General features: G+C 32.5%; 2 protein-coding genes across 9 annotated transcripts; both read right to left on the reverse strand.

Annotated features, from left to right (window-relative positions):
* Positions 1 to 2,105: 2,105 nt before the first annotated feature.
* Positions 2,106 to 32,854, reverse strand: LOC127713349 (cysteine-rich protein 2-binding protein-like). 6 transcript variants are annotated; one of them, XM_052219776.1, is made up of 19 exons: positions 32,748 to 32,854; positions 32,014 to 32,148; positions 31,202 to 31,316; positions 28,207 to 28,341; positions 26,819 to 26,961; positions 26,315 to 26,463; positions 24,352 to 24,712; positions 23,183 to 23,380; positions 22,488 to 22,770; positions 21,625 to 21,745; positions 21,161 to 21,253; positions 20,608 to 20,688; positions 19,886 to 19,998; positions 18,370 to 18,456; positions 6,917 to 7,035; positions 6,295 to 6,343; positions 4,767 to 4,899; positions 3,059 to 3,481; positions 2,106 to 2,974 (listed from the first exon to the last, which is right to left on the reverse strand). In XM_052219776.1, the coding sequence occupies exons 2-18, from the start codon at positions 32,111 to 32,113 to the stop codon at positions 3,308 to 3,310; spliced, it is 2,454 nt and encodes an 817-aa protein (XP_052075736.1). In that variant the 5' UTR covers positions 32,114 to 32,148; positions 32,748 to 32,854; the 3' UTR covers positions 2,106 to 2,974; positions 3,059 to 3,307. The 6 variants fall into 6 exon arrangements, with proteins under 6 accessions (XP_052075736.1, XP_052075740.1, XP_052075738.1 ...); XM_052219780.1 differs by having other exon boundaries at positions 2,106 to 2,719; positions 3,144 to 3,481; positions 32,787 to 32,848; XM_052219778.1 differs by having other exon boundaries at positions 2,106 to 2,804; positions 3,144 to 3,481; positions 32,787 to 32,848.
* Positions 32,855 to 47,004: 14,150 nt separating this feature from the next.
* Positions 47,005 to 61,178, reverse strand: LOC127713857 (minor histocompatibility antigen H13-like). 3 transcript variants are annotated; one of them, XM_052219841.1, is made up of 12 exons: positions 60,961 to 61,178; positions 59,078 to 59,176; positions 57,476 to 57,558; positions 55,773 to 55,861; positions 55,289 to 55,374; positions 54,888 to 54,984; positions 54,350 to 54,378; positions 52,729 to 52,786; positions 49,734 to 49,854; positions 49,203 to 49,305; positions 48,106 to 48,191; positions 47,005 to 47,360 (listed from the first exon to the last, which is right to left on the reverse strand). In XM_052219841.1, exons 1-12 carry the CDS (start codon positions 61,147 to 61,149, stop codon positions 47,282 to 47,284), a joined length of 1,119 nt encoding a protein of 372 aa, XP_052075801.1. In that variant the 5' UTR covers positions 61,150 to 61,178; the 3' UTR covers positions 47,005 to 47,281. The 3 variants fall into 3 exon arrangements, with proteins under 3 accessions (XP_052075801.1, XP_052075795.1, XP_052075789.1); XM_052219835.1 differs by lacking the exon at positions 54,350 to 54,378 and adding an exon at positions 54,557 to 54,585; XM_052219829.1 differs by lacking the exon at positions 54,350 to 54,378 and having other exon boundaries at positions 54,859 to 54,984.
* Between the last annotated feature and the right edge of the window lie 10,911 nt (positions 61,179 to 72,089).

Here is a 72,089-nt window from a genome sequence, read left to right on the forward strand (position 1 = left end):
CAGATCTTATCAGGAAACAGAAAATTTTCAAATAAATCTGTCACTCCAATGATTATCATATGCTAAGATATTTTCCAGATCTAATAAATAATGAAAATCATACTTGCAAATTTGAAGGGTTTGAACAGAACTATGGTTTAACATAGTACTCTAACATTACTTATATAATAATTAATAATGTAATTAACTTCAAAATGTCTAATAATATAGCTTATAATCATCACCATTTAGGAAATATAAAATTTTCAAATAAATCTGTCTCTCCAATTTTTATTTTGAGATAAGACATTTACTATGCTTAGTCATAATATGATAAAAAGAGAACAATATTTAAAAATACCACTTTTGGATATTAAAAATGACGATAACTCAAAAAGGAGAAATACTAAAATCTTGAAAATTGAACTTGACCGTCATTTAGTCACAAGAAACAACATATCTAAATTTGAAAAAAATCATCACAGCGTTTTCATGTTATTGAAGAGACACTGTTTGGCAGCCGCCCGTCCGCCCGCAGTACATCCCTAAATCAATAACCTATATTTCCTTCGAAAATCCGGTAAAAAACGCAATGTAACGGTTAATATAATTAATCAGTTCCTAATCCCACCTAGCAATCCGGCAATTAGTGTCCAACGTAACAATAACTTTTTTGTTATTGTTACATTTCAACGTAATTGTAGCCAGTGCCTTACAATATTCGCAGCATCATTTACCACGACATATCATGTAAACACATGCGTAAAGTATCTTCTTAAGGGAGAAATGGAACTGATACATTATCATTGGTATTACATGGACAAAGATGTTAAGACATTTCTTCATACTAGTATTACTTACACAAGAAACATAACAGAAAAGTATAAATCTTACATCATAAGGTATCACTGGCAAATTAAAGGAAGCTTGATAGAATATTTTTTATATGATTTCTGGATCCTTTTAAATGGAAATTCAGATATTTTGTCACGGATTAGAATTCTCAGTAAGTGCGAAACACCGTAGCATACTCGAGTAAGGAAGTGAAGAATATCTTAACATTTCTCTAAAGAGATTTTTCTAGTAGAATCCCCTAACCTACATTTAAAGAGAACAAGATGAGAAACAATTAAAAGGGGCAATAAATGCGTAGACAAGGGTAAAATGTATGAAACCAGACTGGACACATGTACATAAACATGAGGAAAAAACTGCGAGCAACTATGACAAATTGCAGTTCAATCAAGTCTTTCACGTTTCAGTCAATAAAGCCTATAAATTGTCCTGATTGTAAGTTTGAGAGGCAATAATTATGATCAGCACATTGTGTCAAAATAAAAGCATAGACATGAATATAGCTTGATTAGCCAACAGCAGCAACACACTTTATATGAAGGAGTTGAACAAGAAATCCAGATAAATTTATAAATTATTAAGAAGCTACTAAAAGTCCTTTTGGTCATGTAGCTCAACTGTTTATACATATTTGGCTTTTGGATTTAAGCATTCTCCATGAAGATAAATGCAGAAAAGTGCATCTGATGCAACAAATTTAAGTTTTATTTTTTATTGAAGCATTATTTGCTCAAACATAATCCAGGTGATTTAGAACAGAAAAACACATCTTATTTAATGCTCTGGATGTATTTTTTTCTTGTTGAATGATTATTCACAAAATCAATGTTTGAAGCTGATCCTTAGGTTAATGGGAGGGGGAAAACAGAAAATGTTTTCTGTTCTTGTCAACATTTTTTATTAGCTCATTTAAATATTTTTTAACAAGAACAGACAACATCATAGTCAAAAGAAAAAAAGACAAATAATCGTGAACAAAACACATCACAGGATATGTAACTATTGAGCTACACAACCCTTATAAAAACCAGGATTGAACCCTGTTATTCCTGCTCCACCAGTGGAACATGTTTATATACAAAAAGATTAAGTAATTGCAATAGTCAGTTTGCATTGTTAGTCCAGATAACAAAAGAAATATGGAAAGAAGTAAATACTTTCATGTAGTAGTGCAACACATTTGATGCCATGTAAACTGCAGTAATATTTAGTGTTTAGAATGTTAGTTTTTAACAAGTTTAAGAAATTATGGTAAAACACAAACAACAAAATTTCATGTATCTTTTATCATATCTCAATAATAACAATAACGTTAATTGTTAATTTGATATTTTCTTCTGAAATGGAGAAGAAATGTTTGTCAGTATACTTAAAATAAAGATTTCATAAATATACTATTCTATATAATTTTGACAATAATGCCGATGAAACATCATATACCTTTTAAAGCTGGTATTTGTACATTGAAAACTATTAGCAGTTTATCAAATTTGAAAATATTGTCATATCAGGCTAAAGCTCATTATTTTTAACCTTGTCCTTTCTCATAAATATACAACACTTGATCCCTTTGTTTGTCACAGGCTTTCATTTTGTGAACTGAAATCTGTATCATAGGTTATAATACTACTGAACATATACCAATAATAGATTCAGTGTATGACCAAGTTATTTTTAATGCTGCTACCCTCTTTAGAATCCTTAAAATATTGATTATAAAGTGAAAACACTTAAAACAACTGTAATAAATCATCACTGGTGTTATATACTTGCATCTTTAACAAAAGACAGATACTACTGACTCAGTCACAGACGAAATGTATGTCTACACTCTTTTGAGTCTTCAGGATATTATTTGTTATTCACAATAGACATATGCTACCGCCTCAGTCGCAGATGAAATGAATGTCTACAGTTTTTTGTAGACATCAGGATAATATTTGTTATTTACAGTAGACATATGCTACCGCCTCAGTCGCAGATGAAATGAATGTCTACAGTTTTTTGGAGACATCAGGATAATATTTGTTATTTACAGTAGACATATGCTACCACCTCAGTCGCAGATGAAATGAATGTCTACAGTTTTTTGGAGACATCAGGATAATATTTGTTATTTACAGTAGACGTATGCTACCGCCTCAGTCGCGGATGAAATGAATGTCTACAGTTTTTTGAGTCTTCAGGATAATATTTGTTATTTACAGTAGACATATGCTACCACCTCAGTCGCAGATGAAATGAATGTCTACAGTTTTTTGGAGACATCAGGATAATATTTGTTATTTACAGTAGACATATGCTACCACCTCAGTTGCAGATGAAATGAATGTCTACAGTTTTTTTGGAGACATCAGGATAATATTTGTTATTCACAATAGGCATATGCTACCGCCTCAGTTGCAGATGAAATGAATGTATACAGTTTTTTGGAGACATCAGGATAATATTTGTTATTTACAGTAGACATATGCTACCGCCTCAGTCGCAGATGAAATGAATGTCTACACTCTTTTGAGTCTTCAGGATAATATTTGTCATAAAAGTCTAGTATGAACTCTTCTGGTTTAAATCCAAATTTTTGGTAGAGTAACATGGCAGTGTTTGTTGCTGAAACATGAAGTCGAACATCTTTACCCATACACGTCTGTAAAATAAATGTACTAAAATATACAAAATGATAGCAATATCTCAAATGAAGTGTCATGTAAGTAAGGGTATATCAAAACATTATAATATATACACACAAATTGTTGCTGTAGGAATTCAAAACATTACAATATGTTTGGTTGGAAAAAGGTAAATTCCGATTAGAGCCAAAACTTTGTAAACATTCCTAAAGGTATATTACAATAAAGCAGCAGGATTACTATTTTTCTCCCTAGTACATACTGACATAAAGTAAGCAACAATCAATCAATCAATCAATCCTAGTACATACATATATCTAATGAAATATTCCAGATAACCTGACACCAAAAGTCAAAGACAGCTGTGGGTCTAAAAATGAGACATCTATTTGTGCTATGAGTTTCAGAATGTAAGTGCATGACCTACAGGTTTAAACTGTCCCAATATTAAAATAAAAGAAGAATGTGTCTGAGGACACGAATGCCTCCGCCCAAGCTTTGTAATTTTCCAAGTTGTGACTCACTGCACAAATTCAAACGGTCTGTGAGATTTGGTTCTTAGCATTGTGTATAAGTTTCATAAAATTTGAATGAGAAAAACTTTAGAATGAAAACTGGACGGACGAACGGAAGGATGGACGGACAGAAGTAAGGACGGAGGGTCAAGGGTAACACTTTATGCCCCATTGCCTACGGACTATAAAAGGTATTTTACCAAAAAATTTGATAACTTGATGATCACAAATCATTTTATTTCCTGTGTTCCATTTAAAATATTATGATCAACTTTCATATATTATTCACAAAATATTGGTGCAGGAAATTGAAGCTGTGTTTCATTCACTATGTCAATAAGTTGACCGAGTTTAACATCGATTAACTTATGCAAATTATATTGTATCCTATCAGGGTATAGAATTATGGTCATCTTCTATAGAGCAGTAAAACAAACTCTTTCAGGGGTCTGTAGGTGGCTTTTTGCAAAACCAAATTTATGCCCCTATTCAGCATCACCTTATAGTTCCAGTAAAGGTAAGATTTCCTGTCATGCATCCACGTCAAGTCACTTTGACGAATCTTCCTATCCTATTAATCTGTTCTCAGTCTGAACATGCATAAAATATTTGCCACTGGAAATTAATCAAACAATAATCAAAAATAAAAGAGGTTTTCATAAAACAACAAGACTGGTTCTTTTTTATCAGTTGAAATTATCAGTTATACTAAATTTATTAGCAAAAAAAAGTAATAACAACTCACTGGTGTCCCCTTATATCTTGTAACATTAACTATGATACAGACCTGGATTAAATGATACAACATAAACTTGGCAATCCCTGCCCCCCTCCACTCAGGATGTGTGAAGATGAAGGATATATAGGCTTCATTATATGATACATCTGGCACCATAAAAGCAAATCCAATCACAATCTTTCTACAAAATATTTAAATATTAAAATAAATATTGTTAATTTTTCTTTCTTTGATAACTGATAATGTTTCACTGGAAACATCTTACAGAGCATGCATTTCTCAGTTGGTTCAATTTGCACATGTCTGCAGAGCCATCACCAATTTATAATAAACTTTATTTCAATTGTTATTGATGTTTAAAAAATTATTTTTTATGTTCCTTGGTCTTTTCAGGCTAAGATGTACGTGTTTTGTTTTTTCTCTTTACCATTCTGTACATATATGGAGTGTTAAAATCTAGTAATCTGAAAAATTATATCAGTCTAGTTTTAATAAAATGCTTCGCTGAGCGCAGCCTGATACGACCGCTGAGGTCGAAACCTGAACAGTTGGGGCAAGTTTGGACACAATATTCAAGCTTGATACTGTCTGAATTTGGATTGTGATCAAATTTTTGACATAATATAGGTTTCTGACACAAAAAAAATGTGGTCAAAGATCTTAAAAATTTGAAATGGGACATTTAATTTACCATATAGCTAGTATGGTATGATATCCAAAATCTAACAACATGGTTAGATTCAGCATATAAAAAAACACCAAAAATTTTAAAATTTTAGTTGAAATCAAACAAAGTTTAATTTTGGAACCTTCAAACCTTAATATGGACTAGTTTGAAAACAGGGCCCAAAATAAAAAATCTAAATGCACAATAAGATTCATCATATCATAGAGCCGCAATAATTCAGTTTTTGATGAAATAAAACAAAGTTTAATTTTGGATCCTTTGGACCTCAATGTAGACCAATTTAAAAATGGGGCCAAATATCCAAAATAGTTATACAAGGTTAGAACCCCCAAAAATTAAAGACTTTAAATTAATCCCATTGAAATTGGTTCAAAGATATGTATTTATTTTCAATTGAAGATTTCTTGCTATTGTGCAATACTGTGCTGTTGCACAATACTTAGTTAATCTGTTATATATAATAATTTACACACCCTGTTTGGTGTGTATCTTCTGCCATGTCAGTATTTGTTGCTTTTATATATAAATCAGAAATAATTCAATGTAAAAATGGAAAATTTCTGGGAGAAAAAACAAAAAGTTATGAAAAAAAAATCCCCCCAAAAAACTACAAAAATGCTTGTTTTTGACCCCTTTTTGGCCCCTAATTCCTAAACTATTGGTACCATAGCCCCCAAAATCAATCCCAACCTTCCTTTTGTGGCATTGAACCTTCTGGTAAAATTTCATAGAGATCCATTCCCTTAAACTAAAGTTATTGTCCGGACACCAAATGTGTCTTCGGACGACGACGACGACGACATGATAGCATTATACGAACGCAAATTTTTTGCGGTCGTATAAAAAGTTGATTAACAAATAAATATTTTCTTTTTTATAAACATTTACCTGAATAAAGCAATAATGCTAAAATCTGGATACTGAAGACACTCTGACACTGAAAAACAATAAAAAAGATAATCTATTGTTAAATTAACATAAGATAAAGTGATGAAAAGAATATACTCTTAGTTTTAAATGATAAATATCATTCAATACTTAGTATTTTATATTTTATTCAAACAATTCATATGTATAACTATTACAGCTCAAATCTCACCATCTTTCATGTCTACCATGATAGAAATTTGTCATCAAACAATCTCAGAGATATAAAAACAAAATTTCATAACTATACAAAGCAGAGAAAGGTGAAGATTAGGAGAAACTCATGCCTCCCAAATATAACTATGCATAAAATATACAAGGTCCATTTAGCATAGAATGATGAGCTTTACATGTATAAAGCAGTCAAGCCATAATTTTACCTACATTATTTACAGTTTATAACACTTTTATTTACAAATTATGACACTTCGACAGTATAACATACAATTTATATATACAAACCCCAGTTAGTTGCCTTTTACTAATGCAAAAATTTCAAAAAGTTTTGCAGAAGTCATATTTACTCTAACGTTATGGTAAATGTGTAACAAATGGTAACATGATTTATAGTAACTTAACTTACAATCAACTCCTGGCCAGAAAAACTCACGACACAGTGTGTTTACTGATGGAATATGCTGTGGACGTACATAACAATAATCTATTGGTGGCAGCTTTCCAGGTATCCAAGAAGGATCTTTTCTATGAACAAGCAGAAAACAAACAATCTTAATATGATTAGACAATCTGTTTAAACTAACAATTTTGTATATGAACGATATATAAGATGAGCCTATGTATCTTATACATGCTTTTATTTTACATAAAACTACTCAGTCCTTGAATTAATTAATATCAACTAAGTTTATTTCTGACATATAAACATTTCTGTGCACCATTTCCTGCTGTCTAAATTACAAAGGGAAGTGACTTTAAGATGCAATCTCCAATTAAAAAGTCTGACTTGTCACCAAATTGGCTTGATAAACTTCATATATTACTTAAAACATAAAACTTCAGGCTGAAAAATAAAATGTTGGCTAATAAGCACATCAGAAATGATATTTCAAGTTTTTAAGGTCATTGTCATATTCCCCTAGATGCATCTTTACACCATTTTAACTGAATATAAGTCACTGAGAACTAAAATTTAATCAAAGCTAGTGAACCTTCAAATAAGGGATATGTGACCTTCAACTAATTGCTTATACTATAATATATGGTTGTATTTGCCCAACAAATATGGGAACTGACTGTTGAAAGGACATACATGACATACATGTCGAAGCGTAGGATATTCATTTCGAGGAATTTTTATAATATTTTCCAATCAACTTTGTATTTGACATAAAACTAAATATGTCATTAAATTGGTTTTAGGTCAAGCTACATAGTGGTTTGGTGTTGTTTGAAGTTTTAGCTTAAATAGCTTTAGTTTTAGTTTTTGTTGTACTTAGGTTAAATCATGTTTTGCTTTGGAACACTGTGTTGTTTGTTTTTACTTATATCCAGTGATCATATGTTTACATGGGAAACAGTAAACAGAAGCACTGACATACATTCAAATCAGATAATATGAAGGAAATTCAGAAATCGTTTTCTTTTTTAAACTATACTTATCAATGAAAGGTGAGGATAACAAGCTACACTGTGCATGCTTCAGGACACAGAGTCAAATTAAAAAGAGAGGATAACAAGCTACACTGTGCATGCTTCAGGACACAGAGCCATAATAAAAAATGAGGACAACAAGCTAAACTGTACATGCTTCAGGACACAGAGTCATAATAAAAAGGGAGGTTAATAAGCTACACTGTGCATGCTTCAGAACACAAGAGTCATAATAAAAAGGGAGGATAACAAGCTACACTGTGCATGCTTTAGGACACAGAGTCATAATTAAAAGTGAGGATAACAAGCTACACTGTGCATGCTTCAGAACACAAGAGTCATAATAAAAAGGGAGGATAACAAGCTACACTGTGCATGCTTCAGAACACAAGAGTCATAATAAAAACGGAGGATAACAAGCTACACTGTGCATGCTTCAGAACACAAGAGTCATAATAAAAAGGGAGGATAACAAGCTACACTGTGCATGCTTTAGGACACAGAGTCATAATTAAAAGTGAGGATAACAAGCTACACTGTGCATGCTTCAGAACACAGAGCCATAATAAAAAGGGGGGATAACAAACTACACTGTGCATGCTTCAGAACACAAGAGTCATAATAAAAAGGGGGGATAACAAGCTACACTGTGCATGCTTCAGAACACAAGAGTCATAATTAAAAGTGAGGATAACAAGCTACACTGTGCATGCTTCAGAACACAAGAGTCATAATAAAAAGGGGGGATAACAAACTACACTGTGCATGCTTCAGAACACAAGAGTCATAATAAAAAGGGGGGATAACAAGCTACACTGTGCATGCTTTAGGACACAGAGTAATAATAACAAGAGGCTCTCAAGAGCCTGAATCGCTCACCTGTATTTCAGAGGAGAATATTTTTAAATGTTAGCAAACTTGATGAACAAATTGAGTAAAATTGTCTTTAAAGGGCAATAACTCCTTAAGGGGTCAATTGACAATTTTGGTCCTATTAACTTTTTTGTAGATCTTACTTTGCTGAACATTATTGCTGCTTACAGTTTATATATATCAATAATATATTCCAAATAATAACAAAAAACTGCAAAATTTTGTTATAACTACCAATTCGGTGGCAGCAACCCAACAATGGGTTGTTCGATTCGTCTGATAATTTCAGGGCCGATAGATCTTGACCAATTAAACAATTTTACCCCATGTCACATTTGCTCTAAAAGATTTAGTTTTTGAGATATAAGCCAAAAACTGTATTTGACCCTTATGTTCTATTTTTAGCCATGGCGCCATGTTTGTCAATGGATACAAACTTCGGATACAATTTATAAACAAGATACCCTAAGGAACATTTAGTTAAAGTTTAAAGGTAATTGGCCCAGTAGTTTCAGAGGAGAAGATTTTTAAATGTTAGTTAAACTTGATGAACAAATTGTGTAAAATTGTCTTTAAAGGGCAATAACTCCTTAAGGGGTTAATTGACAATTTTGGTCATATTAAATTTTTTGTAGATCTTACTTTGCTGAACATTATTGCTGTTTACAGTTTATTTATATCTATAATAATATTCAAAATAATAACAAAAAACTGCAAAATTTTGTTAAAACTACCAATTCGGTGGCAGCAACCCAACAATGGGTTGTTCGATTCGTCTGATAATTTCAGGGCCGATAGATCTTAACCAATTAAACAATTTTACCCTGTAACATTTGCTCTAAAAGATTTAGTTTTTGAGATATAAGCCAAAAACTGCATTTGACCCTTATGTTCTATTTTTAGCCATGGCGGCCATGTTTGTCGATGGATACAAACTTTGGATACAATTTATAAACAAGATACCCTAAGGAACATTTAGTTAAAGTTTGAAGGTAATTGGCCCAGTAGTTTCAGAGGAGAAGATTTTTAAATGTTAGTTAAACTTGATGAACAAATTGTGTAAAATTGTCTTTAAAGGGCAATAACTCCTTAAGGGGTCAATTGACAATTATGGTCATATTAACTTTTTTGTAAATCTTACTTTGCTGAACATTATTGCTGTTTACAGTTTATATATATCTATAATAATATTCAAAATTATAACAAAAAACTGCAAAATTTTGTTAAAACTACCAATTCTGTGGCAGCAACCCAACAATGGGTTGTTCGATTCGTCTGAAAATTTCAGAGCTGATAGATCATGACCAATAGACTAGTTTCACATAAGCGACTTATCTGCCATGATCAGGCGATCGCCGTAGTGCTTAATTTAAAATCTCGCGTTAATTAAGGACGATTAATGAGACTGGGGGCTAACGACCTTAACGACCGGAGCAATCAATCGATTCCTGATGTATTGTAAATGTACACACGACCTGTGTCACTGTGTATTACACTTTACAGGTAAAGAGACAGTGACAACTAACGAGTGTGTAGGCATCATGAAGGTATTCGGACTACTGTCAGTTCTATTAAATGACATTAAACAGATATTACAGGACGGAGTTTTACAGACTTTTAACAATGTCAGTCTCAGAACTAATTTTTTACTTCCCCATCAAGGATGTCAAATCGGTTCTCACGTACATGGTTCGAAAGTTTGCAGTGTACATGGGACAAAAATCTAAACGATATACCTGATTTTGACCATGCAAAATTAAAGGTTTATTTGTGTGAAAGCACAAGTAAAACGTTTGACAAGGACAGTTTGCGTGCTTACAAATCCCTGAAAGCATACAAGTTTTTTGAAGAGGGCTATGTGCAGAAATTACTAAAAACTCGACTTCAAAGTGATAGATCAGAGACTGAGTATTATATTGTCAAGGCTGATGTATTGGCATCAATGGCACAAAGAATTTACAAGACCTATGTATGCTTCCGTATGATTGATGGTGGAATTTCTGGTGGTGCATGTTCTTGTGTTGCAGGGTATGTATTTAAAAAAAAATATACTTTTTATTAAATTTCTTGAAATTTAGTTAAGTACAAAACACTGGCAGGTCTTTTTCAATTATCATGACTATATCAAGGATTTGTTTTGTCCTTTATTATATGATATTTATTATGACATTTGAAACAAAAATTATACATACATGTACATGTACAAACAAAAATTTCCTTTTTTAATCACAATAATTGTTGCTATTTACAGTTTCACTTCTTATCAACGCTGAAACAATTTTATATTATATTTGAAACCTATTTTATATCAACCATGTCAACATGGTTAGTATTTACCATGTTTACAGCTATATTTATAACTTGGGAACTGTCATGACTGTTAACATGTAAATCTATGTGTTCCTGCGTTTCAATTTTCAATTGATAAACAGAATGAATTATTTCTGTTCTTGCTATTTTACCCATTTCGTCTTGAAAATCTATTTAATATTTGCCCCTGGACATTTATCAAACTACACTCAGTCGTTTACCCATCTGCAGATTATTGATGTTAATACATAGACATAGTTTAATGTGAAAGTACTACTTTTTCAGAAAAGGAGAGGCATGCAGTCATATAGCTGCATTGCTGTTTGCCCTTGAAGATTTTATCTCAAATGGTTTCAAAGACTTGCCAGTGGCCAAGACAGTTACAGATAAGTTGTGTAGTTGGAACAAACCTGGTAAAAGAAAAGTGGAGCCGCAATCAATACACAACATCAGGATTGTAAAGTAAGGCTACATGTAGTTTTAAATTTATACTGGTGCATTGTACTCTTAAAATTGCATATACAATGTAGGTAGTCAATGATTTCAGAGTGACTGTCATGAAAATTAGCTGAAATCCTAAATTACACATCTTTCAGCAATATTTAGCAAAAAAGAAAAAAACTTGCCCAAAAGCAAGCATGAAAGTGTTTAAATTGCACACTGAGTTTATGCAGATACCATTTTATCATCATGTGTAGGCTACATTGTGTATATTTTTTTTCTATTTGTGACATGTATTATATAGCTTCCCATTGTTTTCATGTGTTCTTACTTCTTTTAAATAAATGAGTTGTCCTGGACATGCTTGAAATATTTGCCACTGGATGTTAATCAATCAGCAATCAATTTAATAACATTCATTGACATTGTGTTAAATTTGTTAACCGCAAAAATCACATAAATATTTCATTGGCTGTGTCAAAGAGTATGGGAAAGGGGGTTTGTGATCAAGTAAAAAAATATTTTAAATTTATGCTAGTTTTAAAAAGAAAAAAAAATAGATATCCTCAAATTACATGTGCTTGTGGGACCGCGGGAGTGCATATACCACTCTTACTTTTCCGACTTCTATAGAACTTTGCATATACATGTAAACCTTAAATCATTTTACCAATTGAATATAAATGTACATGTATGTATAATTTGTGTATATAATGAGCGTTAAACACCAATCAATCAGTCAACCATGTATATATTGATGTAAATTTTCTTTGAAGACAGGAATATGGTAAAACACCTGAGCAGAAAGTGACTTTTGAGAAATTGAATTTTGACCCCAGACATGCAACAGACAGAACTCAGAATGAAACATCTGTTAAGAAACTGTTTAAGACATTGATGGAAGTCAATCCAAACTGTGGTTTTGTTAAATACAACAGTCCAATCGAATGCCATAAAGCAGATTGTGATAAGCAATCAATGCTAAAAGCTGTTTACCCTTTAAGTATTCAAGAAATAAAAGAAAGAGGCGAGGCATTTACAAGAACATTAACTTTAACTAAAGAAGAAGCAGAAATCATTGAACAAAAATCAAAGGAGCAATCGAAATCAGCTGATTGGCATGCTGCGAGAGTTTATCGACTAACAGCATCAAATTTTCATAGAATTGCATTCCGCAGAAATTCAACAGAGGCTACAAAGTTGTTGAGTAGTTTATTGTACAACAAGTGTAAACCAACTTATGCAATGCAGTTTGGATTAGAGCAAGAAGACACATCTGCTCAAAGATTTGTTCAAGAGATGAACAATAGGAACACTAGCACTTCTTTCAGTATTCAACTAGAAAAGAAAGGATTTATTATTGATATAGATCATCCATATCTTGGTGCCTCAGTAGATAGAATAGCAACTATAAATGACCAAATATATATTGTTGAACTAAAAAATCCGCCCTCAACATGGAATTTAAGCATTGAGGAAGCTGCTGGTAAACTTTCTTGTTTGAAAATTGATGAAAACAATGTTGTGACTCTAAATAGGAGGAATGCTTACTTCACTCAAGTCCAGGGCCAGATGGCAGTACTGAACATTCATAACTGTTATTTTGTTCTATGTTTAAAAAGTGACATGCATGTTGAGTATGTTAAATTTGATGAACATTTTTGGAAGTCTGTAATGTCCAAACTAAAAACATTCTATAACAACATCTTTTTGTCTGAAATTGTGTATCCATCTGTTAAATATGGTCTACCAGCTTTAGATATTGGTAAATGTAAGACATAAAAATACTTATCTTCAGAACAGATAAAGATCATAAACTTTTATTGTGTTAATTTCACCATAAACTGTATACTGAGAAACAAAAGAAAAAAGTACTTGCTGATTTAGTGCATGAATTAAAAAAGGGGGGGGGTAATTCAAACAACTTAGTGCTTGAAGTCAGATGGAAAAATATGGGGTATATATATCACAGAGCAATTTCTATTTTTCTACACGTTACAGGTTATTCTATTGTTGAAGGCTATACGCTGAACTATAGTTGTTTACATTCTTGTCCTTTGGTCTTTTGTGGATAGTGGTCTGATTGGCAATCATACAACTAAAATGTACATCTATTTTATTCTTACATGTAACATGCATGTATTTTATTTCAACATTGCATATTTTAATGTTCAATTAAGTTGCCTGAGCTATATCACCATTTAAGATTTAAGATTTTAAGTATTATATCTGAAAAGTATTTAACTTTTACTTTTTTTAGGGTAAAAAGGGGGGTGCTAAACAAAAAAAGTATGCATGTATTTGTCCTTAGGGATATATAGGTATAAATTCTTGTGTCTTACTAACCAACTGGCAATAAAAACTTAAGGGATGGCACTTTTCCGCATCAAATCTTTAATAAAAATATTATTTTGCCTTGTGTAATCTGGTATAGGAATGACCCTATAGTTTTGTACACATACATGTATTAATAATTTACCCAAGGTTCTTAATAATTTCAGCATTTTGGAAGCTACATGTAAAACAGAATTAATGCAAATAAAGGACAATTGATATTACATTTTATTAATTTCACACTTGATTATAGGTGTCTGAAAGTTTGTCAAGTAGGAACAGGTTTTAAAAATGTCCTCTGCAACCATTGTTAGAGTGACTGGCATTGTTCCATTCAAAATATGAAAAGTTTTAATTCTTTGAATTGCCCTTTCAACATGTATCCTAACCTCAGCTATCCGACGTGTCTCCTCAACCTGACTGGCACTTAACTGGAATTCTCCACAACGAAAAGGTGGGATATTTAATGTGGCACCACATTTTTTGAGATCGTCAGAAATGTCAAATCCTCTGTCAGCCATAACATAATCTCCTTCTTTCACTAGATTAAGAATACCAGATTTGTTAACTATAAATCTGTCTGAAGCTGCACCTCCATAAATTGTAGAAACAAATGTCACAGTCCCATCTGGAGAAATACCAACAAGTATTTTATATGTGTTTCTATGTTTATAAGAGGACCATGTCTGTCGCTGAGCCTGTAAAGCGGATGGTTTTTGAACATATATCTCTGTACAGTCAAGTATTACCACTGTATTAGGAAACTTGGCAAATGCAGGTGGCATATGTTCATTAACTTGCTCCCTACTTGGAAATGGGAAAAGCAATTCAAGTTCAAGTCTTAAAAATCTTATCCAAGTGTTAAATAGTTTTGAAAAGTGAGTCTTTGAAATTGCAAAACGAGCAGCTATATCCTCCACTAAAAGTCCCAACCTCAATCGCACCAGAACAGCAAAAAATTCATTGTCCATAGAAAGACTTCTAACACGTCCCCCATTACCAATGTGGTCTGTTGTAGACGTTTGTTTCCCTCTCCAGTATGTAAGTCTCTCTGCTTTTGGTCTTAAGTATTCTTATACAGCATTGAATGTTGCAATATTAGGAAGTCCTGTGTAAAATTGAACATTTTCATCATTGGTCGACAACACAACAAAAGTCTCTTCCACCCATGACAAAATATGTGCATTTATGTATTAAGCTATCTTAAATTTGCCGAGTTAAAACATGACCTAGTTGTTTTGATCAATAATAGCATCCAGGTAAAGGTAAACAGTAATGCACGTGACTGATCGTAATCAGGTTATCGGTCAAGCATTGTAGCCCCCAGTAGACGAAATAACGGACAAATATCGTGAAATCTCGTAGTCAACTAATTAGGTGACGCATGCGCAATCAAATGTGAAACTGGTGTATTGAATAATTTAACCCGAAGTCAGATTTGCTCTAAAAGCTTTAGTTTTTGAGATATAAGCCAAAAACTGCTTTTGACCCCTATGTTCTATTTTTAGCCATGGCGGCCATGTTTGTCGATTGATCAAAACTTTGGATACAGTTTATAAACTAAATACCCTAAGGAACATTTAGTTAAAGTTTGAAGGTATTTGGCCCAGTAGTTTCAGAGGAGAAGATTTTTTAAATAGTTTACGACGACAGACAACGATGACAGACGACGATGACGGACGCCAAGTGATGGCATAAGCTCATATGGGGCCCTTTGGGCCCCTGTGAGCTAAAAAGGGAGGATAACAAGCTACACTGTGCATGCTTTAGGACACAGAGTCATAATTAAAAGTGAGGATAACAAGCTACACTGTGCATGCTTCAGAACACAGTCATAATAAAAAGGGTGGATAACAAGCTACACTGTGCATGCTTTAGGACACAGAGTCATAATAAAAAGGGAGGCCAACAAGCTACACTGTGCATGCTTCAGGACACAGAGTCATAATAAAAAGGGAGGATAACAAGCTACACTGTGCATGCTTTATGACACAGAGTCATAATAACAAGAGGCTCTCAAGAGCCTGTATCGCTCACCTGTATTTCAGAGAAGATTTTTAAATATTAGCAAACTTGATGAACAAATTGTGTAAAATTGTCTTTAAAGGGCAATAACTCCTTAAGGGGTTAATTGACAATTTTGGTCATTTAACTTTTTTGTAGATCTTACTTTACTGAACATTATTGCTGCTTACAGTTTATGTATATCTATAATAATATTCAAAATAATAACAAAAAACTGCAAAATTTTGTTAAAACTACCAATTCGGTGGCAGCAACCCAACAATGGGTTGTTCGAATCGTCTGAAAATTTCAGGGATGATAGATCTTGACCAATTGAACAATTTTACCCCCATGTCACATTTGCTCTAAAAGATTTAGTTTTTGAGATATAAGCCAAAAACTGCATTTGACCCTTATGTTCTATTTTTAGCCATGGCGGCCATGTTTGTCGATTGATCAAAACTTTGGATACAGTTTATAAACTAAATACCCTAAGGAACATTTAGTTAAAGTTTGAAGGTATTTGGCCCAGTAGTTTCAGAGGAGAAGATTTTTTAAATAGTTTACGACGACAGACAACGATGACAGACGACGATGACGGACGCCAAGTGATGGCATAAGCTCATATGGGGCCCTTTGGGCCCCTTTGAGCTAAAAAGGGAGGATAACAAGCTACACTGTGCATGCTTTAGGACACAGAGTCATAATTAAAAGTGAGGATAACAAGCTACACTGTGCATGCTTCAGAACACAGTCATAATAAAAAGGGTGGATAACAAGCTACACTGTGCATGCTTTAGGACACAGAGTCATAATAAAAAGGGAGGCCAACAAGCTACACTGTGCATGCTTCAGGACACAGAGTCATAATAAAAAGGGAGGATAACAAGCTACACTGTGCATGCTTTATGACACAGAGTCATAATAACAAGAGGCTCTCAAGAGCCTGAATCGCTCACCTGTATTTCAGAGAAGATTTTTAAATATTAGCAAACTTGATGAACAAATTGTGTAAAATTGTCTTTAAAGGGCAATAACTCCTTAAGGGGTTAATTGACAATTTTGGTCATTTAACTTTTTTGTAGATCTTACTTTACTGAACATTATTGCTGCTTACAGTTTATGTATATCTATAATAATATTCAAAATAATAACAAAAAACTGCAAAATTTTGTTAAAACTACCAATTCGGTGGCAGCAACCCAACAATGGGTTGTTCGAATCGTCTGAAAATTTCAGGGATGATAGATCTTGACCAATTGAACAATTTTACCCCCATGTCACATTTGCTCTAAAAGATTTAGTTTTTGAGATATAAGCCAAAAACTGCATTTGACCCTTATGTTCTATTTTTAGCCATGGCGGCCATGTTTGTCGATGGATACAAACTTTGGATACAATTTATAAACAAGATACCCTAAGGAACATTTAGTTAAAGTTTGAAGGTAATTGGCCCAGTAGTTTCAGAGGAGAAGATTTTTAAATGTTAGCAAACCTGATGAACAAATTGTGTAAAATTGTCTTTAAAGGGCAATAACTCCTTAAGGGGTCAATTGACAATTATGGTCATATTAACTTTTTTGTAGATCTTACTTTGCTGAACATTATTGCTGCTTACAGTTTATATATATCTATAATAATATTCAAAATAATAACAAAAAACTGCAAAATTTTGTTAAAACTACCAATTCTGTGGCAGCAACCCAACAATGGGTTGTTCGATTCATCTGAAAATTTAAGAGTTCATAGATCTTGACCAATTGAACAATTTTACCCCATGTCAGATTTGCTCTAAAAGCTTTAGTTTTTGAGATATAAGCCAAAAACTGCATTTGACCCCTATGTTCTATTTTTAGCCATGGCGGCCATGTTTGTCGATGGATCAAAACTTCTGATATATTTTATAAACTAGATACCCTAAGGAACATTTAGTTAAAGTTTGAAGGTATTTGGCCCAGTAGTTTCAGAGGAGAAGATTTTTGAAATAGTTTACGACGACAGACGACGACGACAGTCGACGACGATGACAGACGACGGACAACAACGGACACCAATTGATGGCATAAGCTCACATGGGGCCCTTTGGGCCCGGTGAGCTAAAAAGGGAGGATAACAAGCTACACTGTGCATGCTTCAGGACACAGAGTCATAATAAAAAGGGAGGATAACAAGCTACACTGTGCATGCTTCAGGACACAGAGTCATAATAAAAAGGGAGGATAACAAGCTACACTGTGCATGCTTCTGGACAAAGAGTCATAATATAAAGGGTGGATAACAAGCTAAACTGTGCATGCTTCAGGACACAGAGTCATAATAAAAAAAGAGGATAACAGACTACACTGTGCATGCTAGCTTCAGGATGCATAGTCATACTGATAAATATAATATGGTAGTTCTAGAAGTGACACATAAGAAATGATTCTGCTCATTTAGTATTATAGATTATGGAATGCTATTTACCTGTGAGGATAGGCTTTGATCTCCTCTAACAATAACATTTTTTTTGCTTTGGTTTCATAATCTCTTCTGATAAAGGGCTTCAGTATTCTATAAAAAGACAAAATATTCTGAAGAGCAAATAACTGATACTAGAAAGAGGATTGATATAAATAAAGTGAAAGCATAAAAATCTGCAAAATGAAAGCAGTAATATGATAATGTATGCAATTAAGTAGAATATATGTCTGTTATTATACATCATTCAGCAAATATGGGAAAAGAAATGTTATGTACATTACAATAAAGGAAATCTATTATCCCTGAGACTAACACCACCTGTAAACAACATCCCAATCCATAGGAATTTTATTTGGAATTATCAAAAAATCTCCTTATATGTTGAAATTGGTGTTGATTCTATGTTTTTTTTTATTCAGCCTAGTTTTGCTGTAAAATTTCAGGTAGTGATAAATGATCTAAAACTTATAACCAGTATCATTTGGAATGTTTACTGATCTTTTAAAAATGCAAATTCCAAATATTAGCAACCATTAAAAGTAATCTAAACACACAAATAAATCCTGAAAACTAAATGCAAATCAGCTCATGGCAAACTATCTTTACAATATATGGCCTACCTACCAGTAAAGTCTGACTATACTCTGTAACTTACCTGGCTGTATATGGCCTACCTACCAGAAAAGTCTGACTATACTATGTAACTTACCTGGCTGTATATGGCCTACCTACCAGTAAAGTCTGACTATACCCTGTAACTTACCTGGCTGTATATGGCCTACCTACCAGTAAAGTCTGACTATACCCTGTAACTTACCTGGCTGTGTATGGACTACCTACCAGTCAAGTCTGACTATACCCTGTAACTTACCTGGCTGTGTATGGCCTACCTACCAGTAAAGTCTGACTATACCCTGTAACTTACCTGGCTGTATATGGTCTACCTACTAGTAAAGTCTGACTATACCCTGTAACTTACCAGGCTGTGTATGGACTACCTACTAGTAAAGTCTGACTATACCCTGTAACTTACCAGGCTGTGTATGGCCTACCTACCAGTAAAGTATGACTATACCCTGTAACTTACCTGGCTGTGTATAGCCTACCTACCAGTAAAATCTGACTATATCTTGTAACTTACCTGGCTGTATATGGCCTACCTACCAGTAAAGTCTGACTATACCCTGTAACTTACCTGGCTGTATATGGACTACCTACCAGTAAAATCTGACTATACCCTGTAACTTACCTGGCTGTGTATGGACTACCTACCAGTAAAGTCCGACTATACTCTGTAACTTACCTGGCTGTGTAAAGAATACCTACCAGTAAAGTCTGACTATACCCTGTAACTTACCTGGCTGTATATGGCCTACTTACCAGTAAAGTCTGACTATACCTTGTAACTTACCTGGCTGTATATTGCCTACCTACCAGTAAAGTCTGACTATACCCTGTAACTTACCTGGCTGTGTATGGACTACCTACCAGTAAAGTCTGACTATACCCTGTAACTTACCTGGCTGTGTATGGACTAATGATACTCTGTAGCTGGTCATCCTCTGTACCAACTAATCGATTCAGAAAAGATGGTTTGTGTTGTGTAAGTAGTTTAGAACTGTAGGCAAAAGTCTGAAATGTATAGAAAAACTAAATTCCACAGACAAACTGTTCCTTCTGTAAACAGAAAACAGTTAAAAAAAATTACATGTGCCTTTCATTTAAATAAAGACTCTTGTATATGTTGTAAATGTATATTATCAAGGTAAACACCTGATGCAGTGTCCTAAGAGAGAAACTACTGGTGTCTGCTGAAACTTCACACAATGTGACTGTCAGTAATTATTCAACCTACTACTGTACCTAGAAAAGAAATCTGGTATTTATAAAACCATATTTAGCTATGGGAAATAACAAACATAAATGGATCAAAGATAAAATTCAAGACTTTGGATTACTTATAAAATCAATGATATCAACAAATAAAATAAATAAATCCAGTACTATAAATTTGGGTTTCTGTTAAACATGCAAACAAGATATGCACATCGCTATGAATAACAGAATAGTCCATATTTTGGTAGGGTCCTTAGAAAGGATATATTCCTACACTTCCTGATGAAGATAAAATTATGTTTAGTTAGTTATTTATGAGTATTTTTAGAAGAGTTTCATGCTAGAGAAAGTGGTAACAACATAGACAACAATACAGGTTGACACTTGTTGTACGCAATAACTTACTTGAAATCTGTCAAGAATTCTGATATCACCTGGTAAAAATCTGTTTGTAGGTAAACCATGTGGATTCAATCTGTTAACATCCTATATTAAAGAAAAAACTACATTGCTTATAGACTATTCAAATGTGGACCACAAAGGCATTTATCAAAGTAATTCAGGAATATCTAATATTTTCCTTATACAATGTTGAGCATTTACCAGTAAACAAAATGTTCAATCATGTCTGGCTTAATTGTAGTGCTATGAACAATTTTTGTTTGAAAAAAATATTAGTGTTTACTTATCTTTTCTGATAAAAAGAATGCTTTAAAATATTTTTTGAATACAGGATGGATATTGTCTCGGTTGACTACAGTTTAAGTTTTATCATTGTCAATTGTCATGTAAGGTATGAATTAACTATGAAATTTAACATCCAATGAAAAGTTTCCATTTCACTCGTACATGTGATACAAGTCTGATCGAATGAAATCAAATTCTATAAACTTAATGTTGTTCCATAAAACATTAAATAAGTTGTTATCTGTTGATAAAGTACTCTCAAAGTAAATACCTCTTGTATCCAGCTGTCGCCCCAACATTTCCTCGCCATTTTGTTCATCTCCATGTCAATATCAAATATTGGTTGACCTCTTTCTCTCTTCAGCTAAAAATTTATTAAATAATCAGTTACTTATCTTTATAGATATTTATTTCTATTCAAATGATGAAAATCAACAACAAAATCATGATATACAAGTTTTTGTAGTATTTGTGAGAGCAAGAAAAAACCAAGAATTTAAATTTCAAAAGAAAAATAACCATTTGACTTCAATTTTAAATGTAAAAGTTGAAATCTACACAATAGTTTTGCAGAGGGTACTACAAAAGAACTAATATTACTCCAGATTATATTTATTGTACACCTAGAAAATCAATCTTTGCAATTTTACAATTTTAAAAGATATAAACTCTTGGATAAAACAAATTGTCAAATTTGAGGAATTTTCTTCTTAGGGTATGAAATTTATATATTACCTGTCGTATAATTAATTTTCTCCTCAGCCTGTTTATTTCAGGAGGCAGCTGACATGTGTTTGAAGCATCATTTAATTTCTTCAAAAGTTGTCTTTCTTCATACAAACTCATCAAAGTGCATCTTTTACAAAATAAAACTTTCAATCATTAATCAGCAAATACAAGTATTGTATGAAATCTGTTTGATAACATTAAGTATTAATTTCTATGTATCTGAACACGTCTTAATTTCTATGTATCTGAACACTATTGTTAGTCTCTATGTATCTGACAGGTTAAGATATTTTTACTGACAAGACTACAAAGTGCTTGCAGCATTTCAAGAATAAGTCTGCAATTTTTTATTTGTTTCATCAGTTGATAAAGTTTACCAGTATATTTTTATTCAGATCTATACCAAAAACACTGCAATACTGCAATTAGATTCCAGAAAAAGTTAATAGGAAGAAAATACTGCTGGTCATACAATATCCCTAACAGAATGATGAAATTATCTGCAGGTTTCTTAAGAAATAATCTTTTTTATGCCTCTGCCAAAAAGTCAGGAAGCATATTGTTTTAACCAAGTCCCTCTGTCCACCTATATCCTTCTTTAGTTTAAAAGCTAGAACTTTTATATTAAGCAGAATGTAAGTACAAATTTTCCACAATAAACAGGATGTAGTTTTCTTGTGAAATTACACATGTGATATGCATGTTTAGTCCACCTACATATTATCGGAATTTTTATTTCTTTTAACTTTTCTACAAATGATTAGATGTTGAGTTTGTTATTTTTTGGAATACTCAAGCCTATGACAGGGGGATAATATTTGTTTCTTTTCATATCATATTTGTATTTTGGATTCAAATTTTTAAATTACTTTTCTTCTTGTAAATTTTCCTTGTTTTCTGTCTTATTTTCTCTTTCTATTTTTGTTTTGCCAGTAGATTTTCCTCTATCACTGTGTATTGTACTTTCATTTTCATCAGCACTACTGTTTTCACTTTCACTTTCTGAATCCACAACAGAATCATTATCTTCTTCTTTAAATGATTTCACTTCCTGATTGGTTTCCATTGGTAATCCTTTTCCTTGGATACTATCAGAATCATGAACAACACACATATCAATATCTTGAATTTCTTGCTGGATTTCAACTTTTCCTGTAAAGTTAAATATAAATCTCATAAAACATAAAAAATGTGTTTCTTAACTGTCCTTTTATACAGGTTATTAAAATTCAATAAGTCTGCAAACAAAATCTCTTTTAAGAATTTGGAAAACTGGGTATTTCTAGATATGTTCAGTTGTTGTTGACCTTTACTCTGTTTTGTTTCCTTTTCATATTCAATCCTTACATAGACACCATTCTTTTGATATGTAATGTAAACATATAGTTCTTTACTACTTTTCACATTTTCTTTTCATTATCTACAAAGATGCCAGTCCTCATTCATTTGGTTCAACTTTTATAGTTTTATTAATGTTTTTGTCAATGGATTTAAATCTTGAATTGAAATTACATGTGGTCACATTACACATCTGTATATTCCTATTCTTAACAAAATAAACTACCTTCAGTTCCCTGAAATAACATCTCATTATCTACAGCATTATCACAGACTGTGGACAGAATGTCAAGTAACATTGGAGAATCACACTGTTTTGGTGACCCTGGTGGAGGAGTTATGGTTCCTGGGTCAATCTCTAAATCACTGTCAGAATCATTCACATCTGTATTATCAGCTGACATCAACAAGGAAGGAATATTTACTAAAAAAAATTAGTTAGATTCCTCTTTTAAAACATAAATTTTCAATCCTTCCTATAATTGGTTGTTGGAACCAACTTTAATAAAAGCAAAACTTTTTTTTTTGATACAAAAATATAGGTGTACCATAGGAAATTATGTTTTGAAAAACATACCAAAATATAGAGAGGTAAATTCATTTAACCTATCAACAAAACTATCTATAAAAGTCTGGCAATTGGGCCATGTTGACTTACTTATTGATCTTATTTTTCTGATTTTTTTTGCTTGTTATAGTAACTCTCTATCCACTATAGTTTGTGACAAAAATGCAAAATATTGGTAAAAGTCTTCACTCGGGGGGAATAAACTTCTACAAGGAGTCAGTTGACAATTTCAGACATGTTGACGAGTTAAAAATCTTATTGTGCTGAAAATTTCTACTTCTTACTGTTCCTCTTTATCTGGTATTGTTAGTGCAAACTACGCAAAAGAGGGTAAAAGTCATCTTTCAAGGGCAATAACTCCTCTTAGGGCTAAATTGATGATATCAATCATTTTGACTTATTTGTATTTTTAGGCCAGGTTAGCCTAAAAGATTTCCACGAATATTTTTTTACAAAAGATAAATATATTACTTGTGAAATACAATTTTTCCTCAATCCACAAGAATTGGTGCCCCAAAAATAAATAAATCGACAGTATGTTTCTCTATTTAAAAACAAGATCTTCCCTGATCTGTAATTCAAAATAAAACCCAACCACTCATCTGTTCTTAACATTAAACTGAACTATGTTCAGGTTACAAAAAAAAAACCAAAGAAATTAACAAACAACAAATTCCCTCGTCACCGTTTTTTGGTCCAAGGAACAGTAATGTCTGAAACATTTGGGAGTATCAGTACTTATCAAAGTCAATAATTATACTAATGTTTATAGAAATATATTTGACTCAACAATATGAACCCAAAAAATACATAAAAGGAATACCAACACTCTGGTTTAAGTTCATTTTCTGTCAACCATGAATCTGTTTTAGAGCTGCTTGCATGAGAGAACTGACTGTCATCATCAACTTCACTTTTCACAGAACAAAATGATGAGTTTACAGGAGAAAAACTATCCACTGACGACAGAGTACTCCGACTCAATGAAGTGTTAGTATTATGAGTCCATGAAAAGCTTGGATCAACAGGTTCCTGTTTGATATACTGCATGAATGTTACTAGATTGTCCTGACTTCCACCCTGTACAGGACTAGGACTTGGCTGAGAGAGCGACTCAAAAATCTGTTTATCTGAGCTGGATGTATTTAGTGATGTGAAACTTTTTGCTCTCCTGATGTCTTTGGCTTCCTGAAAAGAAGCATTATCTATTAGGCAAATTGTTAATTGCATCAATTTTATAGAATTTTATCTTTACTTTATATCTTTAGATTGTTACAGCATGAGTTCAAATGATTTAAAATTTCGTTTTTAAATAAGCTAAAAGGAGAACCAATTGACTGAAGCTCTAAAAATATTTTAATTTGAAAAGATGTGTTATATTTGAAACATACACATGAAAAGTCAAAATAGAACTATTTACATCAGTAGAATAGTGCCTAGAAGAATTTTGTGGTTATAATATTTTATTTATTTATTACATAGCTTTTATATAGCGCCTATCTAATAAACATAATACTCTAAGCGCTTAACATATAATATTGAAGGAAAATATATATCACAATGCATACAATAATAGCAAATATATATATATATATGAACATAAGAATGAAACAGAAATTAAATAGAATAATGATGTAAATTAAAAGCATTGAAAGGGGAAGTATATATCACAATGAATACCATAAAAACATATTAGAATATAACAGTTAACCAAAATTAAATAAAATAATGATGAAGATTATAAGTATTTACATTCCCTGCGGTATATACACAAGTAAAATCTATAAAAATTTGCATTAAAGGATTTATTCACTTAGCTAAGAGAAAATATAAGGTAGAAATTTAACCAGTAAAACACAGAGAAAAAATAAATAAAACTGTCTCTTAAATAAAAACTTTAAAACTGAAAATAAAAAATTTAAATAAAATAAAAATAAAAAGGCCCTATCACTTAAACTGTTAGAATAATAAATAAATATCACATAATATGACACACTTCTTTTGTTTGTAAACAAAGCCATGTTATAATTCCAATAAAACTTATCATCTCAGTCAAGATTGCAACGTCATTTGTATTTTGAACAAAGCCTGAGATCAAAATGGACATTTGTGTCGGTGTTGCATGCTAGGAAATGAAACAGAATAATTATAAAAGTAAGTTTACATACTTCAATTCATTTTTAATCAGTGAAACAGTTGGTTTTTCTAGAATGTTTGTGCTTTATCATAAGGTCCACTTCAAAATTTGTTTTCAAGAATTTTTCTATTAGAATTAAAATTATTCAATCATGTCATGCTCTATGCTCATTTTAACATGGGTAGCATAATATATGTAAAAATTTTACACCTCACTTGAGCTCAGTATAAATATATTGACAATCATAATGCCTACTCATGTTAAAATGAGCAAAGATCATGGCATGAAAAATTATTTCTTAATCAAGTATTTGCAGAAAACATATATTGCAACCTTTAAGATAAAACTGTGTGTATTTTTAAGGGTCATTTATAATTCATCATTTACTTACAGTACACACAATGTGATTGTTGGTGATTTTTACCCTTCTTGAAAAAAAAAATTGTGGGTTAATTTATTTTCGTAGACAGTGGAAAAATTGTATTTTCGTGGATATTTGATTTCGTGGTTTTGCAAAGTTTGTATACAGCCTATAGAAAATTCATACTTTGTTGAACATTTAAATTTGTGGTTCCCAATACCCACGAAATCAAAGAAAATTGGTACCCAACAAATAATAGTGAATCCACATTATATGATTAAAATGTATTTACAGTTAGAGTTTCCCTTTTAGCTTTGAGTTCCATCGCAGCTTCAATGGAAGTTTTGCCTCGTCTGTTCCTGAGTCCCTCCACTTTACTTAAACTATCAACAGGAGATACAGATAATCTTTTTCTATTCTGTCTGGCAGTTTGTATTGAAACTAAAGACATAAACAAAAAAGGTTTGTAGATTTACATGCATAAACATCACACCAAGTATTGCTAATCAACTCCAAAGGGTACCAAAAATATAGAGTGAACACATTCAAAAATAATTTCAACACCTTCTGGTAGGAGTGATCGCTCATATATCAAATATTATCAATTCACCCAAAGTATACCCAAGATAAAGACAAGACAAATTTTGTTTTTCCTGACCCCTTATCAACAGTCATGACAGTTTCAGAATCTATAGTGTGTTCTTTGATATACTCTCAAAAGATTACGACAAAAATTGTAATTGGATAACAATGACCAGAACTACAGAATTCATCCAATAGTTTGATAATTACTCACCATGGCTGGTATATGGTGGTTTCATCTCTGTAAGTCTCCACCAACCATTTTCTCCTAATTCCTTGGCTCCTGAGGTAAATACTTGAGGACATCCAGATGACAGGGTACCAGCTACTGTTCCATGCCATAATGATGTTTTCTTTCTACAAGAATAAAATTAACTGTACTAATCTTACTGCACTAGATGTGCATATCAACAAAAATATCTCTTCAAAATGATGCTCAAAGCAAATATATTTGAAAATCGAATAAAAAATAAAAGAAGAATGTGTCTGAGGACAGGAATGCCCTCGCTCAAGCTTTGCAATTTTCCAAGTAAAAAAGGGGCATAACTCTAGAATGGTAAATGACTTCACAATTCAAATTCGAACTCTGTCTGCGTGTTGTGGTTCTCAGCATTGTCTATGAGTTACATAAAATTTGCATGCGGCAAACTAAAGTTAAGAGTGCTTAAACGGTCAAGGGTAACACTTTATGCCCCAGTTGCCTACGGCGGGGGCATAAAAATTAAGAACTTATACAAACCAAAAAGGACAAACGAAGATGTCATTTGCAAAGTCTGACATTATTCATTTTTCTTCCGGAATAGGTGTTTGTATTGGTCCAAATTTGTATTATATTTCTGGCCTTTGATAAAGTCATACTACATCAATTAACACCATGTTTATTTCAGAAGGTAAAGTACCCACCCTGTGAAGGATCATATAGAACCCCTGAACCTTGGTATACTGTCATTTACACGATCTTTTTTTAAACTCTTTCATATGATAAATGTTTGTCATCACACTTACGTTCCTAAAATAATTACCTATAGAACAGGTATATTTCACTCACGTGAATTGAGATTCACATGAAATTCACCTCAAATGAGCTTATATGTGGAACTCACATGAATTTCATGTGAAAAGCACATGAATTTTTTTTCACATGAAATTCATATGAATTTTCAAAATAAAGTTATTCAAATAACATCTAAAGTGTCAGATTTAATCAAAATCATGAAAAATACAAATTGTTTTTGGTAAAGTTTCCTGAAATTCACATGAGTTTCACGTATAAGCTCGATTGAGTTGAATTTTGTTATAAATTAGGCTGTTAGTTTTCTCAATTGAATTGTTTAATATTTTTCATGTTAGGTCCTTTTATAGCAGACTATATTGAATGGATTTTTCTCATTGTTGAAGGCGGTACGGTTGCTTACATCCACTTCATTTGAACTTTGGTGGATAGTTGTCTCATTGGCAATCATACCACATCTCCTTATTTTTATATTCAAGTGAATTTCATGTATACAAATTTACCTGTGTATATATAGACAGAGTATTGTTGCTTTCATTTATGATGTTAAACATCCAATGTTATTATATACTGCCTCGTGATCAACAAACCTTTGTCCTCCAAACAAGACTGTCCAGTGTTTGTCTATATAGGCACATATATGTTCCTTCCACCTAAAGTAGCCATACTTTCCAACACATCCAGATAACTGTAAGTTATACAAGGCCAGAAGTACAACTTGAGACCTGCAATCAGTCAAATGTTTATTCAATTAACACAACCTTAATCAGTTAATCAAATTGGAGAATGACAATGGTTTGGGAAAGGGTATTTTTTGGCACCACATATTAAGTCTTTTATTTCAAGATGAACAGTGATTCAAGTTACTGCATAAATGTGTGAGAAAGAGAATGGGACATTTTTTGTCAAGTTTTACTGACAAAGCTGTGCTAGTTGCAACCTAATAAGGATGAAATAAGAGATTTTGTGAAAGTTGACAAAGGCTTCTGGATTTCCACCACAATTAGGCCTAGGAAACATGGAGCGCAAGGCTCGACAAACTACATTTTGTAAATATTCCAAGTCAAAAAGTTCATTTGTTATATCAAACATAATGTTAAAAATCTGTTTTGATAATGCATACACTATATATTTCATATCCCAAAAACCTATTGAAATTTGAATGTTTTCTTTGAATTAAGTGTAAAATTAAGATTTCAGCTGATTATGACGTCATTAAACATGTAAAAAGAAGGCAGATACTTAAATGACATGTAAAAAGAAGACGGATACTTAAAGTTCAACAAAAATACCAATTTCCTATCTAGTCATTGTTAAAGCTATGCTACATTGTGATAATGACCACTAAATCCTAATTTTAAAATTAAGATAAAAATAGGGGCCATATTGGGATCATACTGAACATACTCCTTTCCAAGTTTTAAAAACTGTGGCCATTTTTTAACGTGTTAAAACAATTGGTCCCAAAAGAACCCATATCACTCACCTAGTACCTTTGACAAATGTCAAGATTTGTCATTCACCAACTGAATTATTAGCCTCTTAAGCCAAATTTGATAAAGATTGGCAAAGTTTTATTTATGAGAAGATGAAAATGTGATTTTTCATTAAAATGGGACCTATATGGCTTCATTAGTACATGTATGCCACCTGATCAGCTCAGAAGAAGAATTTTCGATAGAAAGTCTCCAAAACATATTCCTTTACAGTTGCAAAAGTTTTATCTTGTAATCAGAGAAGATATCTAAAAATTGACCAAGCAGAATCAAGTATTGTGTAATCACAAAAATCACAAATTTCTACACTGGAACTTCCATACAACATTCCTGCCTTGTTTGTTCCAGATTGGCTAAGAAGATTAAAAGATAATTAGAACAAGAATGTGCCCATAGTACACGGATGCCCCACTCGCACTATCATTTTCTATGTTCAGTGGACCGTGAAACTCTAATTTGGCATTAAAATTAGAAAGATCATATCATAGGGAACATGTGTACTAAGTTTCAAGTTGATTGGACTTCAACTTCATCAAAAACTACCTTGACCAAAAACTTTAACCTGACAGGGGACAGACGGACGAACGGACGGACAAATGAATGGACATAGGAACGAATGGTAGCGCAGACCAGAAAACATAATGCCCCTACTACTATCGTAGGTGGGGCATAAAAATATCTACAAAATGGGAAAACAATAGTACGCATTTTTTCATTTTGTTGGTCGTTGCCTAATTGACATTAAACTCTTAAGATTATTATCTTGGACCAGATAATGGGCCAGAATTAATTTGCACAATTACAAATTAGAATAAGTATCAATTGCGCCACTCTCTATTTTTCTGATGGTATTATTTGTGCCAATAGATTGGGATCAAATTGTGCCACATTAAGATTTCCCCTGTATATTTTTAACTTATATCATACATGTAACATGTTCTATAATTAATCTATCAACTTTAGATTAAACAGAGCACTCATTAAAATTAAGAAAACTCGTCAATCAATAAATTGTTCAGTAATAGAATAGTTTTTCACATGTAAAGATGTCTGATATATTGTTCAAGAAAATAGAGACTGATAGAGGGAAACCTATCACCGCTGTAGAAAATCATAAATACCGACAGGCATTTATTAAGGAAAAATGGAGAAATTAGATGGAGATGTACAGTGAAGTGGTGTTGGGCTAGGATATTTACAGATGAATCTTGTACAGTTATTTTGAGTTAGGAATTAGATCATATACATGAAAATAATAAATCAGAAGCTTGAAAGACAGATTTTGAGAACAGTATTCAAGCAAAAAGCAACTGATTTGTCATCTGAGCGACCTCCTATAATAATTTAGTAGATAAATAAATAAATAAATTGATAAAATTGGCGCAATTGTATGATTGTCTTTTCGGCGCAAAATGAAGTGGTGCAGAAGTAGCAGCATTGGCGCAAATAAGTAAGATTTCGGAAGCATTATAAACGACAATTTCACACAAACATATGAGACCATTTTTAAACTATGATAATTTGGATATTTCTATTGAATTCTCTGAGGGGCATTTTCTAAAAAATGAATTTATTAATAGAAGGGGACAATGTCTTAACAAGAAACCTATTAATCGAGTAACATTTTGGTATTTGATACTCTGTACTACCGAGCAATACTCAAGTACTTGAATACTCTTTGACATCCCTAGAATAGCCATTTTATTTTTGACTGATCAGTATGAGGAATTGCCATTGACTTTCAAATTATTATTGTTGTATGTGATGTTTTATTTCTGTGTACTGAGATATATGTTGTTCTCTATTTCATAGGTTTTATAGAGCTGTTAACATCCCGGTCCTTTGATCTTTTGGTAGATGGTTGTCTCATTGGCAATTATACTACATCTTCCTTATTATTATATTAAGTTCTATTTTCTGTACTGTATTGGGAATGCAATATATACCCCATTTCTATAGTGGGCTATACTATATAAGGAAACGATAACTAAACACTTTAATAAATTCCCACAGCTTGAAAAAACAAACTCCAGTCAAGAAATGGAAAAGAAAACCTGTTAAAATCTTATAAAATTCTATTCAAATTTACCATTGCATCTTCAATCTTTCTACTTCCTCTTCTCCGTTGTTATTGCATTCAGTACAAACCAAGTGAAAAAATACATCACCTACCAATAAGGATGGCTTTCCTGTCTTCAAACAATCTGATAAAAATTATCATTTAACATAATCATGTATATTCTATCATTGTTGTTCAATAAAAACATAGATGAGGCCATTAGAAGATAGATTGATTGATTCATATTTGCTTAAAGTACATTTGCTAATATTTCATGCATATAAAGTGATTATCCAAAATGAAATACATGCTGTAGCATGTAAATATTTTTGAAAACCATTAAGGTATTTCTCATGCATTTCTATTCTTTTTTTAATAAATTCATGTTTTTTCACAGAACTTCTTAAAGAGGATTGTTCAGTCGAAAATAACAAAATAGTATTTTGGTTCATGTTTGAGTCACATACATGTACATAGTATTGCATTGTATTTGTGATTGCCTTATTTGCTTTCATTGATCATGATGATCCTGTGAATAAAGGATTTCTTTACTAAATAAAATTGAATAAAAAGTGAATGAGCACTGGTTATTTTTCTTGATGCTCTGCCCATTTTTATAGAAATTTTTGGTACCATGCCCCTTTCCATCTTATCTTGTAAAACCCTGCTGTATTTCATTATCTGAACCTTTCCCATTTTCTAGAATTTTTGATAAACTCCAAAATTTATTAATACTTTGTTCTTAAAATTTCTCTTTTTTTCAATTTATTCAATCATGCTATTAGCTTACTGTAATTCACTCAGTAAAAAAAATTAAAACTGATCAAACTGATAAAACATACCTATATGGAACTGTCGTCTACATTTCATGCATGTTAATTTTGGAGTCTCTTCGTCAATTTCCTTTACTTTACAATAACAATGTGTTGCCTCAGAATCCATATTCACTGTCTTAATCAATCAACATATGGTTATGTCTGTAACAGAAATTCAGAAAAAGATGAAATAAAGAGGCATTACAATTATCATGATTATCTTCAACATGTATTATTCATTATTGAGGCCTTGTTGAGCCAAAGAAGAAGCTACTTGAGGATAAGAAATCAGGGGCAGGTCCAGTATTTTTGAAAGGGGGTGTTATTCCATACAACAGATTATATAAAAATACTAGACGATTTTATTCTAAAAATTCATATAAATCGTGAAACACATATGATAAATTTTTTTGGCAATCAAAGGGGGGGGGGGGGCATATGCCCTCTACGCCCCTTACCCCCCTGGATTCGCCACTGGAAATGTACTCTTGTATCAATTGATACATTATTCCAAAAATGACATCATTGTTTTCTCCAAACAATTGTTTAAACAGGGTGACAATGAAACACCTTTCCTGCCTGAAAATGAATTACCCGTTTACATGTTTACTGATTAGGTTTTAATTAACAAAACCAAACAGATTCAATCAAAAAGAAAAAAAAAGCATGACTAAATTATAAATAAAAGATGAAAAAGGGGGGTGAAACAGAGCAAAGAAAATACATGCAAGGCTATTCATAAATTTTGATTAACAATATACTTGTGGCTTCTTAACTTAGTGGGTACTAAAGCATTTCACCATGTTTAAGAAAAAGAAGAGCACAAGCAAAATTTTTCGCCGCAAAACCAAATCACCGGAAATTCCAATACTAAACGTAAGTATAGTTTCGGTTTAGGACGTGAGCGATATTACGTGAATTATACAGCAGAAAATAAGGGCAGCGTATATAAACTACCGTTATTTTAACATCGTATCGATAAGAACAAAAAAAAAAAACCAGATAACACACATAAATTACAGTCTGACTTGGAAGCGGCCGGCAGATGGGAGCAGGACTTGCTCATGCATTTTCACCCTGATAAGTGCAACATTCTCAGTGTAACTCAAAAACGCAAACCTCAGTTCAGACTTCACTTATAAATTACACAATCACTCTCTAGAAAAAGTTGACTCTACAAAATATTTAGGCCTAACTCTTCAATCAAATTTAAAATGGGACAAACATATCGATGATAAAATGACATCAAAAGCAAATCAGTCTCTTGGATTTATTCGTAGAAACCTAAAAATAGCCTCACCTAAAGTTAAAGCTCATGCATTTAAAGCTCTTGTCCGTCCAAAACTAGAGTACTGCTCAACTATTTGGGATCCACATCAAAAACAGCAAATTTCACAAATTGAAAAAGTTCAGAGAAGAGCAGCGCGCTTCTCATGCAACCGCTTCCATAACACCAGCTCAGTTACTAAAATGATGACAGACTTAAATTGGTACCCACTTGAAATTAGGCGTTTACGATACAGACTTGTCTTCTTTTACAAAATTATACACGAACTTGTTGCAGTCCCTACATATAACCTTTTGATCCCACTAGACAATTAATAGAACTTAAATTTTCGCCGATCGGAGCGTGGCGAAACTTTTTTGGAGGTAAAATTATCGAAATATTCTTTATTAAGCCGAGGACAACCAATGCGTTGCAAATTTTAGGGGGCGCACACCCGCCACGCCCCCGCCTGAATCCGCCCCTGTTTAGTGAAAAATTTGAACACAATAAATAGGAATTAGAAAAAGGAGGGTACATGTCCAAAGCGCCTGTGAATTGGACTCACCTGAAGTGCTGCTCAATATTTGATTTTCCGTGTGCTGCAGTGCTTTGTTACTGTTGTTTCTCTTTTATTTTTTCAGTTTCTTTTGGTCATGATGTTGTCTGATTTTCCATGTTATCTTCTCTATCTTTTTACACCAAGTAGGAATGAAACGACAGTGAACAATAAACTAAATTGAATGATAAAAGAACCAAAAAAAAAAACCAAAAAAAAACAGCATTTACTCAAGTAGATGCTACTGACATTTTTTGAACTGAAAAAAAGTACAAGTTAGTGATTAAGTTACTCCAGAAAAATATAGAATATACATACAGGTTATAATCAAATATTACGATGAGCATCAGAACAAATCATACCATAAAACAGTAAAATCTGACCAAAATAACAATAAGACAAAATTATAGAACCAACAGATGATGTTCAATACTACAATAAATAATGGAAATCAATGGGAGCCAATACCAACATTTATTCGGCGAAGACCTCCTAGCAACTATACAGTTACATAAGTTGTCAAATGTCACGATAGAAATAAACGAGAAGATAATATGAATCAGTGAACTTCTTCTTCTTCTTTATATGCAGAAAAACATCAACTGGTTGATGATTACTTTCATGCGCATGCCTGCTTTAACAGTATTGTTAATAATCAAAAATCTACTTTTCTAATTTCATAATCAAATTTCAATTTTTTATATATGTAAGTAGTATTTTTCAATTTTTATTTTTTATTTTTGGTATAAGATAAAAACAAGATACAGATTATGCACGTAGGTATTTGTAAGTGTCAAGGAGAATTTCTCTGGTGAAATTCTCTTTGAAGTACTCAGTCAGTGGTGCTGCAGGCTATTGGTTCAGGTAATTTATGCCAGTCTTTAATAGTTTGGCAGAAAAAAGAAAATGTGTAACTGTCTTTGCTGCATCGAATTTGTCGGTATTTTTGTTCGTGGTTAGACCTGGTGTTTGCTATGCTTTTAATTAGTATGTCAGTATATGGTATGGCAATTTTGTTGTTGGTCATTCTATGGAATATATTTAATCGGTCTTTAAGTCATCTTTCTTGTAATGATGGCCAGTGACGTGTGTTTAGCATGTTTGTTACACTTTCAGTATATTGGTATTTAGAACATACGTATCTTGCTGCACGTCTTTGGACTTTTTCTATGAAGTTAATTTTCTCTGTTGTGTAAGGGTCCCGACGGTACAGAAGTATTCTAGTTTTGGCCTGATAAGGGCTTGTACTAGCTTATCAATCAGTTACAGGATATATGCTAAATCCAGTTGTTAAGACCAAAGGAATTTCTGTAATATTATCTCTGCTAAAGTAAAAACTAGTATTTTTTAATGTTATAATGCCATGAAGATACAAAAGACAATGTCTGTGCAGTATTTTGAAATTTTCCACAGCCATATAGTTCTTTGTCTTCTTATCTTTATTGTTTGTAAACCTGTTTGACAGATTTTGTAAGTTAATCTCAATATTTATTTGCATAGTCGTCATAAGTGAAGCGCAAGTTACGTTTCAGTATTTGTTTTTATTGTTTTCTCTACAAACATGTTAAACAACTGGAAAATAAAATAAAACCAGACATGATAAAGGAAATAACAAGTAGTTACTGCCCCCGATTTTTTTAAAAAGTTATCCGATCTGTTTTAATACATTCAGTTGCCGTGCCGCTTTCTTACAAATATGAGTATCAAATTTAAGTTGTCGTGTAGGGTGACTGCTCACTGTTCATAAAGGAACTCTTGCAAGTCAAAAACTCTCTGATGGGTGTGTAGGTGACCTGCTGCAATGACAAATTATTGGCCCTATCTATTATACCCACATCTACCAGTGGTAGTCCAAATTTCCACCCTTCATGAATCCCGGTCGATTTTGATGATAATGATAGATTACTGTTTCGGGTCCAGTGGCCAATAAATTGCATGACATGACGAAATCATCTTAATGGGATATGAATATGGTGTGTAAGATTGAGTGCATCTTCTGACAAACCGTCTTTTTAAATTTCATAAGGAAAAGATCATTCGTTAGGCAGTCGAATGCATTTGTTGTAAAAATTTTGTTCTTATAAATTTCTTGTCGTAGCTTTTGGTTCATGAATGGTGCTGTTTTTGTATAAGTTTTTCCCTTTTCAATGGAATTTGCTTGTCAATTGCTAGTGAACAGTCTGTTTGAAAGTCATCGTATGCAGTATTTATGTCATTTTCCGAAGTAAATCTGTTTTGTTTGTAAAATTCAAAATTTGCTCGAAGTCGTGTATGAAAAGCTCTCGGTTTATTTGAAACGCTATCTAAGTTCGCATTATGAGTATTACTCAGACTACAGTTAAAATGAGAAACATTTTGTAACAAGTTTTTCCTCATTTTTAAGAATGACATTATAAAGTGTTTATTGCATTTCAACATCATGTATTTTTAACATAACGAGGATGTTTCACCGTGGGGTGGAAGATTATGGGACAACACTGAAAGATGATTGGAGAAACGAATGATTGAAAGATCGACAACATTGTCTCATAAAACATAGATTTTCCTACCAAAAATGGAATCGTATATATAAATTCCTTGTTTTAGTTAAGAAAAATCTAACTTTGTGAAGAAACACACTTATTCCAACAAAAATACACCGAAGTAATATCATAAAAAATGCTGGAATGTTTTCATGATCAACTACATATTTGTTGTGTTTGGTGGTTTTATATTTTGAGAGACCGTCGGTATTTCAATGTGTACTAATTGTACACCCTTTCTGGCCGACTTGTATTTGTACTCAAATGAAGCAGAACTAATTCAGGGCCTTCTTAAAGACAAAACGAAAAAGCACCTTACAAAGTTCTTTAATTTCTTCTTCACATACATATTGATGTTATGTTACTCAATAAGCCACATTTCAGCGAGTGCTTGCATCTCATATATCCCATTGAACTTCATTACAAAGGAGGTCTGCTTCATATCTTGATCTTATCTAGACACATGAAATTGACACAGATGGACGACTTCAAACTAGAATCTATGACACACGTGATAAATTCAACTTTCCAATTGTCAACTTCCCATTTCTCAGTTGTTACATGCCACATATCTCAATTGATACGTTATGCAAGAGAAATTTTTATGCATGTCTGTGGCTATGCTTATTCATGTTCACACTATGCGGACTTCATTAACAGGGGTGTGCTCCTGACATCAAAACTGTCCAGAGCTTTTAGGAAAAACGACATCGACAGTTCATACATCACCATCACGAATTGGTTGACCTATCCGATGTTACTGGGTCTCAACTAGTTAGCGATATTTTTTTCTTGGTCTTAGATCTTTAGATAACAAAATAGACGTCTGATCTGTATTACTGATTTGTCCTATTCTTGATTGTGACTTTGACTGAGCGTGGATTTGCATAGTGGTGGTGGAATTCAGTGACTATAGTGGTGTTAAAATAACTTTTACTACAAATAAGGAGTTGTGCCTATACATGTATTAGCAGAATTTCATTGGATACAGAACACAGAATACATGGCGGGTGATGCATGCATAGCAGGAGGCGCTTATCCCTTTGACGCATCCGGTCTCGCTCCTTTTGAAGTTCATGCGATTCCCTCAGATTTTGTTTTATAACCTTGATTTGTATCTTCTTGACGGATTTCATGGATGCATTGAGATTGATATCAAAACTCCCTGAGACAACATCTTTTCTCATCACCTATTAGAACAACCAATAGAATCACCATGCCATGGAACATCGTTATTGAAGTAATGGATACTACGTCAAAGAAATCCCATACCAAAGTAGGCCTTCCATTAAGTTCTTTATATACAAATTACTAGTACAAGGACATTGATATTCAGTCAACACTAAGACCATTTAACTACAGACAATGGAAACATCACTGTAAAGTTACTCAACTTAACAACAGGACACATACTATACCACCTAAATCAGTTATATGTGATGTCCAAACTGTCACCATAGATAGGAAACTGAAGGCAACTTTACAGGAGAAAATTCATTTTCTAGAAGGTTGATATTGCCAAGAGCTACTTCTTCAGTGAATATCAACTAAACAGAAGCAAAATCTGATCCTTGAATATACAAATATATTCAGTAAAGGAGATCATGATTTAGGACACACAGATAAGAGTACAACATAGAATACCAATCAGATGTATCAGACAATATCCCCATTCAAACTGAGGTACTGAAGAAACCATCATCCATGTATGATGAAGAGATAACATCTTAGACATTGTTATCATTAGCCCATCCCACTCACCCTGTGCATCGAATGATGTACAAGTAAAGAATGGAAGACTGTGGATGTGTGGGGACTATCGTCAACTTAACCAATAACAAAATAGGACAACTTTGCATTGCCACGATTAGAAGAACTACTTATCACCAGAATATGTTCTTTATCAGACTTTTAGTTTGTTGCTTATTTTATCCTGCAGACAGTGGATTTCAAATCTATAGAATTAAAACTAGAGGCTCTCAAAAGCCTGTGTCGCTCACCTGTATTTACTGATGCTTTGGAAATCATGTAAAATAAGGTTAAAATCATAATTAATAGTATTAGATATTAGATATTATAATGATATCTAAGAAAATAACAAAAAACTGCAAAATTTTTGTAAAATTACTAACTCAGGGGCAGCAACCCAACAACCAGTTGTCGGATTCGTCTGAAAATTTCAGGGCAGATAAATCTAAATCTGATGAACATTTTTGCTTCCTGTCAGATTTGCTTTAAATGCTTTAGTTTCAGAGATATAAACCAAAAACTGCATTTTACCCCTATGTTCTATTATTAACCAAGTCAGCCATGATGGTTGGAAGGCGGGGTCATCGGACAAATATTTTAAACTAGATACCCTAATAATGATTATGGCCAAGTATGGTTAAATTTGTCTCAGTAGTTTCAGAGAAAAAGATTTTTGTAAAAGATTACAAAAATTTACAAAAAATTGTTAAAAATTGACTATTAAGGGCAATAACTCCTAAAGGGGTCGACTGACAATTTTGGTCATGGCAACTTATTTGTAGATCTTACTTTGCTGAACATTATTGCTGTTTACAGTTTATCTCTATCTATAATAATATTCAAGATAATAACCAATGAAATGCTTCGCTGGGCGCAGCTTGATACGACCGCAGAGGTCGAACCCTGAACAGTTGGGGCAAGTATGGACACAACATTTAAGCTTGATACACACTGAATTTGGATTGTGATTAAATATTTGACACAACATAGGTTTCTGACACAGAATGAATGTGGTCTAAGAACTTATAAATTTTCAATTTACCTATTCAAACCATATCATTATTATTTGCTTTAATATATAAATCAGAAATAACCAATTTAAAATGGAAAATTTTAAAGAAAAAAAAAATCCCTCCCCCCAAATTTTTTGAACCCCCTTATGATTCATTACCCCAAAATTCAATCCCAGCCTTCCCTTTGTGGTATGGTACCTTGCAATACAATTTGAGAGAGATCCATACACTTGAACACAAGTTATTGTCTGGAAACTAGAAAAATGCTTGTTTTTTGGCCCCAAATTCCTAAACATTTAGTGCTATTACCTCCAAACTTAAACCCAGCTTTCCCTTTCTGATATGGAACCTTGTAGTACAATTTCATAAAGATCCATACACTTACACAAAAGTTATTGTCCTGGAACTAGAAAAATGCTTGTTTTTTGCCCCTCTTTGGCCTCTAATTCCTAAAATTTTGAGGCAAGTACCCCCAAAATCAATCCCAGCCTTTCCTTTGTGGTATGGTACCTTGCAGTACAATTTCAGAGAGATCCATACACTTGAACACAAGTTATTGTCTGGAAACTAGAATAAAATGCTTCGCTGGGCGCAGCTTGATACGACCGCAGAGGTCGAACCCTGAACAGTTGGGGCAAGTATGGACACAACATTCAAGCTTGATACAGCTCTGAATTTGGATATGATTAAATATTTGACACAGCATAGGTTTCTGACACAGAAAGAATGTGGTCTAAGAACTTGAATTTTTTTAATTTACCTATTATGGTCCAATGTCCAAAATCAAAATACATGGTTAGATTCAGCATATCAAAGAACCCCATATATTCAATTTTTGTTGAAATCAAACAAAGTTTAATTAACACCTATGTTGTGTCAAATATTTAATCACAATCCAAATTCAGTGTGTATCAAGCTTAAATGTTGTGTCCATACTTGCCCCAACTGTTCAGGGTTCGACCTCTGCGGTCGTATCGAGCTGCGCCCAGCGAAGCATTTTATTTACATAGTTCTAATACATGTTTAGATTCAGCATATCAAAGAACCCCAAGAATTCAATTTTTGTTAAAATCAAACTAAGTTTAATTTTGGACCCTTTTGACCTCAATATGAACCAATTTAAAAAACGGGACCCAAAATTAAAAATCTAAATACACGGTTAGATTTGGAATATCAAAGAACCCCAATAATTCAATTTTTGATGAAATCAAACAAAGTTTAATTTTGGACCCTTTTGACCTCAATATGAACCAATTTGATAGCGGGGCCCACAAATAAAAAATCTAAATACATGGTTAGATTCAGCATATCAAAGAACCCCATATATTCAATTTTTGTTGAAATCAAACAAAGTTTAATTTTGGACCCCAACTTGGACCAACTTGAAAACTGGGCCCATAATCAATAAAATGCTTCGCTGGGGCGCAGCTTGATACGACCGCAGAGGTCGAACCCTGAACAGTTGGGGCAAGTATGGACACAACATTCAAGCTTGATACAGCTCTGAATTTGGATTGTTATTAAATATTTGACACAGCATAGGTTTCTGACACAGAAAGAATGTGGTCTAAGAATTTGAATTTTTTTTAATTTACCTATTATGGTCCAATGTCCAAAATCAAAATACATGGTTAGATTCAGCATATCAAAGAACCCCATATATTCAATTTTTGTTAAAATCAAACAAAGTTTAATTTTGGACCCCAACTTGGACAAACTTGAAAACTGGGCCCATAATAAAAAATCTAAACACATGTTTAGATTCAGCATATCAAAGAACCCCAAGAATTCAATTTTTGCTAAAATCAAACTAAGTTTAATTTTGGACCCTTTGGACCTTAATGTAGACCAATTTAAAAAACGAGACTTAAAATTAAAAATCTAAATACACGGTTAGATTTGGAATATCAAAGAACCCCAATAATTCAATTTTTGATGAAATCAAACAAAGTTAAATTTTGGACCCTTTTGACCTCAATATGAACCAATTTGATAGCGGGGCCCACAAATAAAAAATCTAAATTCATGGTTAGATTCAGCATATCAAAGAACCCCATATATTCAATTTTTGTTGAAATCAAACAAAGTTTAATTTTGGACCCCAACTTGGACCAACTTGAAAACTGGGCCCATAATCAAAAATCTAAACACATGTTTAGATTCAGCATATCAAAGAACCCCAATAATTCAATTTTTGTTAAAATCAAACTAAGTTTAATTTTGGACCCTTTGGACCTCAATGAAGACCAATTTAAAAAACGAGACTTAAAATTAAAAATCTAAAAACACGGTTAGATTTGGCATATCAAAGAACCCCAATAATTCAATTTCTGATGAAATCAAACAAAGTTTAATTTTGGACCCTTTTGACCTCAATATGAACCAATTTGAAAGCGGGGCCCACAAATAAAAAATCTAAATACATGGTTAGATTCCGCATATCAATGAACCTCATATATTCAATTTTTGTTGAAATCAAACAAAGTTTAATTTTGGACCCCAATTTGGACCAACTTGAAAACTGGGCCCATAATCAAAAATCTAAATACATGTTTAGTTTCAGCATATCAAAGAACCCCATATATTCAATTTTTGTTGAAATCAAACAAAGTTTAAATACTGGACCCTATCTTGGACCAACTTGAAAACTGGGCCCATAATCAAAAATCTAAACACATGTTTAGATTCAGCATATCAAAGAACCCCAAGAATTCAATTTTTGTTAAAATCAAACTAAGTTTAATTTTGGACCCTTTGGACCTTTATGTAGACCAATTTAAAAAACAGGACCCAAAATTAAAAATCTAAATACACAGTTAGATTTGGAATATCAAAGAACCCCAATAATTCAATTTTAGATGAAATCAAACAAAGTTTAATTTTGGACCCTTTTGACCTCAATATGAACCAATTTGATAACGGGGTCCACAAATAAAAAATCTAAATACATGGTTAGATTCAGCATATCAAAGAACCCCATATATTCAATTTTTGTTGAAATCAAACAAAGTTTAATTTTGGACCCCAATTTGGACCAACTTGAAAACTGGGCCAAAAATCAAAAATCTAAATACATGTTTAGATTCAGCATATCAAAGAACCTCATATATTCAATTTTTGCTAAAATCAAACAAAGTTTAATTTTGGACCCTTTGGACCTTCATATGGATTTTTTTGTAAAAAAAAAAAGATGCAACATTTGCAGATATTTTTACTGGTCTTCCTTTATAAATAAGCATTTCTTTACACATAACTTAAAAGCAGTGTAAGGGAAGTAACCAAAACGTTGTATTTGGATTACCTCCCTTACACTGTTTTAAATTATCTTTATTGTTCATTAACCATTACTTTATACATAATTTAAAAGCAGTGTAAGGGAGATAATTTTAATGATGTATTTGATTTATCTCCCTTACACTGCTTTAAATTATGTTTTGAACTAAAGTATTTGTCCATTAACCAGGACAACCTTGTTTTCCCCCCTTTTTTGCCCCTAATTCCTAAACGGTTTGAGCCATAACCCCCCAAGGCAAATCCTAACCATCCCTTTGTGGTATGGAAACTTGTAGTATAATTTCAGAGAGATCCATACACTGTTCCACAGTTATTGTCTGGAAACTAGAAAATTCTTATTTTTGGGCCCTTTTTGGCCCCTAATTCCTTAACTGTTGGTACCATAACCCCCAAAATCAATCCCACCCTTCCTTTTGTGGTATTTAACCTTATGGTCAAATTTCAAAAAGATCCATTCACTTAAACTAAAGTTAGAGTGCGAAAACCTATGTGTCTTCAGACGACGACGCCTTACGACGACGACGCCAACGTCATACCAATATACGACCACAAAATTTTTTTGCGGTCGTATAAAAACTGCAAAATTTCCTTAAAATTACCAATTCAGGGGCAGCAACCCAACAACAGGTTGTCAGATTTGTCTGAAAATTTCAGGGCAGATAGATCTTGACCTGATAATCAGTTTTACCTATGTCAGATTTACTCTAAATGCTTTTGTTTCAGAGATATAAGCCAAAATCTACATTTTACCCCTATGTTCTATTTTTAGCCATGTCGGCCATCTTGGTTGGTTGGCGGGGTCATCGGACACATTTTTTAAACTAGATACCCTAATGATGATTGTGGCCAAGTTTGGTTAAACTTGGCCCAGTGGTTTCAGAGGAGAAGATTTTTGTAAAAAACTAACGATGACGGACGACGGACGCCAAGTGATGAGAAAAGCTCACTTGGCCCTTTGGGCCAGGTGAGCTAAAAAAAAAATAAATGATTCCTTCTTTCACATGCTAATTGTCCTGAACACGCTATGATTATTTGCCACTGCATGTTAACCGAACAGCATCAATCAATCTTTTACATGCACTACTCACACTGGTGCCTTGCTGTAGTTGTTCAAGGGAAGATACATCGCCTGTGTAGCAGTTTGATTAGATTCTGTTTTTCTTCAATAATTTGAAGACATTGCACTTCCTGTTATCATTAAAGTCATATGAAACTTTAAATAAAAAAAAAGTTGAATATTTTTTATATACTTGAATGGCTAAGTTTTACTATAAAACAAGCGTACGGTATGGTATATATGCATGCGTTGATTCAATAATGTCGATAACATTATAATTACAAGAAATTCGAGTCATATGACTTGAATTCAAATATAGTTGACTTTGTTTTTAGTTTTTGATTTATTAATATATTTTTAAATATCTCAAATTTTAAGAACAATAAACTGTTAACACAGATATGTCTCCCCTTTTTGTTATTTTGACAGTAAAATGCAAATGTTGAAATTAAAGTAGCAATACTTTAACATGTAAGTTATGCAAAGTATTCAAAGTCAATGAACCATGACTGAAGGTACAGGGCCAAGCAATCTCCATGGAAATGAGATGTGCCAATGTTAATACAACTGCATATCAAATATCATTGGCCTGCCACTAGTGGTTCCCCTTAAACTGACCTAATCACAAACTAATACATGTAAACTATAAAGCAAAAGTTTCAAAGTCAATAGACCATGACTACTGAGGGATGGGGCCAAAAAATCTCCATGGAAATGAAATGTGCCAATGTTAATACAACTGCATACCAAATATCATTGACCTACCACTAGTGGTTCCCCATAAACTGACCTAATCACAAACGAATACATTGTTGACGCCGCCGACGATGGAAACAGCATTAAAATCTCACTTTTTGACTCAGTCAAGTCAAGACAAAAACTAAACATTGCTCACTGAACAGTTAAAATGAGATCAAGATCAGATGAACCCTGTCATACATCTGACAATGATTATACAGACCAAGACCATATATAGAAGCTGAAGAGATCAACAACTAATATAACTCAACATTGATTTATGAACCATGACAATTATGTCAGATAAGTGTTCATCGTCAGACTGACACCTTAGAATTATTATTTATATTAAATTCAATTGAAATATATAGTGACTGTGAACATGATATCTACCTAAAATTCTGGTACTAATCAACAAACCATGGAAAAATATTTTCACCTAGATAATTTCTCCCTTTATACATTATTCCATTCCTTCTAATATCAAATCATTAGCATTTATACATGTATTGATAAGGTCATAACTACACATAGTCTGACCATGTGCAACAGTACTGAATAATCATACATATTAAAACTAAACAAGAGCTCCATTCATTGGTGTGTAAATCATGTCTAATAAAAAAACTCATCATAGATACCAGGATTAAAATTTGGCACGCTGGACATGCATTTCATCTACAAAAAACTTTTAAGTGATGCTGGAATAAATAAATGTGGATAGTGTCCACATGTGGACACAGATGATGCCCCTGCTTGCATATCATATAGTTATAAAGGGACATAACTGAAGAATGGTAAAAGTGACGCTACCCAAATTTGAACTTTATCTGAGTTTTGTGGTAATAAGCATTGTGTGTAAGTCTCAAAACATTTGGTTGAGGCTAACTTAAGTAGAAAACAGAAACTAAAAATTCGGCAATTTTTCTATTTGTTAACACACATAACTCTAGAACGGTTGTGTATAAGTTTTAAAGTTACAGAACGGAAACGAAAAATTCAGCAATTTTTATGTTTATAAAGGGACATAACTCAAGAATGGTAAAAGTGTTGCCAACAAATTTAGTACTTAATCTGTATTATGTAGTAATAAGCATTGTGTATAAGTTTCATAACATTTGGTTGAAACAAACTAAAGTTAGAAAACGGAAACAAAAAAATTATACTTGATCTTAGTTTTTTGTGGTAATGAATATTGTGTATAGGTTTCATAATGTTTGGTTGGGGAAAACTTAAGTTACAGAATGGAAACTAAAAATTTTGCAATCTTTCGATTTATAAAGGGGCATAACTCAATAATGGTTAAAGTGACACTACCCAAATTCAACTTGATCTGTGTTTTATCAGTGGAAGTCAAAATTAAACATTGCATTGTATAAGGCATTGATTGTAGTTGATTCAACTATAATCATGGACAAAGGAAGATAACTCCAATTATAAAAATTACTTGATATTTAGAAGAAAATAAAAATTTTGCAATTTTTCCATTTAAAAAGGGGCATAACTCTAGAACGGTTAAAGTGACGACACCAAAATTCAAACTTGATCTGTGTTTTGTGGTAATAAGCATTGTGTATAAGTTTCATAACATTTGGTTGAAGCAAACTTAAGTTAGAGAACAGAAACTAAACATTTTGCAATTTTTCCATTTATAAAAAGCATTGTGTATAAGTTTCATAACATTTGGTTGAGGCAAACTTAAGTTAGAGAACAGAAACTAAAAATTTAGCAATTTTTCCATTTATAAAGGGGCATAACTTTAGAACAGTTAAAGTGACGCCACCAAAATTCAAACTTGATCTGTGTTTTGTGGTAATAAGCATTGTGTATAAGTTTCATAACATTTGGTTGAGGCAAACTTAAGTTAGAGAATGGAAACTAAAAATTTTGCAATTTATCCATTTATAAAGGGGCATAACTCTAGAACTGTTAAAGTGACGCCACCAAAATTCAAATTGATCTGTGTTTTGTGGTAATAAGCATTGTGTATAAATTTCATAACATTTGGTTGAGGCAAACTTAAGTAAGAGAATGGAAACTAAAAATTTTGCAATTTTACCATTTATAAAGAGGCATAACTCTAGAATGGTTAAAGTGATGCCACCAAAATTCAAACTTGATCTGTGTTTTGTGGTAATAAGCATTGTGTATAAGTTTCATACTATTTGGTTGAGGCAAACTAAAGTTAGAGAATGGAAACTAAAAATTGTGCAATTTATCCATTTATAAAGGGGCATAACTCTAGAACGGTTAAAGTGACGCCACATAAATTCAAACTTGATCTGTGTTTTGTGGTAATAAGCATTGTGTATAAGTTTCATAACATTTGGTTGAGGCAAACTTAAGTTAGAGAACGGAAACCAATTTTGGGACGTAAAAATGTTAAACAGGCCAAATAAAGTAGGAAGTTGAAGTGCATTCCGGACACAAAATTCCGAAAAGGTTTTGCTTAATACAGTTAGGGATGAATAATAATTATAAAATCTTATAAATGGATAAAAACACTATATTTAATTGACACTCTTCTAAAATGGAGATAAGATAACAGCACACAGTTGTTTAGCTTCATATTATGTGGTTATAAAATCCAGTTCAAGATATCCAACTGGCAGAACCTAAACAGATAGTATAAATATTTGAATGCCTTCAATGGTTTAGAATTATAAAGCCCTATAGTTTTCACTTAGTCCATCAACAATGTTTGTGAACGTAAAAACCTGAAAAAGAATGAATAGAACTAATGATGGTTTTGGAAATGAAAATACAATTCATCTTGAATCAAAATTATATCAATTTGGCTCTGAAAAAATATGAGAGGGGGATGGAAATATACAATTCTTTTTATTATGGCTTTACCTACACATATTTTGGTGGAACAGCCTTTCTGTTTGCACAGAGCTATATCCAAATCAAGAGTACAGTACTTTGTGGAGACAGATGAAAACTGATTAATAGTTATTGATATTCCAGTCTTTAATGATAAAAACAGGAAATAAAAATAAAATTGCCAAAAAAACTTATCAAATGTATTACAACACCCCCTAACAAAAACGTCATGTACATGTAAAATGCTTCACAGATCTAATTAAAGTTCTATTTCTATTTCTCCTTCTTTTTTTCTTCTTTCTCTTTGTCTTTATTTTCATCTTCTTTCTTTTCTTCTGAGTGATCCTCATAACTACAATGTATATAAATTGGGTGTTACAGAACTGACTTCTAATAGTTCTAGAGATATACTATTCAAAATAACTATGAAACTGACCTAAGCATGAAAAATCAAAGTTGATCTTTTTATTATTTTTGTTGTATACCACATATTTCGTTTCATTCATATTCACATGAAAAGAGGTCATGTTCAGGTGATTTCTATTAAATGAGCATGTTCTACATGGACAATTACATCTTTCAATTTTTCTGCAGACCTACTACTCATAGAACATTTGAAATTTACTGTAGTTCTAAAACTTGACTAGTCACTGAACCACAAAAACGAGGTTAAAGACGACAGACAAATGCTGTATCTGGTGAAAATTTCAATAGCATGTGATGTGTTAATGGAATAAGAATCACGTGTTTGTATTAGGCAAAAAAATTATAATACTCAAACTGTAAATATAGCTGCCGAAGTATGATAGACAAGAAGGAACTTGTTAATTTTTTTTTACCAGTACTTAAATTTGTCCACTTCATTGAAATGTGCTATATAACACTGAATGTAAAAAATATTGACCTTATCCAGATGATATCATGTGACAGCATTTCCTACATTCTATGATATGTTTATACAGAAATTACAAAATTTGGACTCTGTCCAGTACACTTTTTAATTGCAACTTCACTTACTTTTTGGTTTTAATATAAGGTGTAAGCAGGGATTTAAGTACCTCCATTAGTTATGTTAATCATTTTGACCTAAAACTTACTTGAACATGGCCTTAATCTCTCCCTTCAGCAAAGCAAGAGCCAGTGGGATTCCTAGACAAGCTGGTACTAAATATAACAAGGCAGGCTGCAAAATAAAGATATTGATTTATAAAAACAAGCAGAAAAAATACAATATTTATCTAAAAGCTAACAAAGGTCACAGCTTTTTTTCCTTAATTTTCATACATTTGTAAAAGCATTCAAACATTCTTCAAGGTTTAATAAGATCATATGGAGCATATAAGAACAAACTTGGCCTACATCTAGAAGTTTTGACAAAAATCATATGAAATAATTCTTGAAACTATTCTCCAAGACATAATTTCTTTTAATACCCTGTCTTATATTTTCCTACAAATAGCATAACTTTGCTTATTCATATTAAAAAAAAAAAAAGGAGAATGTGTCCATGGGACACAGATGATGCCCCTGCTTGCATACAACGTTATAAAGGGGCATAACTTGATAACAGTAAAGTGATGCCACCAAATTTGAACTTGATTTATGTTTTGTGGTAATAAGCATTGTGTATAAGTTTAAAAAGAGACAATGTTCTGAATAGAAAGTTTTTTAATTTTTCAGCATTGAAACATAAATGGATACCCTGAAAATCTAACAACTATGTACCTTATTTATTCATCAATGCTATATTCATAAATCTTTATAATTTATCAAAATTTTGTATGAATTTCTTTGTCACCCAATATATATATATATATGGTATATAGATTCTTTGTAAGAATCTGTTTCTCTAATGATTATCAATTAATTTTCATTTTTGATAAACGAAAATCCCTTACGAGTGCCTTCCACAGTCCATAAAGTTGTTAATTTCTCTAACACCTGTTAGCACATCTCGTTTCCTCCAGTGAGCTGATAAAGGTTTTGACCTTTTCACTCAGACAATCATCTACTGAGATCATTGGTAACCACACATTGATTAAATTTTTTAAACAATGGGTCCATAAAGGGTTCAAGTGCCAAAGATTTAGAGAAATATCAAAACCAATCAATACAATAAATAATACTAATTAATGCACTGGATGACTCTTAGTGATATTTAAACATTCACATTAATCAATCAAATAAACATTACCTGTGCGTGTTTGAAGAAATGCATTACAAATATGGTCATTACTAGTCCCAAGAAGTATGCAGCAAAACTGGCATAAAAATATGTCCTTGACTCTTTCTTCTGACTGTAAAAACAAAATCGTCATTTAACATGTTTAAACATACTCTTACAATGAAAACTTTTTGTTTCTACAATATTCTTAATGATTGAATAAGAACATACAGTGGCCTATAATTGCTTACAGCCACTTCATTTGAACTCAGGTTGATAGTTGTCTCATTGGCAATCATACCACATCTCCTTATTTTTGTATACATGTAGACTTTTTTTTAATTACTGCACATTTGCATGCAAACTAACAGATCTTTTTTAAGAAGTTTATCTATCATTGTAAACTTTGCACACTTCTTAATTGTTATTAAAAAATTTCAAGGATTTCCTAATAACTATATTAACAGTAAAGCTTCAAAGTATCATTAAACTGGGATATATCCATCCATATTTCACATAAAATCTATTATGCTATAAATAGGTGGATATCCCTTTACTTACCTAATATCAAATCTCAATAGTAAAGCTATAAATATCCCTGGGATAACTATATCTCCCAGTCCTAACATGGCAAAATTATTGGCTTCTAAGCCTTTCTGTAACAAGTCTTGTGGGAATACCACTGAAAATGGAAATTAAATGCATTTTAGCATCTATGTTGCAATAAATACAACTGAAATATAAACAAATTAAAAACTTTATAATTCTTTTTGTGTTTATCATCAAATTATCCTCTGATATTGTTAACAATTAAAGTATTTTTAGTTTAGTCCCAAACACATGGGACACTACACCAGATGAAGAGAGTGAGTTTCCTTTATTTGAATTGACTTTTTGTGCAATTCCCTATTCTTTGTACATGTATTTCCTCAAAGTTTGATAGCAAATGGTCCCTCACAGTATATTTTCAGAAGTTTTGAATACATTTTTTGGTAGATTTTACACCTAAGTTTAATTTTAGCAATAAGTGAAATATGGGCATCCATCAAAAGTCTTAAAGCTGATCCCTAAGGATATACATGTCAAGTTTCTATCCAAATGGTCCGAGTACACAGTTATTTCGTAGTGCATTTCTTTTAGACAATAAATGAAAATTAAAAAAATCCCACCTGCGCTTTCTCAATAATATTTTTACAGTGTGTTGTACTACTTTTGGGACAAATTATATCAAAATTATAGAAAACTTCATCGGCTCTAACTCAAAATATGGACAATTTCATGCTGAGGGGGTCTTCAAATCTTTTGACAGCCTCCGAAGTGCTAATTTTTAACATTTTTCAGCTGGACCAAATCACTACTTTACTTTAAAATTCATGACCCAAATTTTTTTACAGTGTCATTTCACCCCCATACTTACTATTTGAGTCATAAAACATGGAGAAATAAATTCGGAAGGGGTATAAAAAAAATCGACAAGTAACACACTGTCCACACTAGGGACTATATTCGTGGACAACGAAAATCAAAGGACGATAACTGTGTACCCGGACCTAATAGGGTAGAAAAAGTTGACCAATCTTAATGAAACTTGGTATGACCAAAGCTTATTAAATTATAAGACTGCTTACAAAGTTTCATGGCAATAGGATATATATTATAGACAATATGACTAATTCTATATTCAACTTTGAGTGTTAAATTTAGATGTTAAAATTGAAAATTTTCAACTATCAACATTTGGGGCTTAAAAAATTTAAATATTGCAAAAAAATACTTTTGAAATGCCTTAATATATAATATATTATGTATTAAAAGCAATAGAGTACTCATTTGAGATATCAGACTTATCATAATTATTAAAAAGTCAAATTTATATGAGCCTGTGGCTAAAAATGGAGGTTTTCCAATGAAGGGGGGCCTTACATGAAGATGTAATATTTTCCAGCAATTTTAAATTTGTAAAGCTTTTTGGTTATAAATAATCCTTACATATGTATTTAATGTACTTTAAATGGAAAGAAAACTTACAAATAACATATCACATTAGTTTAAAAGGGTCTTAGGCCAAGTAAGACTGAAAATAATTTAGGGTCAATTTAGGCCGTATCACATATTTACATTTAAAAATGCATATTGAAGCTATATGAAATAAAATTTTGTGTCTTTTCTATCATTTCTATACTCAGGTGACATGATACAATAAATCTGAGCACAAAAAGACTCTTGCATTCAACTTTTTTTGCAAACAGTATGGTCTGATACAAAGATTTTTCACTTTTTAGTGAAAAACATGCATGCAATTTTAGTCTCAACAGGCTTATATTTGAACCACTTGCTATCCTACAGAAGAAAAGAAAGATATTATGTGACATAAAACAGGTACAAAAGACATTGTTAAGTGCTTTTTATACAAATTTAGTGAGGTCTTTATAATGGACTTCAACTTTTATGTTCCAAGCTCCTCACATTTAACTCGATCCAAACAGGGCGTTAGACGAGGACCATATATACAACACATTTTGAACATATTGTCTGAGATAATCTTCTTTTCTGTAGATTCAGAGTTCACAAATGAGTAATACAACTGGATTGAAGCATAGAAACACAAATATTGACACATAAAAACCTGTCAGATAGAAAGTCAGAATGCCACTTATGCATCAAAATTGAAAAAGCTATGAAATGCTTATTTTGACCATAAAATGCCAAAATTGGTCATTTTTGCAGAAATTCTATCAAATAAAAGTTTTAATCCTTTAGTTTTATGCTATTTGATAAATTGACACCATCAAATCATTCAGGGAAGTTGCCAAAGTACAGATTCTATATTTCCTGATTTCACCTCTTAGGTCCGAGTACACAGTTATTTCGTAGTGCATTTCTTTTAGACAATAAATGAAAATTAAAAAAATCCCACCTGCGCTTTCTCAATAATATTTTTACAGTGTGTTGTACTACTTTTGGGACAAATTATATCAAAATTATAGAAAACTTCATCGGCTCTAACTCAAAATATGGACAATTTCATGCTGAGGGGGTCTTCAAATCTTTTGACAGCCTCCGAAGTGCTAATTTTTAACATTTTTCAGCTGGACCAAATCACTACTTTACTTTAAAATTCATGACCCAAATTTTTTTACAGTGTCATTTCACCCCCATACTTACTATTTGAGTCATAAAACATGGAGAAATAAATTCGGAAGGGGTATAAAAAAAATCGACAAGTAACACACTGTCCACACTAGGGACTATATTCGTGGACAACGAAAATCAAAGGACGATAACTGTGTACCCGGACCAAATTGGCCTAGTGATTTGAGGGGAAATCATTTTATTTAAAGTTGACCCCACAGAGAACAAACAAATAAAGCCAATGGTAAAATTTTAGCTCCAACTTGCCCTTTTGACCAGATTAGCTAAAACATTAATATTAAGGAAAAAATAATGGTCTATATAATTTATCAAATTTAGTCTTTATTACAAGGCACAATATATATATCACTGAAATTTTTTTTTTATATAAACAATAATGATGAATTTTGATATGATTACTTACATTTGATTGGTGCTTCAAAGGACTTAGCAACTGTCACCATGACATTAGTGCCAAACACCTGAAAAATGAATGTACTAGATTAAAGTTTGCATATGTAAAAAAAATTGGACAAAAAACGGTGAAACTCATACACCTGGTGATACACATGGGATGCCCTCACAAGTTCTACAATGAATTATGCACTTTTATTAGGATACATGTATGTTTTTCATCATGTGTTGTTTTTACAAGTTTTCCCTTAACTTGAACAAGTTTAACAACCTGTTAAACAATTGGTGCCAGCTTCAAAACTGCAACTGTAAACTGAGTAACACAATACCAAAGGCGGCAATAAAAAATATAAATAATAAACTGTTAACACAGAGATATGTCTCGCCTATTTGTTATTTTGATAATGCAAATGTTGAAATTAAAATAGCAATACTTTAACATGTAAGTTATGTAAATATTCAAAGTCAATGAACCATGACTGAAGGTACAGGGCTAAACAATCTCCATGGAAATGAGATGTGCCAATGCTAATACAACTGCAAACCAAAAACCATTGACTTTTCATAAGTCGTTTCCTTTCAACAAACCTAAACACAAACATTAACTTGTAAACTATGTAAAAGTTTCAAAGTCACTGAACCATAATTAGGGTGTGGGGTTATATAATCTCCATGGAAATGAAACTTGCAAATGCCAATACATTTGCAAACCAAATATCATTGACTTAACATTAGTGGTTCATCTTTAACTGATCTAATCACAAACTTATACATGTAAACTAAGCAAAAGTTTCAAAGTCAATAGACCATGACTAAGGGGTAAGGACCAAATATTCTCCATGGTAATGAGATGTGCTAATGCATATACTTACCCAGAATATATCATAGACAAAGAGTCCCCCTAACAGTATGCATCCTGTGCTCACTTTGTTCTGACTTACTCAGAATATATCATAGACAAAGAGTCCACCTAACAGTATACATCCTGTGCTCACTTTGTTCTGACTTACTCAGAATATATCATAGACAAAGAGTCCCCCTAACAGTATGCATCCTGTGCTCACTTTGTTCTGACTTACTCAGAATATATCATAGACAAAGAGTGCCCCTAACAGTATGCATCCTGTGCTCACTTTGTTCTGACTTACCCAGAATATATCATAGACAAAGAGTCCCCCTAACAGTATGCATCCTGTGCTCACTTTGTTCTGACTTACTCAGAATATATCATAGAAAAAGAGTCCCCCTAACAGTATACATCCTGTGCTCACTTTGTTCTGACTTACCTAGAATATATCATAGACAAAGAGTCCCCCTAACAGTATGCATCCTGTGCTCACTTTGTTCTGACTTACTCAGAATATATCATAGACAAAGAGTCCACCTAACAGTATACATCCTGTGCTCACTTTGTTCTGACTTACCCAGAATATATCATAGACAAAGAGTCCCCCTAACAGTATGCATCCTGTGCTCACTTTGTTCTGACTTACTCAGAATATATCATAGACAAAGAGTCCCCCTAACAGTATACATCCTGTGCTCACTTTGTTCTGACTTACCCAGAATATATCATAGACAAAGAGTCCACCTAACAGTATACATCCTGTGCTCACTTTGTTCTGACTTACCCAGAATATATCATAGACAAAGAGTCCCCCTAACAGTATACATCCTGTGCTCACTTTGTTCTGACTTACTCAGAATATATCATAGACAAAGAGTCCCCCTAACAGTATACATCCTGTGCTCACTTTGTTCTGACTTACCCAGAATATATCATAGACAAAGAGTCCACCTAACAGTATGCATCCTGTGCTCACTTTGTTCTGACTTACCCAGAATATATCATAGACAAAGAGTCCCCCTAACAGTATACATCCTGTGCTCACTTTGTTCTGACTTACTCAGAATATATCATAGACAAAGAGTGTAGACAAAGAGTGTAGACAAAGAGTGCCCCTTACAGTATGCATCCTATGCTCACTTTGTTCTGACTTACTCAGAATATATCATAGACAAAGAGTCCCCCTAACAGTATGCATCCTGTGCTCACTTTGTTCTGACTTACCCAGAATATATCATAGACAGAGAGTCCCCCTAACAGTATACATCCTGTGCTCACTTTGTTCTGACTTACCCAGAATATATCATAGACAAAGAGTCCACCTAACAGTATGCATCCTGTGCTCACTTTGTTCAGTGACAGGAGCTCTACACCATTTATAGCAAATGCCAATCCAAACAGGTTGTTGGCAATCCAATGCTGAAGGTGGAAAAAAACACATAAAATAAATTAAGCTTTCATTGTAGCATGCTATTCCATTTCATTGCAGACTATTTAAATATAATAATTATCTGGAGACAGACTTGAATCAATCCTCAGACCTGTTGACTTAGGCATTTAATTTTGCATTGGAAAAAATTCACATGCATTGTTCACTTAAAACATAAGCTCTGCACATTGATAACTGTGACAGCAAGATTTTTCATCATGAAAATGGCAAGGGTACAGACAAAATTAAATTAAAAATTTATTGAGTATTTTGACAAAAATTATCTTCACTTACCTTTTTGACAAGATACCAAATGCCAATTAGTCCACAAATAACTAAACTAACTAAATCTTTTCTGTCAAACATGTAATTTAACAGCTCTGAAAAACAAACATGTAAAAACTATCAATCAGATTGATAGATCCTGAAGGGTGCATGAATTATTTTTTTCAAGACCGTCAAGAGTGCCTGATTTACAGTAGTTTCCCCCCTTACAGTAAATGTAGATTTGAAATAAAACATGTAGACATAATGTGTCTCACTTTATTTATATTGGATAAACAATAACAGATAGAACTTTACTTATACAAGGGACTACTGTTACAAAGTCATATAAATGGGAGACAACTTTCAGCATTAAAAAATAGGGGGAACTTTTCAACATCATATAACTAGGGAATAGTTGAGGCTTGAACAATAAGATCTATAATTAAATTTACATTGTACAATGTATAGTATCTTTGTTGTATAGAAACAGATGACAAAAAAGTGTTCTTACCTTCTTTCTTCTCTTCTTTGCCTTGTGTAAATATCAGGTGGTAATCCATATTTGGAAATGAAGGTGGGATGAATTTTGATATAATAGGGCTGAAAGAAAACAAATCAATGATAATTGTCCAGTATAGTATGATCTGGGTCATATCAGCCAGATATAAATGTACTATAATATGTTAGATCAAAAACCACAAAAGAACAGAGTTCCAATGTCGCTGCATTGCACATATTTTATGTGCAAAATTAATAACTAAAAAAAATTTGGTTTTTTGTTTTTTAAAACTTTTAAAAATTATTTTAGAGAGTTGAAGACTTGAGACATTTCTGATATATTTTTTTTTAAATATATCTAAGGGGCATAACTTATTTAAATTATTCGAACGTTAATTATTTTCAAAACTGTCCGTGATGTTGCTGATATTAACCTTTGATATGAACTTGATAAAAAATCTGGCAAAAATTATACATGTGAGAGCGCTAACAATGCAAATTTCCATATAATTAATATTTTTAAGGGCATAACTCTTAAAATTATTGGTCAGCACTGATTTTTCAACCTGTCCAAGACATTGCTGATATAAACCTACAATATAAGTTTCATAAAAATCTGGCAAGAATTGTACACATGAGAGCGCTAACAATGCAATTTTCCATATAATTAATGTTTCCAAGTGGCATAACTCTTTTAAAAATAGTTCATCTGCATTGATTTTTTTAACTTGTCCGAGACAGTGCTGATACACACCTATGATATAAGTTTTATAAAAATCTGGCAAGAAATGTACACATGAGAGCACTAACAATGCAATTTTCCATATTATTAATATTTCTAAGGGCCATAACTCTTATAAAAATTATTGATCAGCACTGATTTTCGAACTCGTTTGAGACATTGCTGATATAAGCCTACAGTATAAGTTACATAAAAATCTGGCAAGATTGTACACATGAGAGCGCTAACGATGCAATTTTCCATAAAATAATGTTTCCAAGGGGCATAACTCTTTTAAAAATAGTTCATCAGCACTGATTTTCGAACTCGTTCGAAACATTGATTATATACACCTATTTTATAAGTTTAATAAAAATCTGGCAAGAATTGTACATGTGAGAGTGCTAACAAGACCGGACGGGGGGACGCCCGGAGTTCAACTTTCAAGTTTGAAGGAAAATTGAATAGCGAAATGAAGTGATAGTGAATATTTTTTCTTCACCAGTTACTTCAAATGATAAAGAGACATTGCTGACATAAGCTTTAGGTACAAATTTTATAAATCTGACAAGAAATATAGCTGTGAATTTCTTACAATGCAATTTTCTGTAGAATTTACATGTCAAAGGGACATAACTCATGTAAAAATAGTCGATCTACACTGATTTCAAACTTTTGTCAAAGAAATTGCTGATATAAAATTTTGATGTAAATTTCATAAACATCTTACAAGAAATGTAGGTGTGAGAGTGCTTATAATGCAATTTCCCGTATTATTTACATTTCAAGGGAAATACCTCCCATAAAATAGTTGATTGTTAGTGTTTTTGGAACATGTCTGCAACATTACTGAAAATAAATTTCGCAATATCTGACAAGAAATATGGATGCCCAGTATTTTTATGTCCCCTGCTCCATGTTGCACTAGAGGACAATATAGAAAAATGCTTACATTTATAATCAAACTAAAAATAAAAAATAAAACTCATACATACGTTCCAATATGTGCTAGTGCCATTACCCCAAGTAAGAAGAAATAAAACGTCAGCAACAAGTTAATGTAATCCTTAGAAAATATCTGCAAAAGAAAAAGTTTTGTACATGCATGACATGTGCAGCTATATAATAGCAGCGTTGGAAACTGAAACATGAATCATAAAGCGTTAACAGAGCGTTCTTATAATCTGCTTCACCAACAAAAAAACAAAATTCTAATCTTAATTTTATATCCATACATCTTGTCTACTTTAATTGTTTTTAATTTAAAACTTCAACCATTATGACTTCAACTGGATTCAGACCCCCCTTTTTACCTATTTTTTTTATCTTGGTTTCATGCTATATCTAGGACAATAACAGTTGAGTGACAATAAAGATGTGTATAGATATAAGAAGATGTGGTATGAGTGCCAATGAGACAACTCTCCATCCAAGTCAAAATTTATAAAAGTAAACCATTATAGGTCACAGTACGGTCTTCAACACAGAGCCTTGGCTCACACCGAACAGTAAGCTATAAGTGTATGCATATCAACCATATATTTAAATGTTGGGAAACCCATTGTTGTATGGCTGGCATTGGGATTAAGGGATACAACGTATATATATATATATACATTTTAATTTAATTCAATGTAAGAGTGTAAAAGAGGCATTTCAAGGTTATTATGGGGAGATGTACAAAGGTTCGATTTCAAAAGAAATTTTTTCATTTGGAAACCAAATTTATGCCCAAATTTTAGTGTATCAATAGCCACTATTACATTGACCTATATACCCCAAAATCTATAGTGGTCTTAATTCCCTAACCCAGTGTGGATAGTTCTACCAAGTATTGTACAAGTTTGACATATGGTTGAAAAGAGCATTCATAAACCTAATTTTGCCAAATTTTCAGCCTATAAATAGCTGCTGTGACCATAACCTTCAATCTTAGGATCCAAAATTCCATAGACATCTTCCTTATCATATGAGGCATTATCAAACCAAATTTTGTAAAAGTCAGAAATACATTTTATGGTTCAAAAGAAACCATGATTAACCAGCATAAATTTGCAAAAATATCAGTCTATTAATGGCTGCTGTGACCTTGACTGAGCCAAAAATCGATAGGGCCTTTATCACTCTATGCCGCAGTATCAAATCAAGTTTGGTGCAATTTGAAAATATAGTTCAAAAGATAGTTTCTGAAAACTAAAATTTTCACAATATCTCAGAATAACAATAGCTGTTGTGACCTTGACCTTCTGATCCCCAATATCAATAGGGGTCTTCCTCACTCCATGGGGGCGATATAAAACCAAATTTGGAAAGATACCTTAAAGGGCTCAAAAGATTTTGTGCAGCAACTGTGTTTGACTTTGTCGCAATTTGGTAAATAAGGTATGAACAGAAATTATCATATACATGGCAGCATCTTAACCTGGACTTTCCCCCTATACATAGATGTATATTTAAAAAGTGCCACAAGATATACATGTACAACCAGAAACATTGTGACATCTACACTTAAAACCTTTATTTTATTATCTGGAACACTTACTATTACTAGAATATAAGATGCAATATAAAAAATTAACCATCAGAAATGAACTTACCTGGAATACTAAATAAATGCCAAACAATGTACAACTGGCAATAATTGGAAACATTGCAGCATCTTTACCAGTCATTGTTTCAGGTTTTTCACCAGATTCCTAAAACATAAACATAACAAAGATTGAAAAATAGTCAATATCAGATGAATTTAATGATTATTAGCGACATTGACAAAGCCAAGCACGACTACTATTGACAAAAAGAACTTCCAAGGAATACATGTACCTAAGGTATATATGAATTATGAACAGATAAAACACAACATCCCCTATCAAACTTTTTTGTACACATATAAAACCTTAAGTTATAGCTATATATGTGTATAATTAATATATATATAAATTGCATAACAATGTAATTTTAACACACTATTTAGTATTTAAATATTAAAATGTTAAAAAGTATTTACAATGCGATAAAAAAACTTCTGGAATCTAGTTTGTCAAGCAAAATATTGCATTCATTTTTTATCGCATTGTAAATATCTTTCATCATTTTAATATTTACATACTAAATAGTGTGTTAAAATTACATTGTTAGACAAATTATTATTTTATTTGTGTAATTGTATTAATCTGTGTACTGATTAAACCACACTCAAATAGATTTGTATGTTATGTGTTGCTATTTATAGGCACTTATAATATATATATATATGTACCATTGCACTGAAAGTACTGTTAGAGCATTGAAGATCAATTTCAATTTTCTAATTTATTTTTCTAATTTTCCCAGTAAACTTTCATGCAACAGTACTTTCAATGGAAATAATTAAGATCAACTCTCTACAAAATGTACATAAACCTTTTAAATACATACATGTACATGATGTAGGGCTGCCATATTGTCACATAAGGAAGTGCACACAGAAAAATCTTGTCTAAAAGTCAAATGTCTTTTTTTTAATTTCCTCTTCTTCAGATATACATTTACAGTTTTGTATGATTGAAGAACAGCTTTTATGGTTGAAGAATATTTTTTAATCACGTACATGTATGCATAAAAATATTCAAATATAAATAGTTAAATAACAAAAATTCGAGTTTTATTAGTAAAAAGCAACACTATGACACAGACATGTGACTCTTAATTATATTTATCACTTCAGTTACAAACAATACACCTAATCGCTATTAATTCCATTCCGGATAAGTTCTAAAATTACACAACTTTTTCATCCAGTTGAAGCTATCTGGGACCCTGTTTAAACAATGCACCATGCATGATACTTTTTAATGAGACCTGTTCAAAACATCGTAAATACTTCAAACACAATATTTTTTTGACTATAATTTGAGTTTGGAAAAAGTGGATCATAATCTATCAAAGTTTCCTATTGATCGCTGTCTAAATTTTTCCCTCCCTCAGCTCGTTACTGGTGACCTTTGTTTGCGGCCTGTTGACCCAAACAGGAAGTTGTCTAAATGACTGTTTTTTCCGGATTGGACTAAATAGCGATAAGGTGTATGGGGATTTAAGTATGTTCCAGTGGGATTCAGTCAATTGGAGACACTGATACAAGACGCTCAGCCTCTTATTACTCCATGCACTAAACAATAAGCTGAGAAATATCTAGATATTAAACTGTCGAAATCCTAGAGCAAGTCTTAAGATTTGCACTTCTGTTAGAGTTCTTATGTTGATAATTATAGTTCATTTATTTCGAACAAATATTGGGACTGGATAATTGTCCATATGTCACCAAGTCTTACTTGCCTAATAGTAATAGGCTACATAAAATTGCCAGTTATTTTTAGCAGACTTTTTGAAGTCAGACTGCAATATTTTTTTCATCCCATTACAAATAATTCTGTCTTGATGAAAGAATTATGAAAAAAACATGCCAGACAAGAGTAAAAACACACAACATATGTCGATCTACCTTCTGTTCCTTGTGATATTTCACTGAGCGGAAAGCTCCTACAAAAATCGGGAATACTGCCATTAACAGTAAACTTCCATATGCAACCGCCATTCCTTCCGGGGTTGCCGGAATTTTTGCTGTAGCATTAGCAGCTGTGTCATTTCCAGTAATGTTTACAACCGGTGCTTCACTCACGCTGTCTGCCATTTTCAGTAAAAAAATAGAATGACTACTTCCGGTAAACGTCAGCAAACATAAATCGGAAATTCCCTTTTTCTACTAGAGTTATCTTTCTTTGATTAATACCAAACCTAAGTACTATACAATTCTATTAATATATATATTTATTAACATCATTTAGGAGAGTATGAATATACATGAATATAAGTACAAAATATAGTATAATACAAAGCTACCGTGTTAATAATGAGAATATAAATAAAGAATTGAACTAAATAAAGGAAGAAATAAATAAATAGTTTTAAAACTTGATAAGTAATTAAATAGATAATTGAATTAATAGATTAAATATATAAATGTTCAGATAATTCAATAAATGTCTGTTTAAATATTTTAGTTGTAATAACTATCAAATTAACTGTCATATTCCTTACATAACCTATAGATAAACTTTACACATGAGTACGTGAAACTGCCTGCATCTGATTTTTCCATAGGTACTTGGGGACAGGACAATTTATTAGCCATGAAGCCGCCCCTTTTTTTTCCTCCAAAATCTGTTATCCAAGTTTCTATCCACAGCGGTCACTGATTTATTATATCTCTATATAATATATGGAATTGATAGTAAATAGCAAATACAAGTTATTTCTAGTATATTTGAGTTCATATAGTGCAGAAAAACGCGATAATAATTGAAATTAATAGAAGAAAAAAAATAACGGATTTGGAAAAAAGGGGGGAGGGCTAAAAAAATTGTCCTGTCCCCAAGTACATATATGCTTTACATAATATATCAGTGACCGCTGTGGATAGAAACTTGGAATTGATAGTAAATAGCAAATACAAGTTATTACTAGTATATTTGAGTTCATAAAGTACAGAAAAACGCGATAATAATTGAAATTAATAGAAAAAAAATAAAAAAACATAACAGATTTGGAAAAAAGGGGGAGGGCTAAAAAAAATGGTCCTGTCCCCAAGTACCTATAGTATTTGCAAATATACCGATGCGTTTCGTTCAAGTAAAAGAAGTTCGTGTTTAGTCAGGTTGTTCCACAGTTCACATTCATACAGGCCTTTGCTATAACATAGCTGGATAATAATTTTACTACATGTGATTGGATTAAGTATAGTTATCTTTCTTTGATTAATACCAAACCTAAACATGTATTCTATTTGTATTCTATTAATAAAAAGATGCATCAATGGTCTCAGTTTCTGCTGTTAACTTTCCAGAATTTTCAACATATTCTAATTGAATTTGCAATGATACAAAATTTCCTTATTTTTTGTATGAGGAAGCTAAGGAAATTTGTTTGTTAAATATTATTTTTAAACTTTATTAACCGATTTGTAGTTTGATAGATACAAAAATTGAGCACGAAGTCGCTTTGCAAATTTTGATAATAATATAAGACACAAGAACAAATTAGGGCAAAGTTGTTTTTGCTTCCGCTAGATGACCTGTAGGTTTTGATGGTCTGCAACACAAAAAGTAAAAAATATTGCAAAAAATATGTCAAAAGTAAAATCATATAAATGTCCTAATTCATTATTTAGTTTTAAATAAAAACATCACAAACCGATTTGTAGTTTGCTAGATAAAAAATTTGAACACGAATTATTTTGATGTTTATAATTGCCGTCAAACTGTGTACATGGTTAGTTTATTATGGGAGTTTTTTTTTTTGTGTAGTGTTTTCTTCCTTGCTGGCTTGTAGGTTTTCAAATTTGACTTGCTTTTCCATTTTTTTTGTAACGATAATTTTTTCATCTGTCATATCTTTTTTTTTTCTTTAGAAGCAGGAATACTCCAATTTAGATCCAATAATTTAGATCAAAGATATAAGAATGGTACTGGGTGATGCAAATTACCCTCAAGTTGCCCATATAACTCCAATATAATAACTAGGAACCTATGAGATCAAACAATTGTTTTGATTTGATATTCTTGTCAAAGTGTTTTGCAGCTTTTCTCACTGTTAATTTTAACCATTTCATACCCTCTTTGAATGAGTTTGATGCCAACCGATATCCGAAAAAGCAAGCAAACTTTCTCGTACCGTGTATGAGTGTTGTTGGTTTTTTTGTTTTGTTTTTGCTTTTTTCGGAAGGTTGGGGAGGGGAGGGTGGTATACTCAGATTATGGAAAACTAAATCTGGTCAAAACAAAGAGCAAGATTTGTCACTCTGAGGCAACCAAATTTAATATTGATATATTCAATTTCCTAAGATTACAATTTTCTGATGCATTTCAATATTTTGACAGAATAGATCATGATAAAAAGGCAGTGGCTATTCTTCCGGCTAGCCGGAAAAATAGTAAAAAATGTCTATTCTTCTGGCCACCCGGAAGAATAGCGTTTCTTTGCTATTATGCTATGATTCCGGCAATACATAACAATGAATAATGAATATGATTTTGGTTTTATGGTTATTGTTACTATCCAATGGAGAATATAGTGGCAACAAATTTCCTCACATGCAAACACTGAGAATTGGACTATTCATTTTTTGCACGTTCTCCGAGCGGACGTTACTGATAATAAACTCAAGATAAAACGTTCTGGAAAATAATAATAATGAATAAAATTAAATTAAAATCGAATTATTATGGGAATAAACTCTCCAAGTACCAACTTTGATTCATTTTTATTCTGGCTGTTCTTTGGAACACGCTGATTCCCCGCAATTATAAACAGCTTGTCAAATAAGATAAAAAGAAGAATATCAACATCGATTGATATGCAGCAAATACACTTTTGAATCAAAGTCCCTAATAATTTTGACAAAAAATGGTGCAAAAAAGTTTCCATTCATTCACCAAAACAAATCAAAATGCAAATAAAATACTTCATAGTATGCAGCACATTCAGATTTTTTTTAGTCTAAGGGAATGGGGAAGGTGGTGGTGGTGGTGGTGGTGGTGGGGGGGGGGGGGAGGGGGCAAAAATGCAAAAATGCCTCTCCTTTTTTTCTACCTATGAATTTCCTGAAAGGTTAGGAGTCGGACCACTGATTTATGGCTTCAATTGACATCTTTGATTCTTAAAGAAGATCCTGAATTTATCGTTTCCTTGAAGTTTGGTTCCAATGAAATCGTCAAATGATTTGCACGATTTTTTTATTCCAAATGTTCGATGATTTTTAACACATAGAAAATAAGAGAAAAAGGTTGGCACATGTAAACTGCCCCCAATGTAAGATTGTGTTTACGATAGCAAAAACATGATATTTTTTTATTGAGAAAATAATTGATCATAAATAAATCAGAATAAAAAAGGGGGGTTTACCCCAGTCCTGGTATACTATATTCCCAGTCCAGGCATATAAGTGCATGTTCATAGATCTCCGTTGTAGTAGAACTTAGAAATAATGCATACAAGTATATTTGATTTAGTCGTTTTCCTGTGAATTGTTGTTATGCGTTTTGCCTCCATTGAATTACAGGTAAAGGTAATGGGGTAAATCAGCAATTTCAGTTTGATTTCACGCTTTATTCCTCTCATTTTACGTGCACACGCTATTGTTCTGGAGTCTGTCCTATAGAAATTTGTTTTAAAGCAGTCAAATTCTCTATAATTTTCTTTAAGACATCTTTAAATATAAATCACGATCTCCAATTCTCAATACGTCCATTGCATACGCGCGTTTGCAATCCGACACATCATCCGGGACACTTTCGATATTGAACATTTGCGCATCCGCAAACGGATGGCCGGAAAAATAGAGATTTTTAGCTATTCTTCCGGCTAGCCGGAACAATAGACACTCCGTTATAAAAATCATAGGTTGCTAAACTAGACATTTGATATCCTGGCCTTTACTGTATGTATTTCAAATTGAACTGAACTGAGCATACACAAGTTTTAACTTTTTCCGGGAACGCGTTTCGGTTCGTGATAGCGGGTTGAGTTGAGAATCGATTAAGGAAACTACAGTTAGAAAATATTTTAAAATATTTTTCAAAAATGAATATATGTCCATAACAGGGGGTTAGAGGACGTACTGATTTATGTATCAACAGGTAAACTATTTTGAACTTATTCAATTAATTACGAGCATTTTTTATGATTGTCTACTTTTGTATTTTCATTAACTGTGTTTCATACGTCTGTTATAACTTATGCCGATATTAGTCAGTTAAGACAGGGTGGTATATGGAGTTTCATGAAATTATGTATATATATATTTAAAAAAAAGAGGAAGTATATTTGAAGAGCAAAAAATGATATATGTTGCATTTATTGTTGCAACACTACAACCAATTAAAGATATGTGAATACTATTTAAATGTATCAAGAATTTTTATAGAATTACTATAATTGAACTCCTTGATGTATAGAATACATATAAGAAGTGCCATAAAAAGTAAGTTTTTTTAAACTGAATTTAAATCGCGACTTCTCGAAAACCTTTGTTGAAATTTGTGTTTAAAAACAATATGCATTTCTGTTTTAATGATTAAAACATGTTAGAATAGGGTCAACAGAACTAGAAATAAGTTAACCTAGATATGTGGAGTAAGTAAAAGTAGTTGCAAAATTTCGCCTTACGTGGGGTTTTCTATGACTTGATTAATGCGTTTTTAAAGTCCGATGATTATGTGCCTGTTGCAGGTCAGGGGGAAATATTCAGACTAAACCAGACTCCAGTAATTGATCGACTGATATTTTATCAAGCCAGGTGTGTTATCGACCTCGAAAGACGAAATCCGATTGTCCAGTTATTGATCGACTGATGTTTTATCGAGCTAGGTGTGTAATCGCCCTCGAAAGACTAAACCATATTCTCCAGTAATTCATCCACTTAAGTTTCATCGAGCCAGGCGTGTAATCGGGCTTGATAGACTAAAGCAAATTGTCCCGTAATTGATCACCGATGTTTTATCGAGCCAAGTGTGTAATCGACCTCGATAGACTAAACCAGATTGTCCAGTAATTGAACTACTGGTGTTTGATCGAGCCAGGTGTGAAATCGATATCGATAGATTAACTAAGATTGTCCAGTTATTGATCGACTGATGTTTTATCGAGCCAGGTGTGTTGTTGACCTTGATAGACTAAACCAAATTGTCTAGTAATTGACCGACTGATGTTTTATCGAGTTAGGTGTGTTTACATCGATTGACTATAAACCAGATTGTCCTGTAATTGATCGACAGATGTTTAATCAAGCCATGTGTGTAATCGACCTCGATAGACTAAACCAGATTGTGTAGTATAATTGATCGACTAGTGTTTAATCGATCTAGGTGTGTACTCGACCTTGATAGAGTAAACCAGATTATCCAGTTATTGATCGACTGATGTTTTATCGAGCCATGTGCGTAATCGGCCTCGATAGACAAAACTAGATTGACCAATAACTGACCGACTGATGTTTTATCGAGCCAGGTGTGTAATCGGCCTTGATAGACTAAACCAGCTTGTCAAATAATGAATCGATTGATGTTTTATCGATCCATGTGTGTAATCTTCTTCGATAGACTAAACCAGATTGTCTAGTATTTGGTCGACTAATGTTTTATCGAACCAGGTGTGTAATCGACCTCGATAGACTAAACCATATTGTCCAGTAATTGATCGACTGATGCTTTATCGATGCAGATGTGTAAACGACCTCGATAGACTAAACAAGATTGTCCAGTAATTGATCGACTGATGTTTTATATATAGCTATGTGTGTGGTCGATCTCGAAAGAACATATTTCAATCAATTTAATTTACCTCAATTTAGGTACTAGTTTATAAACGACTCTCTGTGAAGTACCTATATCTTTGAAATATGCGAGTTTGCTCTGGTAGATCACCAAACCCTATGTTTCGATATTTAAGCAATGCGTAGTTCATATGTCTATGGTTAACTAAATTTATATGGTTAACTAAATTTATAGATATCTAACTTAAATTTTGTGTGATTATAAATTTCCTGTAAACATGCTGTGCAACATATTTTTACTTGTTTACTATAAGCTATGAATGTTTACAACACATGATTAATTAACACAACAAATACCCGTAGTTTCGGATCATTTAATAGACGAGGCAGTCGTTTAAACAATCTTGCAATGATGAGTCTATTTCACGCCTTTTGCAAATTCTCTTTTGCTTTACATCTTTTACAATGTAAATATTTTACATCTGTTGCCCGTCCTCACCTATTCCTACTAATTTTTCGTTGAATATAAGATACGGAGGTGGAACGTTACCGGTTCGAGATTCATTTACCAGACTTGTAGTACACAAAAGTGATCAAACGTACGCAAACTGCTTCATTTAATTTGACAAAAGATCATACGTCACGCGTAATTTGTACCGTAGTTTTACATAAGAGAAAACCATCAGCTTTTTGCTGTGCGCCGCTTTAACAAAATGTTGATCTTGGTGATGAATTATATTTGCATACCTCTACGGCGAGTTTAGACACAAAGTGAGCGAAATCGTCAGCTGTCTATTAGGCTATGTAAATTAAAATGTCAAGACTGTAAATGTTATTACATAGAAAATACCTATGTTTCCTGTACCAACTGTGCAAACAGCTGCTAATTGTTTGTCTAATTATGATTACGTCTTGATACGTATCTTAATTAACCGTGTCTGTCAAACTACTCTGCCTATTTGTAAAGTAAATGATCTGAGAAAATATAATGAGTTAATGAATGAGTTTTCTGTTAATGAAAAATATTTGTTTTACATCTAGAAAGCTAATAACTGATAACCAGGAACTGTAATAGCCATACATAAAAAAAAACTGTGTTTCTTGTAAAAAAATCCTCATATGCTGGTTGTTAGGGAATTGTTTTTCGCATCTAGTTGCTAAATCTTCGATTTTGGACATTAAAGCCTTGGGTTTTGCTATAAAAAAATAGTTGACTAGTGTTAAAAATGCCGTAAGAAAGCTTGAATCAGAATGATAATTAAACAGATATATCTTGCAGAGGGAAATGTCTAATGGAAGCTGAAGTGGATAATGGATTCAGGTATATATCTAATCAAAAATTTCCCTATCGGACAAACATGAGCCTTTTTATTAGTAACAATGAAAATAGTTGAACCAATTTCTCTGAGACGCTTATCCTTTTTTTGATAATAGGTTCCCAATATTTCTACTTTAATCCAGAAAAGGCTCTTCGGCTGTATGGTTTGATTTACTACCACTTGGACATTATCACTGCTGGTAGATACTCTTTAAGTATCCGATGGTATCCACGCAGCAGTACTATTTCAGCAAATGTGTATCGTATTATATATTTTGATACATAATAAGCTGATAAATTTGGTATATTTATAGAAACGAAGGAACAAACACCTCAGACAAAGTTGACGTTTTCGAACCCCATGTATTGGTAAATCTTCATCTTTCAAATTTTTGAATTTGCATTCCCAATGACGGTTGATCAAATATAACGCTTCAAATACAGAAAATACAGTAGGTTTGAAGTTTTACCTAAATCTAATGTACGATTTTTTGTTACTCAAATAGCTCGATCATTCACATACATTTTGATTTAGTCATTTATTTCCAACTGAAAACATCGAAAATGATGAAAATGAAAATAAAATAAGACACCAAACTGTGAGAACTTTTTATCTTCCAAATTTCTTTATTAACTTACAAGTTCAAAATAAAAGATGCCAAACCCCATTGGAAATTGAATATAAAAGATTCTATATCATATACTTAAAAAATATTATTTCTCAATTTTACATATTGCCATGAAATTAAAATGTTATTCACCGCTTCATGTTGCTGTTGAAGTCATTTGCAAATATTTGGTTAGTTTAACAATGTGTCCTTCTTATACATTTTTGGGGATAAAAACTCATAATTTGCCAAAATCTTGTCAAAATTACGGTTTCGGGCTATCGCCAGGCATTTATTATTTATAAACCAGTATAGAAAATAAATAAGCCACAATATTGCCGGAACGAAAATACATAGAACCGGCTGTGGCCCTATGAATTTATGTTAAGATTGAAAGAATTTCTAAAAATGGCCCTGGTGTGAAATAAATTCAGGGGAAATTGGCCCATAGAATGATAAATTTTCTGTGTTGTCAGTTCAAACTCACCAAGGATACCAGGCTCATAGTTTTGTACGTCAGACGCTCGTTTGTCTACATATGACTCATCAGTCATACTTGAATCAAAATACAAAGTTCAAATACGAAGTTGAAGAGCATTAAAACCAGAAAATTCTGAAAAGTTGTGCCAATTAAGGAGCGGGCTAAGGTAATCTATATCTAAGTAGAAAAACCTTAGTGTTTCGAATGACTAAAAATTTATAAACAGTAAATTTACAGACAATGGACATATCAGTGATATTTCAAGTCAACACGATAGTGCTGACAACTTAGCTCATGAAACTCTCGGTGGCGAACGTCCACCAGCAGTGGAATCGACACAGAGGTTGTTTAAACTCACAAGCATATACCAGGCTACAAATTTGTACGCCAGACGTTTGATGGTCCTTTTAATTCGGTTGATAATTAGGACTTTTCGACATTGTACACTACACTTCAACACAGTCTTATCAAACAGAAGTTTTCTCATGGAATTTTAAATGGTCCTTTGAAAATCTGATTGTAGATTTATTTGCTACAACTCTCTCAAAGCCTTCTTCTGTAATGAAAAAAGGAAACTATGCTAGACGCACTTACTAGAACTGTAATGAGATTATTAAAACTGTCATTTTCACTTTGACAACATTAATGTACGCTTCGGCAACAAATTTCATCGGCATGTTGTAGGTATTCCTATGGGCACTTATTGCGCCCTATGATAGCAGAATTGTTCCTGTATTGTTATGAATCACAATTTATGGTCAGACTCAGTAAAAATGCTTTTAAATTTCATTTTTTTTAGATAAATTTAACAACATTTACTGTTACCTTGATTATATTTTTGCCGTAAATAACGAAGAAATCTATAAACTACTGCGGGAATTTACCCAGAAAAACTTACTATAATGACATGTAATATTAACATCAATAATTGTAATTTTCTAGATTTACATGAATATTTCAATATCACATGGGGAATTAAAACAAAATTGTACTTGTACATTATTAAGCCAGGGATTTCGTTACCATAAATTAATTAAAACTTTTATTAAATTCTTTTATAGATACAAAGATTTTAATTTCACTTTGGGTGTACCTGTAGAATTCTTATAACAAATGGGATATCACATCCTAATTATTACGGTAATGTTGTTTACAAAACACGTAAATTTAAATACTATATAGACATAAGAAGATGTGGTATGAGTGCCAATGAGACAACTCTCCATCCAAGTCAAAATTTATAAAAGTAAACCATTATAGGTCACAGTACGGTCTTCAACACGGAGCCTTGGCTCACACCGAACAGTAAGCTATAAAGGGCCCCAAAAATTACTAGTGTAAAACCATTCAAACGGGAAAACCAACATCAACAATATCCATGTTTACATACGGATCCTTTGAATAACCTTATCGTAAGAGATATCATTTTAACAAGGCATTTGGATCTTTGAATATGGGTTTTTTCGGTACTAACATTGATTTTGTTTTGATAAATTAAAACCTAACTGAATATGTTTCGCTCTGCATTTATGAAAACATATGGTCCTACATCCTCTCGATGTATTACACTTAAAGTTTGGCATTGCACAAGTCCTGGTTTTCTCAAATTGGGTATGATATATTTAAACTAAATCCGTTTGATGTGTACTGGTTGATACTTAGCCTTTGTCTTAGTTTTTTTGTGCTTTGTGTCGATTTAATGAGTGAACCATTTAAATCTGATTTTTTACAGTTTGTTCTTATGTTGTGCTGTTAAACCATTGTTGCATGCTAGGGTAGGGTTGAGCGCTCACAAACCTGTTATGTATTTGCCTTTCCAAAGTTAAGAGCCTGTAATTCATTGGTTGTCGTTGGTTGCTGTCTGTTATATTTGTTTTTTTGTTTATTGTTTTGTCATCTAGCAGGCCGTTGGTTTGAGTTGTTTCACATTTTATCATGAAGGGGCCTTTTAAAGCTGTTTATACGGTATGGTTTTGCTAATTTTTAAAGGCAGTACGGTGACCTATAATTGCCCAATTAGCCCACGTCATAAGGACTCTGCATTAGTTATTTTTACGACTTATTTGTATTGTGTATTGATTTAGAAATAAACATTCGACCGCAGTGTAATAAAAAGATTGATTGGTTGATTGTTGTTTGCTTAACGTCCACTGAAAAAAATGACAGTGAATTACTGATAAAAGCGAAGCTACGAACCTTTTCTACTTCGTGATTTCATTAATTTTGTACACAATATAGTTATAAACAGTTCAGAGGTTGTAGGCAATCCAACGGGCATCTATTGCTTCCCTTCAATAGCAGACTTGACTAATTCTTTATGGCCAAACTCATAATAAAGATGTGTCTAAATTCCGCTCAATAGAAATATAGTTAACACTTATAATTGCTTATAGATATTTGTTTAAATAAAAAATTCTCGAAATTATTCTGCGAAAATTTACCCAACGGAATTAAATTTAAACAACAACAGACAGCAAAAATTGTCGTTTTTTATTTGGATACTTCGATTTCACATGGAAACATTATCTTGATGATATTTTTTCATTAAATAATCAAGAATTCTCTAAATATGCTGCCGAAATTTGCCCACATGAACTTACCTTAAATAAATCAAAAATTAACAGCAATAAGTGTCCTTTCCTAGATTTATACATTTCAGTTTTACACCAGAAACTCTACACAAAAATTTACGACAAAAGGGATGATTTTTCTTTCACTATTGTTAATTTTCCTTTTTTGGACGGTGATGTTCCTCTGGCACCATCTAACGGTGTATATATCCCAACTCGTTCGTTATGTCCGTGTCTGTATTGACGCTTTTGATTTCAATGAGCGTAATCTATGTATTACTAGTAAATTATTAAGTCAGGGATTTCGTTACCACAAATTACTTTAA

This window comes from Mytilus californianus, unplaced genomic scaffold (assembly GCF_021869535.1).
Source record: "Mytilus californianus isolate M0D057914Y unplaced genomic scaffold, xbMytCali1.0.p SCAF_1, whole genome shotgun sequence".
NCBI classification, from domain to species: domain Eukaryota; kingdom Metazoa; phylum Mollusca; class Bivalvia; order Mytilida; family Mytilidae; genus Mytilus; species Mytilus californianus.

Coding starts and splice junctions, on each gene's coding strand:
- LOC127713349 (XM_052219776.1), bottom strand. CDS start 32,113: ATGGATTCTGAGGCAACACATTGTTATTGTAAAGTAAAGGAAATTGAC. Junction 31,317..32,013: donor TAGACGACAGTTCCATATAG/GTATGTTTTATC, acceptor AATTTTTATCAG/ATTGTTTGAAGACAGGAAAG. Junction 7,036..18,369: donor ATCAAAGCCTATCCTCACAG/GTAAATAGCATT, acceptor GCTTGTTCATAG/AAAAGATCCTTCTTGGATAC.
- LOC127713857 (XM_052219841.1), bottom strand. CDS start 61,149: ATGGCAGACAGCGTGAGTGAAGCACCGGTTGTAAACATTACTGGAAAT. Junction 54,985..55,288: donor TTTGGTATCTTGTCAAAAAG/GTAAGTGAAGAT, acceptor TTCCACCTTCAG/CATTGGATTGCCAACAACCT. Junction 47,361..48,105: donor GAGATTAAGGCCATGTTCAA/GTAAGTTTTAGG, acceptor TATACATTGTAG/TTATGAGGATCACTCAGAAG.